Here is a 72,089-nt window from a genome sequence, read left to right as displayed (position 1 = left end):
ATCCACAAGAAAATAGAACAAATTAATTTAATCAATATTATTTGAATGGAAAACACACATCATAATTAATGAGTTGAAGCAAATGAGGAAAATGGAAACAATTAATTTATTCAATAAAAAGTAATACAATTGCTGTATTTTATTTCACCAGGCATAGGAGTGGCTGTATGGTAAGTAGCTTGCTTACCAACCACATGGTCCCGGGTTCAGTTTCATTGTGTGGCACCTTGGGCAAGTGTCTTCTACTATAGCTTCGGGCCGACGAAAGCCTTGTGAGTGGATTTGGTAGACGTAAACTGAAAGAAGCCCATCGTATGTATATATATATATATATTAAGGAGTGGCTGTGTGGTAAGTAGCTTGCTTACCAACCACATGGTTCCGAGTTCAGTCCCACTGTGTGGCACCTTGTGCAAGTGTCTGCTACTATAGCCTCGGGCTGACCAAAGCCTTGTGAGTGGATTTGGAAAACAGAAAAACTGAAAGAATCCCGTCCTATATATTTATATATATATGTGTGTGTGTATGTTTGTGTGTGTGTGTTTATCCCCCGCAACATCGCTTGACAACTGATGCTGGTGTATTTATGTCCCCGTTACTTAGCGGTTCGGCAAAAGAAACCGATAGAATAAGTACTAGGCTTCCAAAGGATAAGTCCTGGGGTTAATTTGCTTGACTAAAGACGGTGCTCCAGCATGGCCACAGTCAAATGACTGAAACAGATATAAAAGAAAAAAAGGACATCTATTTTATCCCAGTTCTTGTTATTGATCAATATGAAAAAGTATATGTTTAGTTAAGGTAGATTATATACGAAGTTTTAAAGTGTTTGGTTAACTAGAAATTTTATTGAAAACTGCCGTTCAAAAGGAAAAGATCCGGCTTAGAGTGATTTACTGCAGATATTACAGTATTATGGTTTCTCTCCTGTATGAATGTTTTTATGAGAGGTTAAAGAGCGCAAGCAAGAAAATGATTTACCACAAATATCACACTCATACAGTTTCTCTCCAGTATGAATGGATTTGTGATGAGTAAGGCTATGCTTCTGGGAGAATGATTTACCACAAATACGACATTGATATGGTTTTTCTCCTGTATGACTGACTTTGTGATAAGAAAGGTGACTGAGGGAATGATTTTCCACAGATATCACATTAATGAGGTTTATCTCCTGTATGAATGTATTTGTGTTTAGTTAGGCTAACTTTCTGAGAGAATGATTTACCACAGATATCACAGTGAAAAGGTTTCTCTCCTGTATGAGTGGATTTGTGTCTAGTAAGGCTGTGGCTATGAGAGAATGATTTACCACAAATATAACACTGATATGGTTTCTCTCCTGTATGAACGTGTTTGTGAGAATCAAGGTAACGTCTTTGAGAGAATGACATTCCACAGACATCACAGTGATGAGGTTTCTCTCCTGTATGAATATATTTGTGTTTAGTAAGGCCTATCTTCTGAGAGAATGATTTACCACAAATATCACACTGATATGGTTTCTCACCTGTATGGGTGGATTTGTGAGTAGTTAAATTACATTTTGATGAAAAAGATTTACCACAAATATCACAGGGATATGGTTTCTTTCCTGTATGAACGGATTTGTGATAAGTAAGGCTACTCATTTGAGAGAATGATTTACCACAAATATCACATTTATAAGGTTTTTCTCCTGTATAAATGTATTTGTGAGTGGTAAGGTTACTTTTATCAGAGAATGATTTACCACAAATATCACAGTGATAAGGTTTCTCTCCTGTATGAATGGATTTGTTTAGTAAGGTTACTTTTCTGAGAGAATGATTTACCACAAATATCACATTGATATGGTTTCTCTCCTGTATGAATGGATTTGTGTTTAGTAAGGTTACGTTTATCAGAGAATGATTTACCACAAATATCACATTGATATGGTTTCTCTCCTGTATGAGTGGATTTGTGATAAGTAAGGCTACTCTTATGAGAGAATGATTTACCACAAATATCACAGCGATACCATTTCTCTCCTGTATGAATGAATTTGTGAACTGTGAGATTTCCCTTATTAGAAAATGTCTTTTTACAGATATCACATTGGTATGATAACTTTTTTCTTTCTTTTGTCATCTCTTGAGGATTCATTATTGTTCTATAGTATCAAAGCACAAAATATATTTTCCTTCTTATATATTCCTTTGTTGATTCAAATACTTCTCTAGTTGTATCTTCCACAAGTCTGGTCTTTGTCAATAGCTAAAGGTAATAGAAACACCTTTGCAGATTTTTCCAAGTTCAGACTGAATGGGACATACTTTAGCAAATATTCCAGGCAATGATGGCAACAAATGTTGCTATTAATTCAGATGGAATTTTTCACAGTTCTTCACCATAGATAAATTATATAAACGTGGTTATATGTATTATTTATAACATCTTCCATTACTTCAAGTGATGATCAATATTCCTGATGTATCTGATGTAAAAACTCCTTTATACTACAAACATCTCATATTCTGAAATGACACAGAAACAGTACAAGATATAGGAAAGACTTAGAAAGCAGAGATTCAACAATAGAAAATATATCTACATTTTCATAATGATAAACTGTGGATATAAACTTTTACCCCAATAATTAGTCCTTAAAATTTATTTTATTAAAATCATATGATACAACCTTGTGTAATATCTAGATATACACACAGACTTCAGATATTATGTAAAACATTAAATTACAAATTATTGGACAATATTTCCATCTTGCTTCTTAAGACAGAAGCAAGATGGGACTTTCTCAAGATGAGCAAAGGCAAGCCGCAGCACGTCAGATGGAGTCTCAATACAGAAGGGAGATGAGACTTTTGCAAGATCAGCAAACACATGCTGCAGCATTTAATGCTTAGCCATTAAAACATTTTAATGATTAGACAGTGGTCCAATAGAATAGCTCTCACAAACAGACTATGTATAAATTCGTTCTTCACAAATCCTGGAGCTGCTTTCAGATATAATCCATCCTATTTTTATGGAAATGATAATCTTGTCCAAATTAGTGTGCTAAATTCAAATCGTTGTTTCTGTAAAGCTTTAAAATTTTCAAATGAAACTAATGGCATGCAATGCCCAGGCAGTAAGGTAATATTGCCAGCACTACCAGCTCCTTCTCAACCTCTTCTGGAAGGTACTTCCATCCAGTCAAAGGATTTCCTGAACAATATCAGACAATCCTGCATCACAAATGACATTGTTTGGTGCATCTAAGGAGATAGTTGAACATGGATTTACACTGACATTCACAGTCGAAGGGCAAGTCTGTCACCTCAATGGTTCCCTGTTACCCACAAATGAACAACCAACCACATCTTCATCATCATCATCATCATCGTTTAACGTCTGTTTTCCATGCTAGCATGGGTTGAATGGTTCGACCGGGATCTGGGAAACCATGAGGCTGCACCAGGCTCCAGTCTGATCAGGCAGTGTTTCTACAGCTGGATGCCCTTCCTAATGCCAACCACTCTGTGAGTATAGTGGGTGCTTTTTACGTGCCAGCGGCCAGAGGTGGCTGACAAATGGCCACGGTCGGTTGGTGCTTTTATGTGTCACAGGTCCTCAAAATTTACTTCATGAGTGATGTAGGACAATAAACCCAAAGGAGGTGTCAAAACTTCAGACGATGGGTCATGTTAGATGCAGTAACAACTGCCACAAAGGGAAACATATCCACTGACAGCTTTTCGGTGCATTCAAAAACCACAAACCCTCCACCCCCAATTTTCCACGACTGGTTAGGGCAAGGAATACTCGGACAAATGACAAGTCACTTAGTTCAATTAGCCCATCTTTTACTCCACAAATGATTTGTCATCAATGCTGCACTTTCCTATATCACCTGTTTCAACATAACTGTAATATATATATACACAAACTATGACATTTTAATACTGAGCAACGCCAGGTATCTCTGCTAGTCATTCCATAAAATATAATAGGAGAAAAATATTTTTAAAAAAACATCAACACGCAGGAGTGGCTGTGTGGTAAGTAGCTTGTTTACCAACCACATGGTTCCGGGTTCAGTCTCACTGCATGGCACCTTTGGCAGAGTGTCTTCTACCATAGCCTCGGGCCAACCAATGCCTTGTGAGTGAATTTTTTTTAGACGGAAACTGAAAGAAGCCTATCGTATATATGTATGCTTGTGTGTCTGTGTTTGTCCCCCCAACATCGCTTGACAACCGGTGTTGGTTTGTTTATGTCCCCGTCACTTAGCAGTTCGGCAAAACAGACCGATAGTACTGAGTTTACAAAGAATAAGTCCCGGGGTCGAGTTGCTCGTTTAAAGGCAGTGCTCCAGCATGGCCGCAGTCAAAATGACTGAAACAAGTAAAAAAAAAAAAATACATGTGAGAGTGAAAAGGGAGGGTGGTTTGGGTTCTGCTAGAAACACCAGCAAAACATCCCTTGAATTCTTCACCTTCTCCTCTGAAAATATATACTTGTTTTATTTTAACCGAAAAGGCCCCTCCCGTGGTTTTTAAGTTAAGAAAGAAAATGTCCAAAATCGGTTTGGATAGGTATTATTCTAAAGGTTATAGCAATCCAGATAACCATAACAAAATCACTTCTTAATTTTATTTGTTACTAAAGTTATACCAGTTTATTAATAGAATGAACTGTCAGTTTTCCAAATTAAAACTTGAAATGAAAACACTGAAATATCTACTAAAATAACGAAGTATTTATCAAAATAATTGTAATTAAAAATCTGGTGCTTTTTCATGGCCACAAGTAAAATCCAGATTTTCTAGGCATAATTTACGAAGTTTACTGGACAATAGAATTAATATCGATTTCAGACAACCAGTATTTAAGACTTTCAAAACTGCCTGCTGTTTCCAATTAGCCAGATACATAGGCTTTTACTAAAAAGAAAATATGTGTTACATCTTACCTCTTATAATATACTAGCAGCATAGCCCGGCATTGCACGGGTATGTAAGAGCCCCTAGTAGGCAACGACTAATCCCAATGTAGTCCTTTCCCTCCAGGGAACGAAGGTGCATGTGGGCGTTGCAATGTCTTGTCTTCACTCGAATACTTCTGTATATACGATGTTCCTAGCTGTCCGTGTGGGCGAAAACATGAAAACATCATTGCCCCTCCCAACGCGTGAACAGCCCACGTAGAGTTGACCGTGGCCGAAGCACTGTTCGCCCAAATGTAACTCAGCGACTTGTAGCGTTTGGCCTTAGGATTTATTGATGGACATTGCGAAGCAGAGTTTAACAGGAAACTGAGAACACCTGAAGTGGATTGGTAGGTCAGCGCCCGACGGTTGAAGGTGCATCCGTGGAATGAAGACGTCCTCTCCCTTCCCACAACCGGTAAGTATTGTGGCCGTTATTAAATGTGGTGCCAAATGTTTCACAACCAGACGTGTGCCGTTGCACTGTTTAGGTGGAACCAAATTCCTGATGAGCATAATGGGCTTTTAACTTCAGGATGTGTGGCGGCAGGCCTGGCGGTTCAAGTGAATTCAGGAATTCAACAGGATAATCGGCAAGCTCGGCGGGGTCTGCTGTCCTATCTATAGATTTGTAGACGTGGACATCACCAGGAATAGCTTCAAGTAGATGGAGTTGACGGTTGTATTTTTGGGTGCGAGAATAGCTCTGCCTGCCAGCCATTTTAGGTTGCGTAAATTGTTTTGTAGGTCGTGGAAGACAGCGTCCCGGAGGCTAGCAGGGGTGTCGACAATGGTGCAAAGTGAGTCCAATTGAACGCAGCCATCCGCATCAGCCAGCATCCTATTTTCACCGAGTGATAAGAGGTCCCTGGAGAATGCAGCGGATCCGCTGTCACCAATTAACTGCGCGCGCATGTTAGTTTGGAGGTGCAAGGGCCGCACATGTGCCCAAAGAGCTGACGACTTAAGGCACGCGCGCACGGCATCGGCACAGGTTCCTTTTGGAATAACAGGTAGAGTCTGCCTGAAGTCTCCTGAAAGAAGTAAAGTTAATCCTCCCATGGGGGCCGTAGAGTCTCTGATGTCTTGCAGGGACCTGTCCAGTGCCTCAAGGGCGCCTTTGTGTGCCATAGTGCACTCGTCCCATACGATGAGTTTGCATCTGCGCAGAATGTTGGCCTGTTCTGAGTTCTTGGCGATGTTGCAAATAGGTGACTCGGACTTTGCCAGATCGAGCAGGAGTCTGAAGGCAGAGTGGGCGGTTCTGCCACCCGGAAGCAACGTGGCCGCGATACCAGAGGAAGCTACAGCCAGGGCAATGTCCGTGTTGCGTCTGACCTCTGCCAGAATTAGTTTAGTGACGAAGGTTTTGCTAGTGCCGCCAGGTGCATCAAGGAAGAAAATCACCCCACGTTGCTGTCTGACAGAGTCTACAATGGTGTTGTAGGCTATGCGCTGGTCTGGAAGCAGCCGTGGTTCATTATCTTGGACATACTGGTGCAGTTCCTCAATGCAGTAGGAAGTTTCGCATAACAATTCAGCAGACATAACATTGGCGTGTTCACGTGTGGGTGGTGGAAGGCCGTACTCTGTAAAAGCAGACCCACCCATATCGATGACAGCGTCTTCGAGTTGAATGAGCGCAAAATTGTAAATGAAGTTGGTGAACGTGATCTCGGCGGAAGGGCAGTGTTGCTGAGCCGTACGTAAGAAGTCGTGCGACATGTTATCCCTGTATTTCATCCAGAGACTTAGTGGGTCACTAAGCTGACATTTTTGAAGAAGGATTGCGAAAAGATGTCGTAGGGCCGAAGGCGTTTGCAGTAAAGCGCCCTCTGCCATTGTGGCGTCTCACTGGGAGTCATCCTCTAGAAGGCCAAGTCTCATACATGCTTCCCTGAAGGTGTCGCACAGAACCCCATTGACGGTACGTATATTGCCGAAACCTGTCGGACCAGTGACCTCATCTAGAAGGTTTGCTGGTTTGGCGGGATGTTGTAAACTCGACCCAGGCAGGAGTCAAACTTGACGCCTGGGAAGCCTTCGACGTTTTTGCCGGATTTCCGTCGAACCCAGGTGTTTTTAGACCACACGAAGTACGATGGGACCTGTGGGTACAAAAGCGTTCGAGCGAAGTCATCACGTTGGCATAATTTGAAGAAACCAGTCAACGTTGTGTCTATAGGGCTGGTGGCTATCTGCACAGCACTTTGCTCTGTGAAGTAAATCCGCTGTCCATTTTCCAAGTGTACAGCAAGCTGCACCACAGCCGGGTGTCTCTGATGGAGCGGGAAGCCGTAAATGCGCCAAAACGCTTCGTTGCTGCTGAGGTACCGGCCAGCCAAGTAGTTGGACACTTCGTCGCGACTGGTGGTCCTCTGGATGCTGAACATGGCAGCATCGCTGCCTTTGTTGATATATTTGCAGACATATTGTATTGACCTGATGGAGCTGCATAACTCAACGTTGACGTGGGCTTTGAATATCTTCGACAGGAGCGGACAGTAGGGGACAATGTAGCTGTTGTCCACTTGATGTCCACTGGTGGTCCTCTGGATGCTGAACATGGCAGCATCGCTGCCTTTGTTGATATATTTGCAGACATATTGTATTGACCTGATAGAGCTGCAGAACTCAACGTTGACGTGGGCTTTGAATATCTTCGACAGGAGAGGACAGTAGGGGACAACGTAGCTGTTGTCCACTTGATGTCGCCCAACCGTAATCGTGTGGCCTCCATTGGCTGGACTCCTTCGTTTGTACAGCGGATACCCATCGCCGCCTGTTTGAGCCTCCAAAGTGAACCATTTAGGGAATCCCTTTGAGCAGGCTAATCCGTTTTTGCAGCATGGTGTGTTGGCGTAATTTGGTCCACAGGGCCCGTGTACCATGGTAGTACGGACAATTTCATACAGTTTGGGGTCAGGAATCTCGGCGGAAATGAATTTGTCAATGTCATTAGTCTCGATTTTATGAGTTAGCCAAATTAAGATGTGAGCATGTGGCAAGCCCCTCTTTTGCCACTCGACCGAAAACATGTGGCACCTGACGTGCCCGAAAATCTGACCCATAACTATCAAATCCTTCATTTTGCCCAAATTCAGACGGAAAACCCTAGCAACGATGTTGTGTCGATGGGTGTGAGATTGACCCGGGAGGAGTTCGCGAGTGATTCCGTTGCAGCTGGGATTGCACGTGTAGGTGATAAAGAGGTCCGGCCGGCCGTAAATGCGCACATAGGTCAAGGCGTCTTGGGTCCTTTCACGCATATATCGCGGTCCTCCCGTGAAGGTGGAGGGTAGAATGCATGGCTTGCCGATGTTGCGAGGGTCATTTTCTTGTTGCAAGCCGTCACGGAGATGAATGTAGGAGTCGGAGCGAAGTTTGGTCTGATTAAGTTTAATGTATAGCAGCCTTTCCGATTCCATTTTGGCGGCCATGTCGACGGCGAACTGGTTGAATAGCTGACGACAACGGGGCAATAAGCTGAACTCACCCTCCCTGACCATGAACCGATATGAGTAGAACGCCCTGCAGGAAACCGTCTTTGATGCCGCAGTAGTTTGATTGGAGGGCTGCCGTAAAGGAATTCCGAAGTGGTAGCCGTCTTCCCCATAAGGGAAAAGCAATGGATACTGAAGCGCGTCATAAGATCTGTGAGTCTCGCTGATCCTACGTAGGCTGTTACCATGGGAAGAGATGATTATGTCACGGCTGTTGTGTTGCTCTCCGTGTATGACTGCGGCAATTTCGTTGCACGCAGGTGCGTTGAAACGGCGTTGGTGCTCCCGGTGGGGTCGTTTATCAGCATCAATGACAACGGTAAAGTTTGGAGACGGAGCACTGTCCAAGGCATACCTGAAGCTGCAGACGTAGCTGTTGATATCATGAAGCATGGTTTGGAGACGGAGAAGAACGTCTTTGCGGGGAACATAGCATGTACCCGTTGTTATTCCAAGGCGTGCATCAACCTGCTGGTTGTAGTCGGCAATGAAGTAGATTTGGAGGAAAGAAGACTGCTGAATCTCGTCTGGCAGAAGTGACCCAATAAGATGGTAGACCTGTCCCTGCACTTTGAAAGTAGGCATCCAGCCTTCTCTGGGAGGAATTTTGGCCCCGAAAGAGGTCATTTGGAATGAGCAGTTGTACTTTCGAATTATTTCAAGGAATTGTGACGGGGGGCAGGGGTACGTACACCACGAATGATATCCCGACGTTTGTTGATACTCTCAAGTCGAGTGCACCGTGCCTCAGCAGATTCAGATGCACGTGCGACAGCGGTAGCAGTGGCATCCCTTGAAAGCCTTTCAGCTCTCGCCTCAGCACCCTCTGAAGCCCTAGCAGAAGCAGTGTTAATGACATTTCTGGATGTCCGAATAGTTCGTTGGTGTGGAGTTTCGGCAGATCGAGCCATGGCTGTGTTTGCATCTTGGCGAGTTCTCCTCTGCTGTGAGGTTTCGACAGATCGTGTCCTGGCAGTGCTAGTGGCGTTAGCCGCATTCCGAATGGCCCTTTGTTCGGGGTTCTCGCGAGCTCTGCGGATGGAAGCACAGGAAGAAGCCCGCATGTTTCGGCTGGACTGTTGCTCCTTCGTCAACCTCGAGCGGAGGGAAGATCTGTACGCTGCGACCCTTGCAAGTCGGGTAGAATGGTCGCTAGTAGTTTCAGGTGCCTGAGCAGCGGCAGAATGGGAAGCTTTTTGCGCAAGGCGGTTTCCTCGTGGGTCTCGCGTGCCCTTCTAGCCCTAGCAGCCGATGCCTTGGCAGTCCGAGGGCTGAGGAGGGTCCTTCTCATCTCGGGTGGCATTTTGGTGGATAGCAATGTGTTTGGCAAAGGTGTAATAAAAAGGAACACGTGGGGTAAGTATTTTGGTGGATAGCAATGTGTTTGGCAAAGGTGTAATAAAAAGGAACACGTGGGGTAAGTATTTTGGTGGATAGCAATGTGTTTGGCAAAGGTGTAATAAAAAGGAACACGTGGGGTAAGTATTTTGGTGGATAGCAATGTGTTTGGCAAAGGTGTAATAAAAAGGAACACGTGGGGTAAGTATTTTGGTGGATAGCAATGTGTTTGGCAAAGGTGTAATAAAAAGGAACACGTGGGGTAAGTATTTTGGTGGATAGCAATGTGTTTGGTAAAGGTGTAATAAAAAGGAGCTCGTGGGGTAAGTATCCCAAAATGTATAAAAATGTACAAAAACGGCAAAAAAGCGGGCAGCAATGTGAGTGACAACAGCGAAAAAGTCAAAAGTGACAAAACTGAACAAACGAATGGAAAAGGTTTTTTGATGCACACGACAAAAGTGGTTTGTAATAAACCAAGAGTTTGCAAGTAGTGTCCGAGGACCCTTAGGGTACGTCAAAAATTTAAGGTAAAACGTTTGGGGTGGTAGTTATAAAGAAAGTGTAAACAAAAAAAGTATTCGAATAACTTGCGGCTGCAGTAGCTATTAGCAGAAGTGTTGGGGGTGAAGTCTCGAATGTAATTTCTTCCTGGTAGGAATTGGTTGGATCGAATTATCGATAGCTAAAAAGGTCGAGTTGCGTCCCCTAGACAGTCTGGTTTGTGTTTAATACACAAATCAGTTTGCTATGTGTGCCACACATGATTTAATTAACCGATTTTTTCCAATAATGTATCCTATTGGAATAAAAAGGGCTATATAGCTCCTTGGAGCAGACATGATGCTCGCTGTGAATAAAAAAAAAAATTTCTGCCAATTTGTGAAAGATATTGTCGAAAATATGTCATCTTGAATTTGAACGCGATTTCCCAAAATGGCATGATTTTATCGATTGTTTCTGATGGTAAGGTATTGTATGGAAAACTAACGTCAGAATTGAGTTTCTTAGGGTAACATTAAGCTTCCCCATGAGTTTTGTGAAAATCGATTGCAAGTTGCGAAAACTACCATAGATAATGTGTTGCATATAAAAAGCTTGGATTCTCAACCCCATGCCGAGTTTATCGATTTTGTAGGTTGCAATGTCTTGTCTTCACTCGAATACTTCTGTGTATACGATGTTCCTAGCTGTCCGTTTGGGCGAAAACATGAAAACATCATTGCGCCTCCCAACGCGTGAACAGCCCACGTAGAGTTGACCATGGGCGAAGCACTGTTCGCCCAACTGTAACCCAGCGACTTGTAGTGTTTGGCCTTGGGATTTATTGATGGTCAGAGTTAAAAAGGCTGAGTTGCGTCCCCTAGACAGTCTGTGGTTTGTGTTTCTGATTCTCGACCCCATGTCGAATTTATCAATTTTTTTCAGAACTGGGGGAACTTTTCAAAATTTTCACTACGTTAGTTTTGAATTATGACATTGGGCTATGTGTGTCACAAGTTTCATCAGAATCGGTTGAAAGCCGTGGTCAGGGTGAGGGTACAAGCTAACAAACACACAGAAACATGCAGACAAACTGCCGTTTATATATAGAGAGATTAGTCGGTGTTTTATAATATTTTTAATTACACAAATAAGCGATCTAGCGAAAAAGACACATCGAAAAGCCGACACGGAACGTCAACGAAACGAATTAAGAATCCAGTTGTTGTGCTTCCCGTATTAATAACACTTTTGTCTGATGCTAAAAGTAAAGTTGTAAATTTTTGAAAATGTGAATTGTAAGAAAAAATCCAAATAATAACAAATGATACAAAGCTAGAAGCTGACATTTTTATTGCTACTTTTACGTCCTCCGCATACCGAACCACAATGTCAAAGAAAGCAACACGACTTGTCAGATAGTGGTGGGTGTGGGGAACAGACACGTGTGTCTTACTCCCATCGGATCATTTCCATTTGAACGGCAGTTTTTTCTAGCGGTATCAGATGAAATTGTCACCCATAATTATGACCCTAGTATCGATCTATTGCATTTCAATCTGTTTTAGGGTTAGGGTTAGGGGTATCTTTTTTTCTTCACAAATGTAAATAAAACCAATCTGTTTCTTAAACGAGGGACATATTCAGACGGCACAGAATGTTTTCACCTCAATAGACGTCACTGATTGGTTGAAATTGCAGAAATTGAAGAAAAAAAAACAACAAATATCTTACAAACTACAGAATTTTCTCAATAAAGCCAAGAGAAAAAGATGTTTTATAAACACATTCTACCAGTATACGAAGTTTAAAAGTGTTTAGTTACGTGGAAATTATTTTAAAAAACTGCCGGTCAAACAGAAAAGATCCTTGTTCTGCAGCAAAAGAGTCGGATGGTATAGCTACTAGATTTAAAATGTTTTGGTATAATCTTTCTTATTCGCAAAATGATCCCTCCCCATCATTAATTTTGCTTAGATCGTTTTCAATTTTGGTTTATCGATGCAACATTGAATTCTGATTACGATCAACCCATTTCCACTTTTACCAATCAAATACGTCCATTTGGAGTCAAATCATACTGTGCTGTATGAATATGTTTATTGGGTTTATTTACATTTGCGAAGAAAAGAAGATACCCTTCCTGCACCCCTAACCCTAACCGTTTCGTATTGGTTGAGTTTTTGCTTTCGTTTTTTTTTCTTAATTGTTATCCTTAAATAAATTTAAGGATAACAATAAAACAAAAAAAACAAAAGGCTAAAATTTAGGGTTAGGGTTAGTGACAGGATGTTGTCTCAGTTTTAGACGCTGCAAATGATTTTAGCTCAATAGAGGCCATTGATTGGTTAAAATTCTAAAAATTGAACTACGTTAAACAAACAAATTACAATTTTCTCAAGAAAGCGAAGAGAAAAAAATGTTTTGTTTTGATACATTCTACCAGTATACGAAGATTTAAAGTGTTTGGTTAACTAGAAATTTTGTTAAAAACTGCCGTTCAAAAGGAAAGGATCTGACTTAGAGTGATTTACTGCAGATATTACAGCGCTATGGTTTCTCTCCTGTATGAATGTTTTTATGAGAGGTTAAAGAGCGCAAGCAAGACAGTGGTATACCACAAATATCACACTTATACAGTTTCTCTCCAGTATGAATGGATTTGTGATGAGTAAGGCTACGCTTATGGAAGAACGATTTACCACAAATACGACATTGATATGGTTTCTCTCCTGTATGAATGTGTTTGTGAGATTCAAGGTAATGTCTTTGAGAGAATGACATTCCACAGACATCACATAGATGAGGTTTCTCTCCTGTATGAATATATTTATGAGAATCAAGGTTACCTTTTTGAGAGAATGATTTTCCACAAATATCACACTGATATGGTTTCTCACCTGTATGAATGTATTTATGAGAATCAAGGCTACTTTTTTGAGAGAATGACATTCCACAGACATCACATTGATGAGGTTTCTCTCCTGTATGAATGTATTTGTGAGTGGTAAGGCTACTTTTCTGAGAGAATGATTTACCACAAATATCACACTGATTTGGTTTCTCTCCAGTATGAACAGATTTGTGATAAGAAAGGCCAGTCCTTTGAGAGAATAATTTACCACAAATATCACAGTGATAAGGTTTCACTCCTGTATGAATGGATATGTGAGAAGTAAGGCTGTGCTTCTGGGAGAATGATTTACCACAAATATCACACTGATATGGTTTCTCTCCTGTATGAATGGATATGTGAGAAGTAAGGATGTGCTTCTTGGAGAATGATTTACCACAAATATCACAGTGATATGGCTTCCTACCTGCATGAATGAATTTGTGAACAATGAGATTTCCCTTATTAGAAAAAGTCTTCTTACAGATATCACATTGGTGTGATAATTTTTCTCTTTCTTTTGTCATCTCTTGAGGATTCATTATTGTTCTATAGTATACAAGCACAAAACATAATTTTGCTTCCTTTTTTATATATTTCTATTGCTTATATTTCCAGCAGTTCTGATCTTCATCAATATCTGAAGATGATACAAACACCTTTGCAGATATCTCCCGCTCCAAACAGAATGTGAAATCCTTTAGCAAATATTCCAGGCAATGATGGAAACAAATGTTGCCATTAATTCAGAAGAAATATTTCACAGTTTTCCACCATAGACAAATCGTATAAACAGAGTTATGTCAAATATTTATAACATCTTCCATTAGATGATCAATATTCATGAAGTATCACTAACATTTCACCTCCTGAAATGACACAGAAACAGAAGAAGATATAGGAAAGACTCAAAAAGCAGAGATTCAACTATAAAAAAAATATAACTACATCTTCATTATGATAAACTGTGGATATAATCCTTTAATTTGTCTTTGAAATTTATTTATGGTAATTTATAATATGGTAACCCTTTTGTTACCATATTTCTTTTGAGATTCAGTGTGTTTCTTTCAATTATCTATATATATAAAACTGTAGTTGTGTGAGTGTCTGTCCCCTTCGATTTAGATTCCTAACTACTCCCACATTTTGCGGTGCAGTTTAACCAAATTCGGGTATCTTATAGTCGTGATTTATATCGAGCCCGTCTGCGTAGTAGTCTACGATTTTCAAAATAATTTAACATCATTTTTTATTCCATTTTAATGCATAATTTTTCGTGTGTCGATGGCGGCGGAGTTGGCGTCCACGCTAACATCTGCACCTGTTTGCTTCTCCCCCTTCATCCCTCCCTCGTGAAGCTGTGGGGAAGGGAGTGTAAGGAAATCAACGTCGTAAAGCGTTGTCAATGAGACCAGCGTTCTTTTAGAACAACGACTTCATGGCTTGAAGAAACCGAAACAGAAATGGCTAAGAAAGCCCGAATTGGCATCTATATGGGAAGTAACTCTCTAAAAATGCTTATATAGTTATTTCCCTTACAAACCCGAGCAACGCCGGGCGATACTGCTAGTTTTAAATATAATAAAGAATTTAGTAAACTAACTTAGTTATCATTCAACTGGTGTTAGGAACATAAATTGTAACTAAGGTTTGGTGGAAGATTTTAATTCAAAACTTATGAAAACAAGACATTTTACCACAGAGCCAGAGCCGGTTTTGGCCAGGTTAGTAACAAAAGGGTGTGGTCTATGAAATTTATTTTGTTATTAAAATTATATGATACAACCTTGTGTAATGTCTACATATACACGGACTTCAGTTCCTCTTCCTTCAGATATTATGGAAAACATTATCCCTTTAGTGTTCAGATTATTCTGTTAAATGTAATTCTTTTTCACTAAAATTCTTTTGAATTAATCATGCATTATCTTATAGCTTTGAGGTTTCAATGATGTGATTGTTTATTTCTAGAATGTCAATGTAGGTTAGGTGTGAGAGGCCAGATACCGCCAGTTTGAATATAAAACATGCAGAATATCTGGGCCTGATATGGCCGGTTTAAACAATAAAGGGTTCAACTATAGGATATTGGACAATAATATGATAAGTGACTACTGTTTAACCCTAGGTTATCCCTGACTGAGCAGATCTATTATTAATGAAATTAGGTAATGTTCATGATTGTTACAACTTCTGTAACAGATCAAACATAAACATAAACTACAATTTAGTGAACCAACCCATCATGACTTTTCCTCTCCTAACTTTATCAATAATAAAAACAAACTGCACTCACATATGTTGAAGGTGTGGTCACTAATTTAGAGAAAGTGTTCTGTGAATTGACGTATGAAGATTAGAGCCAGGACAGAATGGCGATCCTTCGGTATAGGTACACACGTGACTTTGTTTACATTTCTGAAGATAACATAAACCCTTTTCTCCCACCCCTAACCCTAAATCATCCCCGACCCACATATAAAAAAACACCTTTTTGAAATGTATCCGGTACTTCCGGAAGTACACCGGTACTTATACCGTAAGATCGCCTTTCTTTTCAAAACAAAGTAAATAAAACACAAAAACACAGGTACTACTAGCGAAGACTGGACCCGGTATGCGCTAGCTAGTCGTAATTAGTCGATCCTACAACGACTTGTGCGTATGCAAATGAGTTGATTTTACAGAATATAATAAAAGAATTTTTTAAAGAAAGTAAATAAATTATTTCTTAGAACAATGTATATGATTTTTTTACACAAATCAAATAAAATGTGTGTGATATATTCTTTTAGTTTTCATATTCTTTAGTAAATAATTTCTTTTTTAACTAATTAAATAAAACAAAAACACAAAGTAAGGATCTACTAGTCACGACTAACAAGCGCGAGTGCGCACACCGGGACCACTCTTCTAGAGTAGTACCCATCGCCAGTTTATGACCCTTGCCGATTCTGTCTACAAAAGGCTGTATCTGCTTTTTATCATAGTGCTATCACTGGCCACATGTTTCAGTTAGCTATTGATGTTTTATGATGTTGCAGATTATTTATTGTGAGAAGCTGAAATGGACAGAATTATTAACGTGTATCATTTTGACAGAATAAACAGCAAATACAGATGTTTAGCAAATGATACATCTGTGATAAAACAACAAACAGCTTTGAATGGACACAACCAGCAAATGGATTATCTACCAAAATAATTGAAATTAAAAACCAGGTGCTTCACTGGACAATAGAATTAATATCGATTTCAGACTAGTATTATTTAAAACTATCAATACTGTCTGGATTTTCCAATTAGCCAGATACATAGGCTTTTACTAAAAAGAAGATATGTATTGCAACTTACCTCTGATGATAATTTAGTCGCTGTTTCATAAGAAATATTTTTAATTACACACTCGAACGAGCGGGAAATATTACTGGAAGACACATAGAAAAGCCGACACGGAAGTCAACGAAACGAACTAACAATCCGGTTGTTGTGCGCTTCGTATTTACTCACTTTTGTCTGATGCTGAAATTAAGGTGGTAAACTGTTAATGTTTGTTTACAACTATAATAATTTTTTGAAAATGTGAATTGGGCCAAGGTAACGAATAGCCACACCACCCGTTTTTGGCGGTTACGGTTACGCCGGAGTCACATAACATACTTAACTTCTTTATTTTCATATAAAGCATAAAAGCTTGTACAACTTATAGAACATTGCCATTTTATGAGATTTTGCTGGCAAATTTCAAATTAATGTAAACAATAGCGGTGTTGGTGGGAACAACAACATTCGGATCTTATCCTTTTGAACGGCAGTTTTTTAACATAATTTCTAGTTAACTAAACAGTTTTAAACTTCGTATACTGGTAGAATGTGTTTATAAAACATCATTTTCTCTTGGCTTTATTGAGAAAATTCTATATGTTATAACATATTTCGACTTTAATTTCGAGCATTTCGGAAGTTTTAACTAATCGCTGACGTCCATTTGAAATGCAATAGATAGATACTAGGGTTATAATTATGGGTGACAATTTCAAACGACACCGCTACGGAAAATGGGATTTTTTTCTAGCGGTGTCAAATGAAAATGTCACCCATCATTATGGCCCTAGTATCGATCTATTGCATTTCAATCTATTTTAGGGTTAGGAGCGGGGTGTATCTTTTTTTCTTCGCAAATGTAAATAAACCCAATCTGTTTCTTAAACGAGGGACATATTCATACAGCACGGAATGTTGTTTATGTCAATGGAGGTCAGCGATTGGTTAAAATTGCCGAAATGCTCGAAATTAAAGACGACATATGTTACAATATATGGAATTTTCTCAATAAAGACAAGAAAAAATGATGTTTCATAACACATTCTACCAGTATACGAAGTTTAAATGTGTTTACTTAACTAGAAATTGTGTTGAAAAGTGCCGTTCAAAAGGAAAAGATCCACGATAACAACCACATCACCCACAACAATAACAATAAGTTCAACACAAACACCTCCAACAACAGCAACAACAGTGGAGGCGCAATGACCAGTGGTTAGGGCAGCGATCTCTCGGTCGGAGGATTACGGTTTCGATTCCCAGACCGGGCGTTGTGTGTATTTATTGAGCGAAAACACCCGAGGCTCCGGCAGTGGGTGGCGACCCCAGTTGTACGCTTTTGCTCCAACTTTCTCTCATTCTTTCTTCCTATTTCTTGTCCCCGACTTCCGACGCAACCGCTGAGCCTGGATGCGCATTCATCCATCCGTCGATGCTCTCGGTGTCGGGGGTTGACCTGCTTTCTCTTTTGCGGGTCTTACAAATAGCAAAGGACCACGCTTCTCCCACTACAGAGGCGCGATCTTATGGGCAAATCACACTACGATTTAAAGAAACAACCCTCAGTCTCTGGGAAGAACATGAGCAATGCTCTAGAGGCAATATCAGAGACAGCAGAGAGCTATTCCAGCTGGATCTGGTCGAAGAGGAATAAAGACGAAATATAAAGTTTGAAGGCATTTCTTTCTGTTTAATGCTAAGGGAAGTAACTCTGAGCCATTATAATATCACTGATGTTTCACCCCTACCATGAAATCAAACATTTCTTCTTTCAGCACTAATTTGAAGGATTAATTAACGGGGAGAAGTTACAACTAGATGAAATTTCAGGCGGTTTAAATGTAAAAGTCTCCCATTCACTGTATCTTGATATTTAATTAAATAATATCAACAAATTTGCGGATTCCGTGGACAGCGAGGCTCACCAATGGAGAAGTTCTTAAGCAGATAAGGCCGAAAATGTCGCTAGAAGCTAGGATCACCAAGCATAGATTGGCATATTTTGGTCATATTATGCGGAGAAAATCCCTGGAGAAGGACATCATGCTCGGAATAGTCAGTGGCAAGAGAGGAAGAGGCCGACCAGCAACAGTGATACCGTAATGGACATGGCCAATCTGAAAGAAGCGACCCAGGATAGAACTGACTGGAGGACACTGATCCGAGTGACCGAGAGTCGACTTCAACTGAGTGGATAGAGAGAAAATAAACGCTTATAGTAGGTTAGTTTGGAGACGTGTGTGACTTTTATCATACACTGATCCACTGTGAATTCTATAATTTACGTGTGTCTCACCATTACAACATTTGGTAGAATGTTCTGCGTATAAAATGAGCAGAGAAAAAAGAGTAAGACAACTTTAATTTTCTTTCTGTTTATTACATTAATTCACAATATCACTGATATTGTTATTGAGTAATATGGATACATATATGTTAAGTTCAGGTACATTATTGAGAGAATGATTTACCAAAGATAACACAGCCACAAGAATCCAATCTTGTATGAATATGTTTGTATTTCGTTAAGTAATTACAAGAGAATGACATCACAGATGCCACAGTGTTGTGCTTTTTGCCACCCTTATGAATGCATTTGGGATTAGTTATATATTGTTCCACACAGAATGATTTACTATACATATCACAGTGATAGGTCTTCTCTCCTATTAGAAAATATTTATGAGTATATATAGCACATTCCTCAGAGAAAGATTTAACACAGATATCACACTGACATATCTAGCATGAGTGGAATTGTGATCTGTTAAATAATACTGAACACACAATTATTTACTGCAGATATCACAGTGCTATGGTTTCTCTCCTGTATGAATGTATTTGTGTCTATTAAAGTTACTTTTATGAGAGAATGATTTACCACAGATATCACAGGAATATGGTTTTTCTCCTGTATGAATGTATTTATGAGAGGTTAACTTGCTTTGATAAAAAAATGATTTACCACAAATGTCACAGGGATATGGCTTGTCTCCTGTATGAGTGCGTTTGTGCACAGATAAACTACTTTTTCGGGAGAATGCTGTGCTACAGATATTACATTGATATGGTTGCTCTCCTGTGTGAATGTATTTATGAGAGGTTAAAGCGCTCAAACAAGGGAATGATTTACCACAAACATCACAGTGATGTGGTTTCTCCCCTGTATGAGTGTATTTGTGATAAGTAAGGCAACTTTTTTGAGAGAATGATTTACCACAAATGTCACAGGGATATAGTTTCTCTCCAGTATGAGTGTATGTATGATTACTAAGGTTACTTTTATGAGAGAACGTTTTACCACAGATATCACACTGATATGGCTTCTCATTAGTATGAATAAGTTTGTGAGTTGTTAAATAACTTTTTAACGAAAAGGATTTACCACAAATATCGCATTCATATGGTTTCTCTCCTGTATGAATGGATTTATGATAAGCAAGGCCAGTCTTCCGAGAGAATGACTCACCACAAATATCACATTGATATGGTTTCTCTCCTGTATGAATGGATTTGTGATACATAAGGGTACGGTTTTGAGAGAATGATTTACCACAAATATCACATTCATATGGTTTCTCTCCTGTGTGAGTGTATTTATGAGAAGTAAGACTAGTCTTCTGAGTGAATGACACTCCACAGATATCACAACGATATGGTTTCTCTCTTGTATGAATGTATTTGTGTCTTGTTAAGCTACCTATCAGGCGGAATGATTTATCACAGATATCACAGTGATGTGGTTTCTCTCCTAAGTGAATGTCTTTGTGACAAAGAAGGCTACTTTTATGAGAGAACGATTTACCACAGACATCACAGTGATATGAATTTTCTCCTGTATGAACATTTTTGTGGGAAGTCAGATGTATTTTCTGGGAGAATGACTTTCCACAGATATCACAGTGATAAGGTTTCTCTCCATTATGAATGTATTTGTGTTTAGTTAAGTCACCTAACTGGGAGAATGATATACCACATATATCACAGGGATGTGGTTTCTCCCCTGTATGACTGAATTTGTGGTAAGTAAGACTATTTGTTTGAGAGAATGATTTACCACAAATATCACAGCGATATGGTTTCTCTCCTGTATGAATGTATTTGTGAGAAGTAAGGTTAATTTTTTTAGAGAATGATTTACCACAAATACGACATTGATATGGTTTCTCACCTGTATGACTGTATTTGTGAGAAGTAAGGTGAACCTTCTGTAAGAATGACTTTCCACAAATATCACAGCGATACCGTTTCTCTCTTGTATGAATGTATTTGTGAGAGGTAAGGTTACTTTTCTGAGAGATTGATTTACCACAAATATCACAATGATATTGTTTCCCCCCTGCATGAATGAATTTGTGAACAGTGAGATTTCCCTTATTAGAAAAAGTCTTTTTACAGATATCACATTGGTGTGATAACTTTTTTCTTTCTTTTGTCATCTCTTGAGGATTCATTATTGTTCTATAGTATACAAGCACAAAATATATTTTCCTGTTCTTCTTATATATTCCTTGGTTGATTCAAATAATTCTCTAGTTATATTTTCCACAAGTCTGGTCTTTGTCAATATCTAAAGGTAATAGAAACACCTTTGCAGATTTTTCCAAGTTCAGACTGAATGGGAAATACTTTAGCAAATATTCCAGGCAATGATGGAAACAAATGTTGCTATTAATTCAGATGGAATTTTTCACAGTTCTTCACCATAGATAAATTATATAAACGTGGTTATATGTATTATTTATAACATCTTCCATTAGTCTTCAAGTGATGATCAATATTCCTGATGTATCTGATGTAAAAACTCCTTTATACCACTAACATCTCATATTCTGAAATGACACAGAAACAGTAGAAGATATAGGAAAGACTTAAAAAGCAGAGATTCAACAATAGAAAATATAATTTCATTTTCATAATCATAAACTGTGGATATAATCCTTTAAGTTGTCTTTGAAATATATTCTGTTATTGAAATTATATGATACAACCTTGTGTAATGTCTACATATACACAGACTTCAGCTCCTCTACCTTCGGATATTATGTAAAAGATTAAATTACATATTATTGGACAATATTTCCATCTTGCTTCTTAAGACAGAAGCAAGATGGGACTTTCTCAAGATGAGCAAAGGCAAGCCGCAGCACGTCAGATGGAGTCTCAATACAGAAGGGAGATGAGACTTTTGCAAGATCAGCAAACACATGCTGCAGCATTTAATGCTTAGCCATTAAAACATTTTAATGATTAGACAGTGGTCCAATAGAATAGCTCTCACAAACAGACTATGTATAAATGCGTTCTTCACAAATCCTGGAGCTGCTTTCATATATAATCCATCCCATTTTTATGAAAATGATAATTTTGGCCAAATTAGTGTGCTAAACTCAAATCGTTGTTTCTGTAAAGCTTTAAAATTTCCAAATGAAACTAATGGCATGCAATGCCCAGGCAGTAAGGTAATATTGCCAGCACTACCAGCTCCTTCTCAACCTCTTCTGGAAGGTACTTCCATCCAGTCGGATTTCCTGAACAATATCAGACAATCCTGCATCACAAATGACATTGTTTGGTGCATCTAAGGAGATAGTTGAACATGGATTTACACTGACATTCACAGTCGAAGGGCAATGGTTCCCTGTTACCCACAAATGAACAACCAACCAAATCTTCATCATCGTTTAACGTCTGTTTTCCATGCTAGCATCGGTTGGACGGTTTGACCGGGATCTGGGAAACCACGAGGCTGCACCAGGCCCTAGTCTGATCTGGCAGTGTTTCTACAGCTGGATGCCCTTCCTAACGCCAACCACTCCGTGAGTATAGTGGGTGCTTTTTTCGTGCCACCGGCCAGAGGAGGCTGGCAAATGGCCACGGTCGGTTGGTGCTTTTATGTGTCACAGGTCCTCAAAATTTACTTCATGAGTGATGTAGGACAATAAACCCAAAGGAGATGTCAAAACTTCAGACGATGGGTCATGTTAGATGCCAGAAAGGAAAACATATCCACTGACAGCTTTTCGGTGCATTCAAAAACCACATACCCTCCACCCCCAATTTTCCATGACTGGTTAGGGCAAGGAATACTCGGACAAATGACAAGTCGCTTAGTCCAGTTAGCCCATCTTTTACTCCACAAATGTTTTGTCATCAATGCTGCACTTTCCTATATCACCTTTTTCAACATAACTGTAATATATATAAACACAAATTATGACCTTTTAATACTGAGCAACGCCGGGTATCTGCTAGTCATTCCATAAAATATAATAGGAGAAAAATATTTTTTAAAAAAACATCAACACACAGGAGTGGCTGTGTGGTAAGTAGCTTGTTTACCAACCACATGGTTCCGGGTTTAGTCCCATTGCGTGGCACCTTGGGCAAGTGTCTTCTGCTATATCCTCGGGCCGACCAATGCCTTTTGAGTGAATTTGGTAGACGGAAACTGAAAGAAGCCTGTCCTATATATGTATATATATATATATATATATATATGTATGTGTGTGTATATGTTTGTCCCCCTAGCATTGCTTGACAACCGATGCTGGTGTGTTTATGTCCCGGTCACTTAGCAGTTCGGCAAAATAGACCGATACATTAAGTACTGGGCTTACAAAGAATAAGTCCCAGGGTCGAGTTGCTCGATTAAAGGCGGTGCTCCAGCATGGCCGCAGTCAAAATGACTGAAACAAGTAAGAAAAAGATAATACATGTGAGAGTGAAAAGGGAGGGTGGTTTGGGTTCTGCTAGAAACACCAGCAAAACATCCCTTGAATTGTTCACCTTTTCCCCTGAAAATGTTTACTTGTTTTATTTTAACCGAAAAGGCCCCTCCCGTGGTTTTTAAGTTAAAAATGAAAATGTCCAAAATCGGTTTGGATAGGTATTATTCTAAAGGTTATAGCAATCCAGATAACCATAACAAAATCACTTCTTAATTTTATTTTTTACTAAAATTATACCAGTTTATTAATAGAATGAACTGTCAGTTTTCCAAATTAAAACTTGAAATGAAAACACTGAAATATCTACTAAAATAAGGAAGTATTTATTAAAATAATTGTAATTAAAAATCTGGTGCTTTTTCATGGCCACAAGTAAAATCCAGATTTTCTAGGCATAATTTACGAAGTTTACTGGACAATAGAATTAATATCGATTTCAGAGAAGCAGTATTTAAAACTTTCAAAACTGCCTGCTGTTTCAAATTAGCCAGATACATAGGCTTTTACTAAAAAGAAAATATGTGTTACATCTTACCTCTTATAATATATTAGTCGGTGTTTTATAATATTTTTAATTACACAAATAAGCGATCTAGCGAAAAAGACACATCGAAAAGCCGACACGGAACGTCAACGAAACGAATTAAGAATCCGGTTGTTGTGCTTCCCGTATTAATAACACTTTTGTCTGATGCTAAAAGTAAAGTGGTAAATTTTTGAAAATGTGAATTGTAAGAAAAAATCCAAATAATAACAAATGATACAAAGCTAGAAGCTGAGATTTGTATTGCTACTTTTACGTCCTCCGCGTACCGAACCACAATGTCAAAGAAAGCAACACGACTTGTTAGATAGTGGTGGGTGTGGGGAACAGACACGTGTGTCTTACTCCCATCGGACGTTTTCCGTTTGAACGGCAGTTTTTTCTAGCGGCATCATATGAAATTGTCACCCATAATTATGACCATAGTATCGATCTATTGCATTTCAATCTGTTTTAGGGTTAGGAGTTGAGGAAAGGTTATCTTTTTTTTCTTCAGAAATGTAAATAAACCCAATCTGTTTCTTAAACGAGGGACATATTCATACGGCACAGAATGTTTTCACCTCAATAGACGTCATTTATTAGTTGAAATTGAAGAAATAAAAAACAACAAATATCTTACAAAATGTAGGATTTTCTCAATAAAGCTAAGAGAAAAATAATTTCTTGGGTATTGGTTAGAAAACAACCCACGGGTTTCTCACCTTAACCTTAAAAAGAAATAAACGAAGAACGACACTATAGGTTTAAAGAGGAGATCGTAAGAGTAGCAAAAAACCTGAAAATAAGTAGTCAGCATATACTTTTGTATTTTTTGCCATTATTCGGGGTTTTTTCATTATAAATCACATTTCGAAAACGTAATTATAGCAATAAAAACCATTAAAAATTTACCACTTCCGTTTTAGCATCCGACAAATACGTAGTAATAGGACGGATACAATATTCAGATTTTAGTTCGTTTCGTTGACGTTCCGTGTCGGTTTTTCTAAAGTGCCTTTAAATTATATTTCCCGCCAGATCGATCCTTTCCGTAATTAACGTTAATTCATATTAAACACTAATTTATTTATCATCACAGGTAAGATACAATACATGTTTTGTTTGTGGTAAAAGCCGATGACCCTGGTTAATTGGAAACTCCAGACAATTGTGAAAGTTTTGAATGTTGCTAATCTGATTTCGATATTAATTCCATTCTCCGTTAAACTTCTTGAATAATGCCAAGAAAATCTAATCTTAATTTTTACTTGGTATGTCGATGAAAAAGCACCAAATTGTTAATGTCTTTTAGGTGATGTTACGATATAAGTACCGGATACATTAAAAAAAAGTGGGGTTTTTTTATATATGGGGGGGGGGTCAGGGTTTCTGTTATAAATCATTAAAAATGTTTTAGCCCGAAGGCCGCGGCCATGCTGGGGCACCATCGCTGGAACTCATATTTTCAGAAATGTAAACAAAATCACGTGTGTACATATACCGAAGGATCGCCACACACCCTAACTTTAAACCTTACCCTAACGCCCCATATATAAAAAAAAACACTTTTTTGAAATGTATCTGGTACTTCCGGAAGATCGCCTTCTTTTATTACAGTAGACATTCCATTTGTTACTTGTGTCCGTTCGAAGCTGTCTATCGCTTTATTATAGAGGTATAACTTACGTATCACTATTTGCTGTTTATTTTGTCAAAATGATTGGCTTTAATAGTTATCTCTATTCTCTCGTTTACTTGTTTCAATCATTTGACTGTGGCCATGCTAGAGCACCACCTTTCAGTCGAGCAAATCGACCCCAGGATTTATTCTATTGGGTTTCTTTAGCCGAACCGCTAAGTTACGGGAACGTAAACACACCAGCATCGGTTGTCCAGCGATGCTAGGGTGACAAACACAGACACATAAACATACATATACACATATGTACGACGGGCTTCTTTCCGGTTAATATAGGGCGTAACAAATATCAGAAAATCAAAAAAAAAATGTGTGTAATAGGTGTAAAACAACTTCCTATGAACGAATATGAAAAAAAAAATTCGCGCACGCGAAAGGGGGGTGGGGAAGAGGCCTCGGAAAATTCACATCGGGAAGTTCCGAAAGCGTCTGAGGGGCTGACCCGGGCACCAAAACAAAAAAAAAAATAGTGTAATATGTGTAAAACTACTTGTTCTAAACGAGTATCAAGAACACACACTCACACATGAATCATAAACTCCGTATTTCGCAAAAAAAAAAAAAATAAAGAGATAAAATATATCTTCTACTGTTTCTGTGTCATTTCAGAATATGAGATGTTAGTGCTATAAAGGAGTTTTTACATCAGATACATCATGAATATTGATCATCCTTTGAAGACTAATGGAAGATATTATAAATAATATATATAACCCTGTTTCTATTACAAATCTATGGTGAATAACTGTGAAATATTTCTTTGGAATTAATACGAACGTTTGTTTTCTTCATTGCCAGTATTTTACATTCTGTTTGAATTTGGAAAAATCTGTGAAGGTCTTTGTATTATCTTCAGATATTCGAGAAGATCAGATTTGCTGTAAATATAGCAGTAGAAGTATTTGAATCAACAAAGACATTTATAAAGAAGAAAAGAAAAATATATTTTGGGGTCGTATACTGCAGAAGAATAATGAATCCACCGGAGATGACAAGAGAAAGAGAAAAATTATCAGACCAATGTGATATCTGTAAAAAGACTTTTTCTAATACAGCAAATCTCACTGTTCACAAGTGTATTGATCCAAGTGGAAAGCAATATCGCTGTGATATCTGTGGTAAATCATTCTCTAAAAAAGATCATCTTACTCATCACAAATACATTCATACAGGAGAGAAACCATAACAATGTGGTATTTGTGGTAAATCATTCTCTAATAGGAGTAGCCTTACTCATCACAAATACATTCATACAGGAGAGAAACCGTATCACTGTGACATCTGTGGTAAATCATTCTCTCAAAGAAATCACCTTGATTCTCACAAATACACTCATACAGGAGAGAAACCATATAAATGTGATATTTGTGGTAAATCATTCTCTCAAAAAGGTAGCCTGACTTCTCACAAATACATTCACACAGGAGAGGAACCATATCACTGTGATATCTGTGATAAATCCTTTTCATTTAAAAGTCATTTAATTACTCACAAACTTACACATACAGGTGAGAAGCCATATCACTGCAATATTTGTGGTAAATCATTCCCTCATAAGATTAGCCTTACTTATCACAAATCAATTCATACAGGAGAGAAACCATATCACTGCAATATCTGTGGTAAATCCTTTGTAGTGAGAAGTAATTTAACTGTTCATGAACTTACTCACACTAATGAAAGGCCATATCAGTGTGATATCTGTGGTATATCATTCTCTGGAAAAAGTAACCTTAATAGACACAAATACATTCATACAGGAGAGAAACGATATCACTGTGATATCTGTGGTAAATCATTCTCTCGTAAAAGTAATTTTAATAGACACAAATACATTCATACAGGAGAGAAATCATAGCACTGTGATATCTGCAGTAAATCATTCTGTGTAAGAAAATATTTGATTAATCATAAGTCCACTCATAAAGGAGACAAACTATAACTCAGGAACATACTATATATACTCATAAATGTATTTATACAAGAGAGAAGCCCTTTCACTGTAAGAGGTGTGGTAAATCATTCATTGTGGAACAATATTTAACTAATTACAAATACATTCATACAGGAGAGAAAGCATAGCACTGTAATATCTGCAGTAAATCATTCTGCGTAAGAAAATATTTTTATCACAAATCCACTTAGATTGGGGAGATATTGTATCACTGTGATCATCATCATCATCGTTTAGCGTCCGCTTTCCATGCTAGCATGCGTTGGACGGTTCAACTGGGGTCTGGGAAGCCAGAAGGCTGCACCAGGCTCCAGTCTGATCTGGCAATGTTTCTACAGCTGGATGCCCTTCTTAACGCCAACCACTCCGTGATTGTAGTGGATGCTTTTTACGTGCCACCGGCAAAGGTGCCAGACGGGGCTGGCAAACGTCCACGTTCGGATGGTTCTCTTATGTGCCACCGGCCTTGGTATCACAGCTTCAAATTCCATTGATGTTGATCGATTATGATTTTGATTTTTGGTTTTGATATCTGTAGTAAATCATTCTCTTAGGATTATGCTGTTTAACTAATTTTAAATGCATTCATACAGGAGAGAAGACATATTGCTGTGTTATCTGTGCAAAATCATTCTCTTAACGTAATTTAACTAAACCTGTATTTATTGATATTGATCAATAACAATACCAGTGATAAAATGGGGAATAAAATACAGCAATTGTATTACTTTTTTTGAGACAAATAAATTTTTTACATTTTCCTCATTTGCATCAACTCATTAATTATGATGTGTGTGGTTTTCATTCAAACAATTTTAATTACATTAATTTGCTGTTTTCTTGTGGATATGTTATTCCGACACCATTGTATCACATTCCAGTTCCCAACGATGATCAGTTGTTCTCTGCTGGACATGCTTAGGCTATCCCACAATCTCCAGCCTATAATCAAATGAACAATATGTGTCCATAGCTTGTACTGGGTACACTACATGGAGTTTCTCCTGACATCTTTTCTACATGCCGAGCAGGGCCATCTCTCTGACAAGATCTGTCTTTGGTCTTTGCTAAATTTACTGTATAGTTTTTCAATCCAGATCTTGCTTCCATACCTGATATTTGGGATCTTTTCCTTTTGAACGGCGCTTTTCAACACAATTTCTAGTTAACTAAACACTTTTAAACTTCGTATACTATTAGAATTTGTTTATAAAACATCATTTTTTCTTGGCTTTAATTGAGAAAATTCTGTAGGTTGTAAGATATTTTGGCAATTTTAACCAATCACTGCTCTCCATTTAGGTAAATAACATTCTGTGCATAATGAATATGTCCCTCCTTTAAGAAACAGATTGGGTTTATTTACATTTTTGAAGAAAAAAAAGATACCATTGCCCCACCCCGACCCTAAATCTAAAAGAGATTGAAATGCAATAGATCGATACTAGGGCCATAATTATGGATGACAATTTCATACGACACCGCTACAGAAAGTGGGATTTTTTTCTAGCGGTGACAAATGAAAATATCACCCATTATTTTGGCCCTAGTATCGATCTATTGCATTTCAATCTATTTTAGAGTTAGGGTTAGGGGTGTGGGAAGGGTATCTTTTTTTCTTCACAAATGTAAATAAACCCAATCTGTTTCTTAAAGGAGGGACATATTCATACAGCACGGAATGTTTACCTAAATAGACTCCAGTGATTGGTTAAAATTGCCAAAATACTCGAATTTTCTGACGAAATATCTTACAAACAATAGGATTTTCTCAATAAAGTCAAGAAAAATTGATGTTTTATAAACACATTCTACCAGTATACGAAGTTTAAAAGTGTTTAGTTAACTAGAAATTATGTTACAAAGTGCCGTTCAAAAGGAAAAGATCCGAAATTTGTTCTCTAATTTTGGTAGGGATTCAGCAATAATAACAAGGTCATCAGCTTGGAAGAGATCCCAAGGGCAGCCAATCTTAAATTCCTCTGTTATTGCTTGCAGGACTATGATAAACAAGAGTGGGGTGAAAAACGATCCTTGGTGGACTCCTATTTTGACACTAAAATTCATGCTATACTCATTGGTGACATTTACCTTACTGACAGCATCCCTATACATAGCTTTTGCATGTCTCACCAACCACTCATCTCTCCCTAAACGACGATGCTGTGGTGATCTCATTCTTGCTCACAACATCATAAGCAGAAAGTGTAACCTCTCGAAAGAGCTGTTCTTCACTCCTGCTCCAGAACGTCCACTGCGGGGTCACTACAAAAAGCTCTATTTACGACAATTTCATCTCAATCAAAGGAGAGGGGCTTTCTCAGTCCGGGTTGCGGATCCGTGGAGTAAGCTGCTGGATGAGATAGTGAAGATGCCGACGACCACTCGGTTCAAAGACCCTCTTGACCACAAAAGGCTGAACTCTGTATGACCACTCTCCCTGTACATAACTCCATGTCCCCCTACATGGCCTTGCTTTTTGCTTTTTGAGCCAAAAAACTTAGCTTCTCTATTGCTCACCAAATAATAGAGTAGGGGACTCTGTCAAAAGCTTTCTCCATGTCAACAAAATCCAAATGCAAAGATATATCTTTGACCAAGTACTTCTGCTTTTGCCTCACCAGGAAGATAGCATCGCTGGTGCTTCTACTTGATACAATTCTACACCTTGATCCATGGAACTTATATTGATATTTGAGGAGACCTATTGAGTCAAGTACATTAACATCAAAAAATCAATTGAAATTGTAGTTGTGATATCTGTGCCAGTGGCAAGTAAAAAGCACCATCCGAACATGGCTGATGCCAGCACCACCTTGACTGGCTTCCATGCCGGTAAAAAGCACAACTGATCGTGGCCGGCATTATGTAGGAATTTAAGATTGGCTGCCCTTGGGATCTCTTCCAAGCGGATGACCTTGTTATTATTGCTGAATCCCTACCACAATTAGGGAACAAATTTCAGGTATGGAAGCAAGATCTGGATTGAAAGACCATAGACAGATCCTGTCAGGGAGATGGCCCTGCTCGGCATGGAGAAAAAGGCATCCAGCTGTAGAAACACTGCCAGATCAGACTGGAGCCTGGTGCAGCCATCTGGCTTCCCAGACCCCGGTCAAACAGTCCAACCCATGCCATCAAGGTAAGCAGACATTAAACGATGATGATGATGCAGAAACGTTAGCAGGCCGGGCGAAATGCTTAGCGGTATTTCGTCTATATATATATGTATATATGTAGCTATATCAAACTCCATTCTTCACGAAGTGCCACATATTGGAGGAGGTTCTTCGTAATAACAGTGTAGCACAAAACGGCAGTGCATCAGCATGGCCACAGCTCTGAGCTGAAACAAGAAGAAAAAAAAAATAGTACCAAACAGATAATCAACATTTTTAATGAAGACATTCTCCTTGCGTGCTTTCACTTGAAATGTGACGTATCCCCACATTTCGCCTATGAAATTAATTTGTCACCCATCATGCTACAAAGAAATTTTGCTGTTTTTATCAACATAGGCGTAGGAGTGGCTGTATGGTAAGTAGCTTACTTATGAACCATAAGGTTCCAGGTTCAGTCCCACTACGTGGCACATTGGTCAAGTGTCTTCTACTATAGCCTCGGGCCGACCAAAGCCTTGTGAGTGGATTTGGTAGACGGAAACTGAAAGAAGCCCGTCGTGTATATATATATATGCGTGTGTTTGTCCCCCTACCATTGCATGACAACCGATGCTGGTGTGTTTATGTCCCTGTTACTTAGCAGTTCGGCAAAAGAGACCAATAGAATAAGTACTGGGTTTACAAAAGAATAAGTCCTGGGGTCAAGTTGCTCGATTAAAGGCGGTGCTCCAGCATGGCCGTGGTCAGATGACTGAAACGAGTAAAGAGTATAGGCGCAGGAGTGGCTGTGTGGTATGTAGCTTGCTTATGAACCATAAGGTTCCGGGTTCAGTCCCACTACGTGGCACATTGGTCAAGTGTCTTCTACTATAGCACCGGGCCGACCAAAGCCTTGTGAGTGGATTTGGTAGACGGAAACTGAAAGAAGTCCATCATATATATGTGTGTGTATAAGTTTGTGTCTGTGTTTCTCCCCCCAACATCGCTTGACGACCAATACTGGTGTGTTTACGTCCCCATAACATAGCGCTTCAGCATAAGTGACCGATAAATATGTTCTGGTGTTGCTTCGTTAAATGAAACCTACGAGCTGATACTTCAGCCTGGTCGCAGTATAATTATACAGAATTTAAATGAAACACACATATACGCACACGTTTCTGTGTACTGAAACATGTGCTTGTGTATTTATGTACGTACGTACTTATCTGAATACGTACATAAGGAAAGGGAAAAGTTCTTCAGTTCTATATTTAAGAGATGAGGAATTATGTACATTATTTACATTTGACGGATAAGTGTTCGATTCCAGACAGTGACCTGGATAATAATAAGAAGAAGAATGTAAATAATTCCTCACCTCTTAAATATAGAACTGAAGAACTTTTCCCTTTCCATATTTCTTCCTGTCCTACAGTTATTCGGCGCCCCCCTCTGATGTTGGTAGTAAGAGACAAACACCTTATACACACTGCAACGTTGTTAGCGCTAGGGAGACCATACCAAAGTTGACCAGGAATATGAGGGAAGGGAGAAAGTAGGAAGGAAAGATGGATGGATGGACGTGTACGTGTCTAGAGAAGTACCTACATACGTAAATACACAAACACATGTTTCAGTACACAGAAACGTGTGCGTATATGTGTGTTTCATTTAAATTCTGTATAATTATACTGCGACCAGGCTGAAGTATCAGCTCGAAGGATTCATTTAACAAAGCAACACCAGAACATATTTTTAATTTGGTAGTTATACTGTTGCACATATAATAAATATGGATACATGGAAGAAAATAGGGAAACCTATCTATTTTACATGTTTCAGGCATTTGACAGTGGCCATGCTGGAGCACCGCCTTTATTTGAGAAATAGACCCAGGACTTATTGTTTGTAAGCCTAGTACTTATTCTATCGGTCACTTTTGCTGAACCGCTAAGTTATGGTGGACGTAAACACACCAGCATCAATTGCCAAGCGATGTTTGGGGGATAAACATATACACACACACACACACATATATACAAGGGACTTCTTTCAGTTTCTGTCTACCAAATCCACTCACAAGGCTTTGGTCGGCCCGAGGCTATAGTAGAAGACACTTGTCCAAAGTGCCACACACTGAGACTGAACCTGGGACCATGTGGTTCGTAAGCAAGCTACTTACCACACAGCCACTCCTACGCCTATATGTACACATTACACAAGATATTGTTTGCTTATTTCTCTGTTGTCTGTATTAAAGAAATATTTTCAAATTATTTCACTTTAATAGAATTTATTATTTCTTTAGCTTGTATTAAATAATTTTGACTTCATAACCCATTAAAATAATTGCATTATCTTTTTAACTTATCTCTCTGCTTTTATGTATTATGTTGGGTGTGTAGGCATGTATAAATATATATATAGAGAGAGATTTTAAAAGTGTCCCATATATATGATTTTCTAATTTGGCAACCCTATCCAAACGTGTCCCTTATGAGCTTATACAATTGATGATACAGCATAGAATTCACACTTGATCAATGTATGATAAAAGTTACACATTTCTCCAAACTGATCTACAATAAATGTTTGTTTTGAAGTTATATAATTTGTTGATATTATTTAATATAGAAAATACTTGGTGTTAGATGCTAAGATACAGTGATGAGAGATAAACGAAGGGATAAGTTTGTTCATTAAATGCTAACGATTGTGGTTATCTAGTGAATATGCGATGGAGCCATTGAGTAGATGGTAACCATGTGAGAAAAGGAGTGTGAAGGAAATATATTTCCCAGTCACTGATGAAATGTTAAAATAAGACAATGGTAGGAAATTCTCAAGAGAGCTGAACAGCGGAAGGTCTTTGGAGAGGAAACCCTACTCAGGCAAGATCCAGAGGTAATGCGTTGACATATAAGGTTAATTGAAGGAAAAGCTTGTAACATCAGATGAACATATTTTGCAACCACGTCTCAAAGCAAAATAAGGCAAACACATGCACTTGCGGGTGTGTATGTGTGTGACCTGAGTCAATGCATGTCTAGAAGTCAGGAGTCAACGCAAGGGTGGCACAAAATTAGAATGTTCCGCTTTATATTAGGGATAAGCCAGAAGTCCCTGACTGCTATGTCATCTGGAAGTTTATAGGAAGCTTCTAAAATATTTATGAAGGTCGAGGGAGATTACTCTCTTTAAATCTCATTTTCATTTTGGTTTCCTGTCTGACCGCCAGGGGACACTCAGGTTTTAGTTATACAAGGCGGTGAGCTGGCAGAAATGTTAGCACGCTGGGCGAAATGCGTAGCTGTATTTCATCTGCCGTAATCTTCTGAGTTCAAATTCCGCCGAGGTCGACTTTGCTCTTCATCTTTTCGGGGTCGATATAACGGACTTAATCCGTGCGTCGGTCCTTTGGGTGTTTAGCCCCTTGTGGGTTATAAAGAAATAAGTTATGCAAGATTCCCTTGATTGTGTCAAGAATGATGAAAATTTGTGTGGGCCTCTGAGCAGGTATTGCCCTGATTTTGGCAAAATCTGATGCAGATTCTCTGCTAAACTTTCTCTATGATGCTCAATTTGACAATCACACACTACACACCTTCCTTCCAAGCTTTGCTGCAAACAGCAGAAGAGAGCTAAAATGTTAACACTTAGTGTGAAAGCACAGCAGAGTTTAGAGTCAATCTTTCCCAAGTGGCTTCACTCTGTATCTTAGCTTCGTTGCTATAGCAACAGTCCGCATGTATGTATGTATGTACGTATGTATATATGTATGCCATTGTTCAGTTTTATTTCTTCAATTTCAAGCAATCAATGACATTTATTGAGGTGAAAACATTCTGTGGCGTATGAACATGTCCCTCTTTTAAGAAACAGATTGGGTTTATTTACATTTGTGAAGAAAAAAAATACCCTTCTCCCACCCCTAACCCTAAAAGAGATTGAAATGCAATAGATTGATACTAGGGTCATAATAATGGGTGACCATTTCATATGACACCGCTAGAAAAACTGCCGTTCAAACCGAAAAGATCCAATACATTTCTAAATATCTGAGAGATTTATGCAGTAGTGGTACAATAAAGATACCCTTCCCCCACCCCTAACCCTAACCAAACCTAACCCTAAAATAGATTGAAATGCAAAGATCGATACTAGGGTTATAATTATTGGTGACATTTTCATTTGACACCATTAGAAAAAAATCCCATTTTCTGTAAAAATGATGTTTTATAAACACATTCTACCAGTATACGAAGTTTAAAAGTGTTTAGTTAACTAGAAATTGTGTTGACATCTGCCATTCAAAAGGAAAAGATCAGCGCAAACTTGTACGAAGTACAGACATCTGCGTGTTAATATACATCTCAGGAAAAACAGCCTTCTCATATTCAATAAGATTGGTGGCACCCTGGTAGTACATATCATTGTGGAAAACGTAAAACCACCTATAATTGTTATATATATATTAATTACCAGAGTGACCCACGACTTGACTGGTTACAGGCGCTGAGTACTATTTACGAAAAGTGGTCCCGCTGCACACCATCGCGCTAGGTAGTTGTGACTAGTCAATCCTTCGACTACCTAGCGCGAGTGCACGTATGCAAATTAATAGATGCGTACATGTGCAAAGCACGTACTGTAAATCCTTGAGTATAATCCACATTTTTTCCCCAAACATTTAAAGGTCAAATCCCAGGTACGGATTATACACGAGGTTAAAAATGAAAATATTTTCTAAGCAATGTCCAAGTCTCTCTTTGCTCTCCGGCAATGTTTATTCAGACGCATTTTGTGATGTCGGGTGTGAAAATACCTTAAGCTAAGCCTGAAAGTAATGAAGTCATAAAAGAATCAACCATGACTTGCAGTAAGTAACATTTATTAAACATTATTGCTGTTATTTCTTTATTTTCTGCAAACAAAATGCACAAAAAAGCTACACGTTTGCATTATATTATATATACAATAATAATAAAGGATGTTATACAGACCTCCTTCACTCAGGGTAGAGAAGGGGTGCGTATTATACACAAGGTTTAGGTTTTACTGTTATTTCTTTATTTTCTGCAAACAAAATACACAAAAAGGCTACACGTTTGCATTGTTATATATACAATAATAAGAAAGGATGTTACCATATACATTTTTACAAACCAAGGATGTTATGTAGACCTCCTTGACTCAGGTTAGAGAAAGGGTGCATATTATACACAAGGTTTAGGTTTTTCAGAGGTACAGCCCCCTAAAAATTACCCTGAGTATTAGACTCAAGGGCGGACTACACTCAAAGAATTTTGGTATGTATTTAAAGGCTGTATATCAAATAATTTTTTTTATTTTAAAACAAGGTAAATAATTTTTTCACACAAAGTAAATAATTATTAACTAATTAGGGAGAGAGTCAGTTTAGATGAGATGCAGTTTGGGTTCATGCCAGGGAAAAGCACCACTGATGCTATATATTTCTGGTAAGACAGACGCAGGAGAAATACCTGATCTTTTTCTTTTGAACGGCGGTTTTCAACACAATTTCTAGTTAACTAAACACTTTAAAACTTCGTTTACTGGTAGAATGTGTCAAAATAAAACATTTTTTTCTCTTGGCTTTCTTGAGAAAATTGTAATTTGTAAGTTTAATGCAGTTTAATTTTTAGAATTTTAACCAATCAATGGCCTCTAATGAGCTAAAATCATTTGCTGCGTCTAAAACTGAGACAACATCACCCTAACCCTAAATTCTAGCCTTTCCTTTTTTTTTTTTCTCAAATGTTAAATTAATTTAAGGATAACAATTACGAAAAAAAAAACAAAAGGCTAAAACGAAAGCAAAAACCCAACAAAAACAAAATAAATAATTTTAGACAAACGCGAAACGATTAAATTAATTTAAGAATTAAGAAAAAAAAAAATGAAAGGCACAAATTTAGGGTTAGGGTTAGTGACAGGATGTTGCCTCAGTTTTAGACGCAGCAAATAATTTTACCTCAATAGAAGGCATAGCATTGGTTAAAATTCGAAAAATTAAACTACATTAAACTTACAAATTACAATTTTCTCAAGAAAGCCAAAAGAAAAAAATGTTTATTTTGATACATTCTACCAGTATACGAAGTTTAAAAGTGTTTGGTTAACTAGAAATATTGTTAAAAACTGCCGTTCAAAAGGAAAAGATCTGACTTAGTGTAATTTACTGCAGATATTACAGTGCTATGGTTTCTCTCCTGTATGAATGTTTTTATGAGAGGTTAAAGAGCGCAAGCAAGACAATGATTTACCACAAATATCACACTCATATAGTTTCTCTCCAGTATGAATGGATTTGTGATAAGTAAGGCTATGCTTCCGGGAGAATGATTTACCACAAATACGACATTGATATGGTTTCTCTCCTGTATGAATGTGTTTGTGAAAATCAAGGTGACTTTTTTGAGAGAATGATTTACCACAAATACGACATTGATATGGTTTCTCTCCTGTATGAATGTGTTTGTGAAAATCAAGGTGACTTTTTTGAGAGAATGATTTACCACAAATACGACATTGATATGGTTTCTCTCCTGTATGAATGAATTTGTGTCTAGTTAAGTCACCTAACTGGGAGAATGATATACCACAAATATCACAGGGATGTGGTTTCTCCCCTGTATGACTGACTTTGTGATAAGTAAGGCTATGCTTATAGGAGAATGATTTACCACAAATATCACAGTGATATGGTTTCTCACCTGTATGGATGAATTTGTGATTAGTAAGGTGAATTTTTTGAGAGAATGATTTACCACAAATATCACACTGATATAGTTTCTCACCTGTATGAATGGATTTGTGAGAATTAAGGTTACTTTTTTGAGGGAATGATTTACCACAAATATGACACTGATATGGTTTCTCACCTGTGTGAATGTATTTGTGATAAGTAAGGCTACTCTTATGGGAGAATGATTTACCACAAATATCACAGTGATATGGTTTCTCTCCTGTATGACTGTATTTGTGTTTAGTTAAGTCACCTAACTGGGAGAATGATATACCACAAATCTCACACTGATGTGGTTTCTCCCCTGTATGAATGTATTTGTGATAGGTAAGGCTCTGCTTATGGGAGAATGATTTACCACAAATACGACATTCATATGGTTTCTCACCTGTATGAATGAATTTGTGAGTAGTTAAATTATATTTTAATGCAAAATATTTACCACAGATGTCACAGTGATAAGGTTTCTCTCCTGTATGAATGGATTTGTGAGAGGTAAGGCTACTGATATGAGAGAATGATTTACCACAAATATCACACTGATATGGTTTCTCACCTGTATGACTGTATTTGTGTCTAGTTAGGTCACCTAACTGGGAGAATGATATACCACATATATAACAGGGATGTGGTTTCTCCCCTGTATGACTGACTTTGTGATAAGTAAGGCTATGCTTATAGGGGAATGATTTACCACAAATATCACAGTGATATGGTTTCTCACCTGTATGAATGAATTTGTGATTAGTAAGGTGAATTTTTTGAGAGAATGTTTTACCACAAATATCACACTGATATGGTTTCTCACCTGTATGAATGAATTTGTGAGTAGTTAAATTATATTTTAATGCAAAAGATTTACCACAGATGTCACAGTGATATGGTTTCTCTCCTGTATGAGTGGATTTGTGTCTAGTAAGGTGACTTTTATCAGAGAATGATTTACCACAAATATCACAGTGATATGGTTTCTCACCTGTATGACTGTATTTGTGAGAGGTAAGGTTACTTTTCTGAGAGAATGATTTACCACAGACATCACAGTGATATGGCTTCCTACCTGCATGAATGAATTTGTGAACAGTGAGATTTCCCTTACTAGAAAAAGTCTTTTTACAGATATCACATTGGTATGATAATTTTTCTCTTTCTTTTGTCATCTCGTGAGGATTCAATATTGTTCTAAAGTATACAAGCACAACATATAATTTTGCTTCCTTTTTTATATATTTCTATTGCTTATATTTCCAGCAGTTCCGATCTTCATCAATATCTGAAGATGATACAAACACCTTTGCAGCAGATATCTCCCGCTCCAAACAGAATGTGAAATACTTTAGCAAATATTCCAGGCAATGATGGAAACAAATGTTGCCATTAATTCAGAAGAAATATCTCACAGTTTTCCACCATAGACAAATCGTATAAACAGAGTTATGTCAAATATTTGTAACATCTTCCATTAGATGATCAATATTCATGAAGTATCACTAACATTTCACCTCCTGAAATGACACAGAAACAGAACATATAGGAAAGACTTAAAAAGCAGAGATTCAACTATTAAAAAGAATATAACTACATCTTCATAATGTTAAACTGTGGATATTATCCTTTAATTTGTCTTTGAAATTTATTTATGGTAATTTATAATATGGTAACCCTTTTGTTACCATATTTCTTTTGAGATTCAGTGTGTTTCTTTCAATTATTTTAAATATAATAAAGAATTTAGTAAACTAACTCAGTTATCATTCAACTAGTGTTAGGAACATAAATTGGAACTAAGGTTTGGTGGAAGATTTTAATTCAAAACTTATGAAAACAAGACATTTTACCACAGAGCTAGAGCCAGTTTTGGCCGGGTTAGTAACAAAATGGGGTTGTCTTTGAAATTTATTTTGTTATTAAAATTATATGATACTACCTTGTGTAATGTCTACATATACACGGACTTCAGTTCCTCTTCCTTCAGATATTATGTAAAACATTATCCCTTTAGTGTTCAGATTATTCTGTTAAATGTAATTCTTTTTCACTCAAATTGTTTTGAATTAATCATGCATTATCTTATAGCTTTGAGGTTTCAATGATGTGATTGTTTATTTCTAGAATGTCAATGTAGGTTAGGTGTGAGAGGCCAGATACCGCCAGTTTGAATATAAAACATGCAGAATATCTGGGCCTGATATGGCTGGTTTAAACAATAAAGGGTTCAACTATAGGATATTGGACAATAATATGATAAGTGACTACTGTTTAACCCTAGGTTATCCCTGACTGAGCAGATCTATTATTAATGAAATTAGGTAATGTTCATGATTGTAACAACTTCTGTAACAGATCAAACATAAACTAGAATTTAGTGAACCAACCCATCATGACTTTTCTTCTCGTAACTTTATTAATAATAAAAACAAACTGCACTCACATATGTTGAAGGTGTGGTCACTAATTTAGAGAAAGTGTTCTGTGAATTGACGTATGAAGAGTAGAGCCAGGACAGAATGGCGATCCTTCGGTATAGGTACACACGTGACTTTGTTTACATTTCTGAACCCTAACAGAAACCCTTTTCTCCCACCCCTAACCCTAACAGAAACACTCATCACCATCATTGTTCGTCCGTGGTCGAGACAATGGAATTTACCATGCTACGCCAGACTTCACAGTCCATCATGGCATGACGTAGGTCCTGTTGCTGGATGCCTGTATCCCTGGAGATTACATCAGGGTAGGAGAGTGTGCGCCCTCTGGTATTGCGAGTAGATGGCTTCCAGAGGAGGAGAGTAGAAATTACCTCTTTTTCAGCTCTACAACAATGTCCAGCACACTGGACTCTCCTACCTTTCACAAGAGATGACACAGGTGGTAGTTTCCCATATATTTGCATTTACAGAAACCCTAACCCCCCCCCCCCACTATAAAAAAAAACTTTTTTGAAATGTATCCAGTACTTCCGGAAGTACACCGGTACTTATACCGTAAGATCGCCTTTCTTTTTAAAACAAAGTAAATAAAACACAAACACACATGTACTACTAGCGAAGACTGGACCCGGTACGCGCTAGCTAGTCGTAAGTAGTCGATCCTACAACGACTTGCGCGTATGCAAATGAGTTGATTTTACAGAATAAAATAAAAGAATTTTTTAAAGAAAGTAAACAAATTATTTCTTAGAACAATGTATATGATTTTTTTACACAAATCAAATAAAATGTGTGTGATATATTCTTTTAGTTTTCAGATTCTTTAGTAAATAATTTCTTTTTTTTTTTAAAACTAATTAAATAAAACAAAAACACAAAGTAAGGATCTACTAGTCACGACTAACAAGCGCGAGTGCGCACACCGGGACCACTCTTCTAGAGTAGTACCCATCGCCAGTTTATGACATTTGCCGATTCTGTCTACAAAAGGCTGTATCTGCTTTTTATCATAGTGCTATCACTGGCCACATGTTTCAGTTAGCTATTGATGTTTTATGATGTTGCAGATTATTTATTCTGAGAAGCTGAAATGGACAGAATTATTAACGTGTATCATTTTGAGAGAATAAACTGCAAATACAGATGTTTAGCAAATGATACATCTGTGATAAAACAACAAACAGCTTTGAATGGACACAACCAGCAAATGGATTATCTACCAAAATAATTGAAATTAAAAACCAGGTGCTTACTGGACAATAGAATTAATATCGATTTCAGACTAGTATTATTTAAAACTATCAATACTGTCTGGATTTTCCAATTAGCCAGATACATAGGCTTTTACTAAAAAGAAAATATGTATTACAACTTACCTCTGATGATAATTTAGTCGCTGTTTTATAAGAAATATTTTTAATTACACACTCGAACGAGCGGGAAATAATTACTGGAAGTTACATAGAAAAGCCGACACGGAAAGTCAACGAAACGAACTAACACTCCGGTTGTTGTGCGCTTCGTATTTACTCACTTTTGTCTGATGCTGAAATTAAGGTGGTAAACTGTTAATGTTTGTTTATAACTATAATAAGTTTTTGAAAATGTGAATTGGGCCAAGGTAACGAATAGCCACACCACCCGTTTTTGGCGGTTACGGTTACGGCGGAGTCACATAACATACTTAACTTCTTTATTTTCATACAAAGGATATAAACTCGTACAACTTATAGAACATTGCCATTTTATGAGATTTTGCTGGCAAATTTGAAATTAATGTAAACAATAGCGGTGTTGGTGGCAACAACGACATTCGGATCTTTTCCTTTTGAACGGCAGTTTTTTTACATAATTTCTATGTAACTAAAAAATTTAAAACTTCGTATACTGGTAGAATGTGTTTATAAAACATCTTTTTCTCATTTTTTACTTACATGGAAATTATTTTAAAAATTTACCGGTCAAAAGGAAAAGATCCCTAAATTGCCTCTCAAAGAAAATTATTTACTAGATATCACAGTCATATGGTCTCTCTCCTGTATGAATGTATTTGTGTCTAGTTAAGGTAGCTATCTAGGAGAATGATTTACCACAGATATCACAGTGATATTACTTTAAACTTGAATGAATATATTTGTGAACAGCGAGATTTCACTTATTAGAGAAAAACTTCCGTACTGGTATAGATATGTGGTCTACCAGTGTTAAATAGTATAGCCAGGGTTATATACCTTATCTTTCATATATTTCAGAGATGAAACACTTTGTACGTTATAAAGGAATTACAAAAACAGAAATAATACATTTCTAAATATCTCACAGAGATTTATGCAGTAGTGGTACGATAAAGTAGTTGTATACTGTCAACTTAATGTGACAGTCCCATGAAGGGAATCATACTACTGCTATTTAGCCCTAGGAAGCAGCAACGCTTCCTGTCGGCCTTGATACATTTCCTGTGTCCTTATGTTTGCAAGGAATTACACAAATAAGAAAAATTTAATCTTATATTATTTTATATGATAAAGAAATTACACAGATAATCAAGCCGATCCATTTTAACAATAGACATTTAGGGTTTTTCGTTTCGTTGACATACCGTGTCAGCTTTTCTATGTGTCTTCCAGTAATATTTCCCTCTCGTCCGAGTGTGTAATTAAAAATATTTCTTATAAAACAGCGACTAAATTATCATCAGAGGTAAGTTGTAATACATATTTTCTTTTTAGTAAAAGCCTATGTATCTGGCTAATTGGAAAATCCAGACAGTATTGATAGTTTTAAATAATACTAGTCTGAAATCGATATTAATTCTATTGTCCAGTGAAGCACCTGGTTTTTAATTTCAATTATTTTGGTAGATAATCCATTTGCTGGTTGTGTCCATTCAAAGCTGTTTGTTGTTTTATCACAGATTTGCTAAACATCTGTATTTGCTGTTTATTCTGTCAAAATGATACACGTTAATAATTCTGTCCATTTCAGCTTCTCAGAATAAATAATCTGCAACATCATAAAACATCAATAGCTAACTGAAACATGTGGCCAGTGATAGCACTATGATAAAAAGCAGATACAGCCTTTTGTAGACAGAATCGGCAAATGTCATAAACTGGCGATGGGTACTACTCTAGAAGAGTGGTCCCGGTGTGCGCACTCGCGCTTGTTAGTCGTGACTAGTAGATCCTTACTTTGTGTTTTTGTTTTGTTTACTTAGTTTAAAAAAAAAGGAAATTATTTACTAAAGAATATGAAAACTAAAAGAATATATCACACACATTTTATTTGATTTGTGTAAAAAAATCATATACATTGTTCTAAGAAATAATTTATTTACTTTCTTTAAAAAATTCTTTTATTTTATTCTGTAAAATCAACTCATTTGCATACGCGCAAGTCGTTGTAGGATCGACTACTTACGACTAGCTAGCGCGTACCGGGTCCACTCTTCGCTAGTAGTACATGTGTTTTTGTGTTTAATTTACTTTGTTTTAAAAAGAAAGGCGATCTTACGGTATAAGTACTGGATACATTTCAAAAAAGTGTTTTTTTATATGTGAGGGGGGGGGAGAAAAGGGTTTCTGTTATCTTCAGAAATGTAAACAAAGTCACGTGTGTACCTATTCCAAAGGATCGCCATTCTGTCCTGGCTCTAATCTTCATACGTCAATTCACAGAACACTTTCTCTAAATTAGTGACCACACCTTCAACATATGTGAGTGCAGTTTGTTTTTATTATTAATAAAGTTAGGAGAGGAAAAGTCATGATGGGTTGGTTCACTAAATTGTAGTTTATGTTTATGTTTGATCTGTTACAGAAGTTGTAACAATCATGAACATTACCTAATTTCATTAATAATAGATCTGCTCAGTCAGGGATAACCTAGGGTTAAACAGTAGTCACTTATCATATTATTGTCCAATATCCTATAGTTGAACCCTTTATTGTTTAAACCGGCCATATCAGGCCCAGATATTCTGCATGTTTTATATTCAAACTGGCGGTATCTGGCCTCTCACACCTAACCTACATTGACATTCTAGAAATAAACAATCACATCATTGAAACCTCAAAGCTATAAGATAATGCATGATTAATTCAAAGCAATTTGAGTGAAAAAGAATTACATTTAACAGAATAATCTGAACACTAAAGGGATAATGTTTTACATAATATCTGAAGGAAGAGGAACTGAAGTCCGTGTATATGTAGACATTACACAAGGTTGTATCATATAATTTTAATAACAAAATAAATTTCAAAGACCACACCCTTTTGTTACTAACCCGGCCAAAACCGGCTCTGGCTCTATGGTAAAATGTCTTGTCTTCATAAGTTTTGAATTAAAATCTTCCACCAAACCTTAGTTACAATTTATGTTCCTAACACTAGGTGAATGATAATTAAGTTAGTTTACTAAATTGTTTATTATATTTAAAATAATTGAAAGAAACACACTGAATCTCAAAAGAAATATGGTAACAAAAGTGTTACCATATTATAAATTACCATAAATAAATTTCAAAGACAAATTAAAGGATTATATCCACAGTTTATCATTATGAAGATGTAGTTATATTTTTTTTATAGTTGAATCTCTGCTTTTTGAGACTTTTCTATATCTTCTTCTGTTTCTGTGTCATTTCAGGAGGTGAAATGTTAGTGATACTTCATGAATATTGATCATCTAATGGAAGATGTTATAAATATTTGACATAACTCTGTTTATACGATTTGTCTATGGTGGAAAACTGTGAGATATTTCTTCTGAATTAATGGCAACATTTGTTTCCATCATTGCCTGGAATATTTGCTAAAGTATTTCACATTCTGTTTGGAGCGGGAGATATCTGCAAAGGTGTTTGTATCATCTTCAGATATTAATGAAGATCAGAACTGCTGGAAATATAAGCAATAGAAATATATAAAAAAGGAAGCAAAATTATATGTTGTGCTTGTATACTATAGAACAATAATGAATCCTCAAGAGATGGCAAAAGAAAGAGAAAAATTATCACACCAATGTGATATGTGTAAAAAACTTTTTCTAATAAGGGAAATCTCACTGTTCACAAATTCATTCATGCAGGTAGGAAACCATATCACTGTGATGTCTGTGGTAAATCATTCTCTCAGAAAAGTAACCTTACCTCTCACAAATCCATTCATACAGGAGAGAAACCATATCAGTGTGATATCTGTGGTAAATCATTCTCTCAAAGGAGTGGCCTTTCTTATCACAAATCTGTTCATACTGGAGAGAAACCAAATCAGTGTGATATCTGTGGTAAATCATTCTCTCAAAGGAGTGGCCTTTCTTATCACAAATCTGTTCATACTGGAGAGAAACCAAATCAGTGTGATATCTGTGGTAAATCATTCTCTCAGAAAAGTAGCCTTACCACTCACAAATACATTCATACAGGAGAGAAACCATATCATTGTGATATTTGTGGTAAATCTTTTTCAGTAAAATATAATTTAACTACTCACAAATTCATTCATACAGGTGAGAAACCATATCACTGTGATATTTGTGGTAAATCATTCTCTCAAAAAAGTCACCTTACTTATCACAAATCCATTCATACAGGAGAGAACCCACATGACTGTGATATATCTCAGAAGATAGGCCTTACTAAACACAAATACATTCATACAGGTGAGAAACCATATCACTGTGATGTCTGTGGAAAATCATTCTCCCGAAAAAGTCACCTTACTTCTCACAAATACATTCATACAGGAGAGAAACCATATCAGTGTTATATTTGTGGTAAATCATTCTCCCAGAAGCACAGCCTTACTACTCACATATCCATTCATACAGGGGAGAAACCATATCACTGTGATATCTGTGGAAAATCATTCTCTCAGAAAATTCACCTGACTTCTCACAAATACATTCATACAGGAGAAAGACTATATTGCTGTGATATTTGTGGTAAATCATTCTCTCAAAAGAGTGGCCTTATTTCTCACAAATTCATTCATACAGGAGAGAAACCATATCGATGTGATATTTGTGGTAAATCATTCTCTCAAAGAAATAGTCTTACTTACCACAAATTCAGTCATACAGGGGAGAAACCACATCCCTGTGATATATGTGGTATATCATTCTCCCAGTTAGGTGACTTAACTAGACACAAATACATTCATACAGGAGAGAAACCATATCAATGTCATATTTGTGGTAAATCATTCTCCCGTAAGCATAGTCTTACTTCTCACGAATTCGTTCATACAGGTGAGAAACCATATCACTGTGATATTTGTGGTAAATCATTCCCTCGAAAATGTAACCTTGATTCTCATAAATACATTCATACAGGAGAGAAACCTCATCAATGTGATGTCTGTGGAATGTCATTCTCTCATAAATGTAACCTTGATTCTCACAAACACATTCATACAGGAGAGAAACCATATCAATGTCGTGTGTGTGGTAAATCATTCTCCCATAAGCATAGCCTTACTTATCACAAATCCATTCATACTGGAGAGAAACTGTATGAGTGTGATATTTGTGGTAAATCATTGTCTTGCTTGCGCTCTTTAACCTCTCATAAAAACATTCATACAGGAGAGAAACCATAGCACTGTAATATCTGCAGTAAATTACACTAAGTCAGATCTTTTCCTTTTGAACGGCAGTTTTTAACAATATTTCTAGTTAACCAAACACTTTAAATCTTCGTATACTGGTAGAATGTATCAAAATAAAACATTTTTTTCTCTTGGCTTTCCTGAGTAAATTGTAATTTGTAAGTTTAACGTAGTTTATTTTTTGAATTTTAAACAATCCTATGCCCTCTATTGAGCTAAAATTATTTGCTGCGTCTAAAACTGAGACAACATCACCCTAACCCTAACCCTAAATTTTAGCCTTTTGTTTTTTTCTTTTATTGTTATCCTTAAATTAATTTAAGGATAACAATTAAGAAAAAAAAACGAAACGCTAAAATGAAAGCAAAAACTCAACCAATACAAAACGGTTAGGGTTAGGGTTGCGGGAAGGGTATCTTCTTTTCTTCGCAAATGTAAATGAACCCAATAAACATATTCATACAGCACGGTATGATTTGACTCCAAATGGACGTATTTGATTGGTAAAAATTGCCGAGATGCTCGATTTTAAAGTGGAAATGGGTTGACCGTAATCAGAATTCAATGTTGCATCGATAAACCAAAATTGAAAACGATCTAAGCAAAATTAATGATGGGGAGGGATCATTTTGCAAATGAGAAAGACTATACCAAAACATTTTAAATCTAGTAGCTATATCATCCGACTCTTTTGCTGCAGAACAAGGATCTTTTCTGTTTGACCGGCAGTCTTTTAAAATAATTTCCATGTAACTAAACACTTTTAAACTTCGTATACTGGTAGAATGTCTTTATAAAACATCTTTTTCTCTTGGCTTTATTGAGAAAATTCTATAGTTTGTAATATATTTGTTGTTTTTTATTTCTGCAATTTCAACCAATCAATGACGTCTATTGAGGTGAAAACATTCTGTGCCGTATGAATATGTCCCTCGTTTAAGAAACAGATTGGGTTTATTTACATTTGTGAAAAAAAAAAGATACCCCTAACCCTAAAACAGATTGAAATGCAATAGATTGATACTAGGGCCATAACTATGGGTGACAATTTCATATGATACCGCTAGAAAAAACTGCCGTTCAAACGGAAAACATTCGATGGGAGTAAGACACACGTGCCTGTTCCCCACACCCACCACTATCTGACAAGTCGTGTTGCTTTCTTTGACATTGTGGTTCGGTACGCGGAGGATGTAAAAGTAGCAATAAAAATGTCAGCTTCTAGCTTTGTATCATTTGTTATTATTTGGATTTTTTCTTACAATTCACATTTTCAAAAATTTACCACTTTACTTTTAGCATCAGACAAAAGTGTTATTAATACGGGAAGCACAACAACCGGATTCCTGATTCGTTTATTTGACGTTCCGTGTAGGCTTTTCGATGTGTCTTTTTCGCTAGATCGCTTATTTGTGTAATTAAAAATATTATAAAACACCGACTAATATATTATAAGAGGTAAGATGTAACACATATTTTCTTTTTAGTAAAAGCCTATGTATCTGGCTAATTGGAAACAGCAGGCAGTTTTGAAAGTTTTAAATACTGCTTGTCTGAAATCGATATTAATTCTATTGTCCAGTAAACTTCGTAAATTATGCCTAGAAAATCTGGATTTTACTTGTGGCCATGAAAAAGCACCAGATTTTTAATTACAATTATTTTAATAAATACTTCCTTATTTTAGTAGATATTTCAGTGTTTTCATTTCAAGTTTTAATTTGGAAAACTGACAGTTCATTCTATTAATAAACTGGTATAATTTTAGTAAAAAATAAAATTAAGAAGTGATTTTGTTATGGTTATCTGGATTGCTATAACCTTTAGAATAATACCTATCCAAACCGATTTTGGCCGTTTTCTTTTAACTTAAAAACCACGGGAGGGTCCTTTTCGGTTAAAATAAAACAAGTAAATATTTTCAGAGGAAAAGGTGAACAATTCAAGGGATGTTTTGCTGGTGTTTCTAGCAGAACCCAAACCACCCTCCCTTTTCACTCTCACATGTATTTTCTTTTTTCTACTTGTTTCAGTCATTTTGACTGCGGCCATGCTGGAGCACTGCCTTTAATCGAGCAACTCTATCCCAGGACTTACTCTTTGTAAGCCCAGTTCCTATTGTATCGGTCTCTTTTGCTGAACTGCTAAGTGACGGGAACATAAACACACCAGCTTCGGTTGTCAAGCGATGTTGGGGGGACAAACACAGACACACAAACATATACACACACATACATATATAGGACAGGCTTCTTTCAGTTTCCGTCTACCAAATTCACTCAAAAGGCATTGGTCGGCCCGAGGATATAGCAGAAGACACTTGCCCAAGGTGCCACGCAATGGGACTGAACCCGGAACCATGTGGTTGGTAAACAAGCTACTTACCATACAGCCACTCCTGCGTGTTGATGTTTTTTTAAAAATATTTTTCTCCTATTATATTTCATGGAATGACTAGCAGAGATACCCGGCGTTGCTCAGTATTAAAATGTCATAGTTTGTGTATATATATATTACAGTTATGTTGAAACAGGTGATATAGGAAAGTGCAGCATTGATGACAAAACATTTGTGGAGTAAAAGATGGGCTAATTGAACTAAGCGACTTGTCATTTGTCCGAGTATTCCTTGCCCTAACCAGTCGTGGAAAATTGGGGGTGGAGTGTTTGTGGTTTTTGAATGCACCAAAAAGCTGTCAGTGGATATGTTTACCTTTGTGGAAGTTGGTCCTGCATCTAACATGACCCATTGTCTGAAGTTTTGACACCTCCTGTGGGTTTATTGTCCTACATCACTCATGAAGTAAATTTTGAGTACCTGTGACACATAAAAGCACCAACCGACTGTGGCCATTTGCCAGCCTCCTCTGGCCGGTGGCACATAAAAAGCACCCACTATACTCATGGAGTGGTTGGCATTAGGAAGGGCATCCAGCTGTAGAAACACTGCCAGATCAGACTGGAGCCTGGTGCAGCCTCGTGGTTTCCCAGATCCCGGTCAAACCGTCCAACCAATGCTAGCATGGAAAACAGACGTTAAACGATGATGAAGATGTGGTTGGTTGTTCATTTGTGGGTAACAGGGAACCATTGAGGTGACAGACTTGCCCTTCGACTGTAAATGTCAGTGTAAATCCATGTTCAACTATCTCCTTATATGCACCAATTAATGTCATTTGTGATGCAGGATTGTCTGATATTGTTCAGGAAATCCTTTGACTGGATGGAAGTACCTTCCAGAAGAGGTTGAGAAGGAGCTGGTAGTGCTGGCAATATTACCTTTCTGCCTGGGCATTGCATGCCATTAGTTTCATTTGGAAATTTTAAAGCTTTACAGAAACAACGATTTGAGTTTAGCACACTAATTTGGCCAAAATTATCATTTTCATAAAAATGGGATGGATTATATCTGAATATAGCTCCAGGATTTGTGAAGAACGCATTTATACATAGTCTGTTTGTGAGAGCTATTCTATTGGACCACTGTCTAATCATTAAAATGTTTTAATGGCTAAGCATTAAATGCTGCAGCATGTGTTTGCTGATCTTGCAAAAGTCTCATCTCCCTTCTGTATTGAGACTCCATCTGACGTGCTGCGGCTTGCCTTTGCTCATCTTGAGAAAGTCCCATCTTGCTTCTGTCTTAAGAAGCAAGATGGAAATATTGTCCAATGATATGTAATTTAATGTTTTACATAATATCCGAAGGTAGAGGAGCTGAAGTCTGTGTATATGTAGACATTACACAAGGTTGTATCATGATTTTAATAACAGAATATATTTCAAAGACAACTTAAAGGATTATATCCACAGTTTATGATTATGAAAATGTAATTATATTTTCTATTGTTGAATCTCTGCTTTTTAAGTCTTTCCTATATCTTCTACTGTTTCTGTGCCATTTCAGAATATGAGATGTTAGTGGTATAAAGGAGTTTTTACATCAGATACATCAGGAATATTGATCATCACCTGAAGACTAATGGAAGATGTTATAAATAATATATAGAACCACGTTTATATAATTTATCTTTGGTGAAGAACTGTGAAAAATTCCATCTGAATTAATAGCAACATTTGTTTCCATCATTGCCTGGAATATTTGCTAAAGTATTTCCCATTCAGTCTGAACTTGGAAAAATCTGCAAAGGTGTTTCTATTACCTTTAGCTATTGACAAAGACCAGACTTGTGGAAAATATAACTAGAGAAGTATTTGAATCAACAAAGGAATATATAAGAAGAACAGGAAAATATATTTTGTGTTTGTATACTATAGAACAATAATGAATCCTCAAGAGATGACAAAAGAAAGAGAAAAATTATCACATTAATGTGATATCTGTATAAAGACTTTTTCGGTTAATATAGGGCGTAACAAATATCAGAAAATCAAAAAAAAAATGTGTGTAATAGGTGTAAAACAACTTCCTATGAACGAATATGAAAAAAAAAATTCGCGCACGCGAAAGGGGGGTGGGGGAGAGGCCTCGGAAAATTCACATCGGGAAGTTCCGAAAGCGTCTGAGGGGCTGACCCGGGCACCAAAACAAAAAAAAATAGTGTAATATGTGTAAAACAACTTGCTCTAAGCGAATATGACAAAAAAAAAATGCGCTCTCGAGAAAGAGGGGTGGGGGAGAGGCCTCGGAATATTTAATTCGGGAATTTCCGAAAGCGTCTGAACTGGGCACAAAAACAAAAACAAAAACAGCGTAATAGGTGTAAAACAACTTGCTCTAAACGACTATCATGAAAAAAATGCGCGCTCGCGAAAGGGGGGTGGGGGAGAGGCTTCGGAAATTTCACATCTTCAGTCCACGGCCTTTAAACTAAGAAAAAATAGTGTAATTGGTGTAAAACTACTTGTTCTAAACGAGTATCAAGAACACACACTCACACATGAATCATAAACTCCGTATTTCGCAAAAAAAAAAAATAAAGAGAAGAAATTCTGGAAAAAGTGAAGAAATGTTGGATCTCATTCCTTGGTTAAAGCTATTTTAAACATTAAATTTATGCTTTTCTTTGAAATAGTTCAGATATATGCAATTCTTCTCACTTATTAAGATGCATTTATCAGAAAAAAAGAGACAGAAAAAATTATTATTTTGTGTCAATCCTTCCCTAATTATCCTTTATTAATTAGTTTTGGCGTGTATTTTTTTCCCAAATTTATTTTTTCACCTTTACAACACTGTTTAGTAAAGCAATTAATTATCTTTATAATTTGCATATTTGACTTATTAATCAAAATTCTCTACATGTAATATATACTAAGTAATGCATCCTTCATTTATGTGTTCCGTTCTGTATTATGCATGCGTGACTGTTTGTATGTAAGTGTGTTTAACTGTGCACATGAATGTGAATATTAAAGAACATATTTATTTACTATGATTGTTATTTTCAGAACAAATAAATCTTTTGGCTGTTATGTTATTGATGTTATTATTATTGCTAGTTAAAGGGTGGTGACTTGGCTGAATATTTTGAGTCTTGTAGTATGTAGTTGTGTTAGTCAATATTCTGAGTTCAAATCCAACTCATTTCTTTATCATCATTATCGATGGACCACTCAAAGATGTATGTATACATTATCATTTTCGTAACATAATTTCTGTAGTATTTCAAGATGTTTCTGACACGTATTTTGATTCACATGGCGGAGATCTATAGCACTGTAATATCTGCAGTAATTCATTCTAAGTCGGATCTTTTCCTTTTGAATGGCAGTTTTTAACAAAATTCCTAGTTAACTAAACACTTTAAAACTTCGTATACTGGTAGAATGTATCAAAATAAAACATTTTTTTCTTTTGGCTTTCTTGAGAAAATTGTAATTTGTTTGTTTAATGTAGTTTAATTTTTCGAATTTTAACCAATCCTATGCCCTCTATTGAGCTAAAATCATTTGTTGCGTCTAAAACTGAGGCAACATCCTGTCACTAACCCTAACCCTAAATTTGTGCCTTTCATTTTTTTTTTCTTAATTGTTAAATTAATTTAATCGTTTCGCGTGTGTCTAAAATTATTCATTTTGTTTTTGTTGAGTTTTTTCTTTTGTTTTAGCCTTTCATTTCTTTTTTCTTAATTATTATCCATAAATTAATTTAACATTTGAGAAAAAAAAACCGAAAGGCTAAAATTTAGGGTTAGGGTTAGGGTGATGTTGTCTCAGATTTAGACGCAGCAAATGATTTAGCTCATTAGAGGCCATTGATTGGTTAAAATTCGAAAAAATTAAACTACGTGAAACTTACAAATTGCAATTTTCTAAAGAAAGCCAAGAGAAAAAAATGTTTTATTTTGACACATTCTACCAGTATACGAAGTTTAAAAGTGTTTAGTTAACTAGAAATTGTGTTGAAAACTGCCGTTCAAAAGAAAAAGATCAGGTATTTCTCCTGCATCTGTCTTACCAGAAATATATAGCATCAGTGGTGCATGAAGCCAAACTGCATCTCATCTAAACTGACTCTCTCCCTAATTAGTTGATAATTATTTATTTGTTTGAAAAAATTATTTACCTTGTTTTAAAAAAAAAATTATTTGATATACAGCCTTTAAATACATATAATAAATCTTTGAGTGTAGTCCGCTCTTGAGTTTAATACTCAGGGGAGTTTTTAGGGGGCTGTACCTCTGAAAAACCTAAACCATGTATGTAATATGCACCCCTTCTCTAACCTGAGTCAAGGAGGTCTATATAACATCCTTGTTTGTAAAAATGTATATGGTAACCTCCTTTCTTATTATTGTATATATAATATAATGCAAATTGTAGCTTTTTTGTGCATTTTGTTTGCAGAAAATAAAGAAATAACAGTAATAATGTTTAATAAATGTTGCTTACTGCAAGTTATGGATGATTCTTTTATGACTTCATTGCTTTCAGGCTTAGCTTGAGGTATTTTCACGCCCGACATCACAAAATGCGTCTGAATAAACATTGCCAGACAGCAAAGAGAGACTCGGACATTGCTTAGAAAATATTTTCATTTTTAACCTTGTATATAATCCGCACCTGGGATTTTGACCTTTAAATTTGGGGGGTAAAATGAGAATTATACTCGAGGATTTATAGTACGTGCTTTGCGCATGCACGCATCTATTAATTTGCATACGTGCAATCGCGCTTGGTAGTCGTAGGATTGACTAGTCACAACTAGCTAGCGGGATGGCGCGCAGTGTGACCACTTTTTGTAAATAGTACTCAGCGTCTGTAACCAGTCAAGTCGTGGGTCACTCTGGTAATTAATATATATATAACAATTATAGGTGGTTTTACGTTTTCCACAATGATATGTACTACCAGGGTGCCACCAAGCTTATTGATTATGAGAAGGCTGTTTTTCCTGAGATGTATATTAACACGCAGATGTCTGTACTTCGTACAAGTTTGCGCGGATCTTTTCCTTTTGAACAGCATATGTCAACACAATTTCTAGTTAACTAAACACTTTTAAACTTCGTATACTGGTAGAATGTGTTTATAAAACATCATTTTTTCTTGGATTTATTGAGAAAATTCTATAGTTTGTAACATATTTCCACTTTAAAATCGAGCATTTCGGCAATTTTAACCAATCAAATACGTCCATTTGGAGTCAAAACATACCGTGCTGTATGAATATGTCCCTTGTTTAAGAAACAGAGTGGGTTTATTTACATTTGCAAAGAAAAATAGATACCCTTAACCCTAAAATAGATTGAAATGCAAAGATCAATACTAGGGTTATAATTATGGGTGACAATTTCATACGACACCACTACAGAAAATGGGATTTTTTTCTAGCGGTGTCATATGAAATTGTCACCCATAATTATGACCCTAGTATCGATCTATTGCATTTCTATCTCTTTTAGGGTTAGGGGTGGGGGGAAGGGTATCTTATAGTTACCTAGAAATTATGTTAAAAATTGCCGTTGAAACCGAAAAGACGTACATACTCTGTTGTTGATGGTGAAATTCCAATGAAGGATCCTTGGATTTAGGTTAGAAATTGGCTCTTTCTCTATTGGCAAGTAATTTTGATATAAAACTGAAGAATGGTATACATATATACATACGTACGTACATACATGCAGACTGTTGCTATAGCAACGAAGCTAAGATACACAGAGTGAAGCCATTTGGGAAAGATTGACTCTAAACTCTGCTGTGCATTCACACTAATTGTTAACATTCTAACTCTCTTCTGCTGTTTGTAGCAATGCTTCGAAGGAAGGTGTGTAGCGTGTGATTGTCACAATGAGCATGATAGAAAGTTGAGCAGAGAATCTGCATCAGATTTTGCGAAAATCAGGGCAATACCTGCTCAGAGGCCCACACAAATTTTTATAATTCTCGACCTAATCAAGGGAATCTTGTATAACTTATTTCTTTATTACCCACAAGGGGCTAAACACAGAGAGGACAAACAAGGACAGACGCACGGGTTAAGTCCGTTATATCGACCCCGAAACGATGAAAGGCAAAGTCGACCTCAGCGGAATTGGAACTCAGAACGTGATGGCAGACACAATACGTATTTCTTTACTACCCACAAGGGGCTAAACAGAGGGGACGAACAAGGACAGACAAACAGAGTAAGTCGATTACATCAATCCCAGTGTGTAACTGGTACTTGATTAATCGACCCTGAAAGGATGAAAGGCAAATTCGACCTCAGATGAAATACGGCCACGTGTTTCGCCCAGCATGCTAACGTTTCTGCCAGCTCACCGCCTTGTATAACTAAAACCTGAGTGACCCCTGGCGGTCAGACAGGAAAGCAAAATGAAAATGGGATTTAACTAGAGTAATCTCCCTCGACCTTCTTGAATATTTTAGAAGCTTCCTATAAACTTCCAGATGACATAGCAGTCAGGGACTTCTGGTTTATCCCTAATATAAAGCGGAACATTCTAATTTTGTGCCACCCTTGCGTTGACTCCTGACTCCTAGACATGCATTGACTCAGGTCACGCACATACACACCCGCAAGTGCATGTGTTCGCCTTATTCTGCTTTGAGACGTGGTTGCAAAATATGTTCATCTGATGTTACAAGCTTTTCCTTCAATTAACCTTATATGTCAACGCATGACCTCTGGATCTTGCCTGAGTAGGGTTTCCTCTCCAAAGACCTTCCGCTGTTCAGCTCTCTTGAGAATTTCCTACCATTGTCTTATTTTAACATTTCATCAGTGACTGGGAAATATATTTCCTTCACACTCCTCCTCTCACATGGTTACCATCTACTCAATGGCTCCATCGCATATTCACTAGATAACCACCATCATTAGCATTTAATGAACAAACTTATCCCTTCGTTTATCTCTCATCACTGTATCTTAGCATCTAACACCAAGTATTTTGTATATTAAATAATATCAACAAATTATATAACTTCAAAACAAACATTTATTGTAGATCAGTTTGGAGAAATGTGTAACTTTTATCATACATTGATCAAGTGTGAATTCTATGCTGTATCATCAATTGTATAGGCTCATAAGGGACACGTTTGGATAGGGTTGCCAAATTAGAAAAGCATATACTCTTTTACTTGTTTCAGTCATTTGACTGCGGCCATGCTGGAGCACCACCTTTTAGTACTTATTCTATCGGTCTCTTTTTGCCAAACCGCTAAGTGACGGGGACCTAAACACACCAGCATCGGTTGTCAAGCAATGCTAGGGGGACAAACACAGACACACAAACACACACACATATACATATATACGACAGGCTTCTTTCAGTTTCCGTCTACCAAATCCACTCACAAGGCATTGGTCGGCCCGGGGCTATAGCAGAAGACACTTGCCCAAGATGCCACGCAGTGGGACTGAACCCGCAACCGTGTGGTTGGTTAGCAAGCTACTTACCACTCAGCCACTCCTGTATTCGGGACACTTTTAAAATCTCTCTCTATATATATATTTATACATGCCTACACACCCAACATAATATATAAAAGCAGAGAGATAAGTTAAAAAGATAATGCAATTATTTTAATGAGTTATGAGGTCAAAATTATTTAATACAAGCTAAAGAAATAATAAATTATATTAAAGTGAAATAATTTGAAAATATTTCTTTAATACAGACAACAGAGAAATAAGCAAACAATATCTTGTGTAATGTGTACATATAGGCGTAGGAGTGGCTGTGTGGAAAGTAGCTTGCTTACCAACCACATGGTCCCAGGTTCTGTCTCACCGTGTGGCACTTTGGACAAGTGTCTTCTACTATAGCCTCGGGCCGACCAAAGACTTGTGAGTGGATTTGGTAGACGGAAACTGAAAGAAGCCCATCGTATATATGTATGTTTGTGTGTCTGTGTTTGTCCCCCTCGCATTGCTTGACAACCGATGCTGGTGTGCTTATATCCCCGTCACTTAGCGGTTCGACAAAAGAGACCAATAGAATAAGTACAAGGCTTACAAAGAATAAGTCCTGGGTCTATTTGCTCAACTAAAGGTGGTGCTCCAGCATGGCCACTGTCAAATGCCTGAAACATGTAAAATAGATAGGTTCCCCTATTTTCTTCCATGTATCCATCTTTATTATTAAAATATCACTTCCAGTATCGAACTGAAGTTTAATATGTATTCCAATCATTTTTACGTGTACAAATTTCCTCATTTGGGAGTCGAATTTTGTTTCTGTTGAGAGCCCTCTAGGATCTTTAATGGTTGATCTTCAGAATTTAGTTCTGCAGTGTGAATTTCTGTATATTCAGTTGTTGTAAGGCCTTGTACCAAAATAAGACACCTGAACATCTCAGGTGTAAATTCTTGAGTTTAAAATATTCACACCTCCTGTCAATTGTTCCTGCGTATGTGATAAAATCACCATCCTCTTTTTTCATTATATTCCAAAACACCATCCAAGTGTTAGAGAAGTTTTATCACCGAATATGTTAGACAGTAATTCCATTGTTTCTTTAAAACAAATTTCATTGAGTTTTTTGGGGTAATATGAAATTAAAGTAATGTTCATACTCAGATGGGGCTCATTTACGTCATAATAACCTTACTTTTTCTGTGTCTGACCATGTCTTACAATCTTCCTTAAAAATTACCTGCTGTAGTACAATGCAACAGTTATACCATCTTCTGGGTTATAACTGGATTCATTGAGTCCAAAACGGCGTCTGGCAAAAATGTACTTCCCTCATTTCTGGACTTCTTTGAATAAAGCCCCAATAATTGTTGTTGTTGCTGCCTTTGTCGCTGATTTTGCAACAGTTTTAAAGAAGCTAATTAGTCTTCCATGATTTAACAATTTTGTATCACAAAAATTTGTTAACTGACCTGCAAGAGATTCGAAACCCTCATCGCCAGATGTTGTAACATAATTGTTCCGTACAATAAATAAGATAACCAGAAAATTGTAACAACAATCTAATGAACTAACAAATCTTTTAAGAACCAATATTCAATATTCCTTAGGAAGTAAACCAAGGGACACCTTCCGACTTCACTTGACTCTGAACCGCAAACTCACTCAGATCGTTACTATTTATACTTTACTCGGACCAGTCTATCTCTCACAAGGGGACATGGTAACTCTCATCACAACAGGTGCCATTCTAACCAGATGCCCATCATAAATCCCTACTTGGTGTCTGGTAAGAACAAGACCATGAAAACCTGCTCTACAGAATGATTTAGCAAAAAATAAGTATGATGATAATCCCTTGCATGGGTTGAGCGGGGATGTGCTTGAACCATAGGTAGAGTGGGGCATTAGGCTTTTGAAAAATATTTCCCACTCTACACCCAAAACTGTGACAAACAGCAATAAGCCTCCAGCTAGTGCCAGAATATGTGGGCAGTAGCACAAAGGGTGCAGATCCTGGGATCCCTGAGTGTGTCCAGCAGAGGATAACTGATCATGGCTGGGAACTGGAGTGTAATACATTTGTATCAAAATAATATATCCACAAGAAAACAGAGCAAATTAATATAATCAATATTGTTTGAATAAAAAACACAAATCGTAATTAGTGAGTTGATGCAAATGAGGAAAATGTGAAAAATGAATTTATTTTGTAAAAAGTAATACATTTGCTGTATTTTATTCAGCAGGACATCTGTTTTATCATTGATATTGTTATTGATCAATATGAATAAGTATATGTTTAGTTAAGGTAGATTATTGAGAGAATGATTTAGCACAGATTACACAGTCATAAGAATCTTCTCCTGTATGAATATGTTTGTGTTTAGTTTATTATTTCTCTCTATGAAAGAATGACTTGTCCCAGATGTCACAGTGATATGATTTCTCTCCTGTATGAATGTATTTGTGATGAGTTCAATATTGTTCCACAGAGAATGATTTACCTCAGGTATCACAGCAGTAGAGTTTCTCTCCTGTATGAATACGTTTATAAGTATATACAGCATATTCCTGAGAGAATGATTTGCTGCAGACATCACAGTCACATAGTTTCTCTCCAGTATGAGCAGACTTGTAATTAATTAAATATTTTCTTAAACGGAATAATTTACTGCAGATACTACAGTGCTATGGTTTGTCCCCTGTATTAATGCATTTGTGTCTATTTAAGGACCTTTTCTGAGAGAATGATTTACCACAGATATCGCATCGATATGGTTTCTCACCTGTATGAACTGATTTGTGAGAAGAAAGGTGACTTTTTTGAGAGAATGATTTACCACAAATATCACAGTGATGTGGTTTCTCTCCTGTATGAATATGTTTGTGAGAATCAAGGCTACTCGTATGACAGAATGATTTACCGCAAATATCACAGTGATATGGTTTCTCTCCTGTATGAATGGATTTGTGTTTAGTAAGGTTATATTTTTTAGAGAATGATTTACCACAGATATCACAGTGATATGGTTTCTCTCCAGTATGAACGACTTTATGATAAGAAAGGGGAGTCTTTTGAGAGAATGATTTACCACAAATATCACATTGATATGGTTTCTCTCCAGTATGAGTGTATTTGTGATGAGTGAGGCTACATGTCTGAGTGAATGATTTACCACAAATATCACATTTATATGGTTTCTCCCCTGTGTGAATGGATTTGTGAGTAGTTAAATAACTTTTTAATGAAAAGGATTTATCACAGATATCACACTGATATGGTTTCTCACCTGTATGAATGTATTTGTGAGAATTAAGGCTACTTTTTTGAGAGAATAATTTACCACAAACATCACACTGATGTGGTTTCTCTCCTGTATGAATGTGTTTGTGAAAATCAAGGGAACTTCTATGAGAGAATGATTTACTGCAAATACGACATTGATTTGGTTTCTCTCCTGTATGAATGGATTTGTGTTTAGTAGGGTTATATTTTGTAGAGAATGATTTACCACAGATATCACAGTGATATGGTTTCTCTCCAGTATGAACGAATTTGTGATAAGAAAGGGCAGTCCTTTGAGAGAATGATTTACCACAGATATCACACTGATATGGTTTCTCTCCAGTATGAGTGTATTTGTGATGAGTGAGACTACATTTCTGAGTGAATGATTTACCACAGATATCACAATGATATTGTTTCCCCCCCTGCATGAATGAATTTGTGAACAGTGAGATTTCCCTTATTAGAAAATGTCTTTTTACAGATATCACATTGGCTTGATAACTTTTCTCTTTCTTTTAACATCTCCAGACTATTCATTATTGTTCTGTAGTATACAGACAGAAAATATATTTCCCCCTTCTTTATATATATCTTCTACAGCAAATCTGATCTTGAATATCTGAAAATGATACAAACACCTTTCCAGATTTTCTCACAGATTTTCAAACTGAATGTGAAATACTTTCGTAAATATTCCTGGCAATGAGGAAAACAAATGTTGCTATCAATTCAGAAGAAATATTTCACCGTTATTCACCATAGATATATTATATAAACAGAGTTATTATCTATTATTTATAACGGCTGACATTCGTTTTTAAAACATGATCAATATTCATGATGTATCTCACGTAAAACTCCTTTATACGAGTATCTGAAATGACACAGAAACAGTAGAAGATATAGGAAAGACTTAAAAAGCAAAGGTTTAACAATAAAAATTATAACTACATTTTCATAATGATAAACTGTGGATATAAACTGTTGCCCGAAGAAATTACACTTTAAAATGATACTCATGACACAAGACATTACTTTCGTCTATAATGACCTGAGTCATAAATCTAATACTTTCTCTAGTTTAGTTTCAATGCACCCAAACAAACAAAAGGAAAAGCAGTGTAAATAACGGACAGAGTCAAAACTATTGAAAAGGTTGCAAGACGCAAAGAAAATTTTAGGAAAAAAGGAAATAAGTAAGAAATAAGAAATAACAGCAAAATTTTACCGATGAGTGTGTTAAATTATACGCACAAGAAGAAAATGACTCTCCCCAGACACAACAGAATATGCTTCAACACACGAATTCATATAAAGAATCTTGCAAACAAAATAGAATTAATATCTGTTTCTTTATTACCCACAAGGGGCGAAACACGGACGGGACAAACAAGGACAAACGGATTAAGTTGATTACATTGACCCCAGTGCGTAACTGGTACTTACCGTATTTGACGGCATATTAGACGCACCCTAATTTCAGCAGGTCAAATTCAGGAAAAAAAGTTTTAAGCGTATTTAAGCATATATTGTTGAAAGCAGTCTAGCAGCACATTACAAAAGCAGAAAACATTGCTGTATAAAAGCAAGCATACAAATTACAATAGTAATCATCTTTTTAACCAGAAAACTCTTCATCATCTTCTACACCAGAAAAGTCTTCATCATCTTCAAAACAAGAAACATCTTCATCACTACTGCTGAAGTCACTGTCTTCAAATAATGCATCATCTTCTGTGCCATCAAGGGCATTGCTAATGCCACGCTTCTTAAAAGCCTTCACAATGATTTCAGGCCTAACACCATCCCAAGATTTCTTCACCCACTCACACACTTCAGCAATGGTGGGCCGCTTCATTCTTCCTGTGGGTGTGAGGGCATGATGTGGCTCTGCCATCCACTTGTTCCAATGTTCACGCATGTTCTGCTTAAATGGCTTATTCACAGACACATCTAAAGGCTGCAATTGGCTCGTCAGTCCACCAGGAATGACAGCTAACTGCGTTTTCAATTCTGCCACCCTTTTTTTAATGGCTTCAGTTCTATGTGCTCTAAACTGATCCCAAACCAGAAGAGAAGGTTTTCTTAATAGTCCACCAGGACGCCATGACCATATACTTTGTAACCACAGTTTCATTCCATTTTCGTTCATCCAGCCTTTTTCGTGAACATGAACTAGTACACCTCTTGGAATTTTATCCTTAGGTTGAGTTTTTCTCTTAAATATCAAAAGAGGTGGCAGTTTTATGCCGTCAGCACAACAGGCCAGAGCTACTGTATAGTGGGTCTTTTCGTGGCCAGTGGTTTTTATCGAAACCATTTTAGACCCTTTGACACTGTCCTGTTGGATGGTACATCAAATGTGAGTGGAACTTCGTCCGTATTCCCTATTTGGCCCAGTTCAAAACAAGTTTTCTTTCTTGCATTTATAACAAATCTATGAAAATCTAATATTTTTTCTTCATAATCAGCAGGCATTTTTTGTGCAATGGATGTTTTTGTACGCATTGATAAACCCTTCCGTTTCATAAACCTGTAACACCAACCTTCTGTTCCTGCAAAGTTCTGTATCCCTCGTTGTTCTGCTACTATCATGGCCTCATGAATTATCATTTTGGTAGATACACTTCTCCCTGAGTTTCTCTCATCAAGCACCCACGTTTTTATATCATCCTCAAGTTCTGGCCAATGTGGGGCTGGGCAACGAAGGTTATGTTTACCTTTCTGTGCTCTCATCAGCTGCTCTTCTTGCTGTCGCCAGACACGTATCATTTTTTTCTGTAGGTGGTGGCCCAAAAACCCTTGCTGCTGCTCTATTTCCATGCTCCTTGGCATAATCTACCACTCGTAGTTTGTAGGAGATTTTGTAGCTTGATCTTTTTGCTGCCATAACCGTGTGGGTGCTTGTACTGTTGTAGTGTGTTATGTTATGATCATAAACTTTGTTGTACCAAGATATCCAACCTACCCCCGTATATGGCATCGAGTTAGGGTTCCGATCAGCTGATATTAGTAAACGTGTGTCATGGATCGCAGCCTAACAATTTACGGTAGACTGCTTTGATTTTTACGATAATTCGTATTTTAAAGTAATAATACTTGTAATAATAATAATACTAGCAATAAAATAATGATGCATGAGTACGGAAAATATCATTAAGGCGTTAACGTAGGTAGAAATACTTAGCGTAAGCTAGGTTAGTGAGCGTCTGGGAGAAGATTAGCCAACGGGAGGGTCTTGACTTCGCATATTAGACGCAGGGCGATTTTTTGAGCCAAATATTTTGGAAAAAAGTGCGTCCTATATGCCGTCAAATACGGTAATTTCCCGAAAAGATGAAAGGCAAAGTCGACCTCGGCGGAATTTGAACCCAGAACGTAACGGCGGACGAAATTAATATCGATGTCAGACTAGCAACATTGAATACTTTCATTATTGTCTGGAGTTTCGAATTTTCCAGGTTCTTCTGCTTTCACTAAAAACAAAATATCTACGATATCTTACCTGTTATGATAAATAAATCAGTGCTAAAAGTCAATTAACGCAAACCACACCAAAAAAGCCATTCAACGGGAAACGTAATTTAAAGAAAGCTGGAAAAATAGACATGGAATGTCGACGAAACGAACTGTATATCCGGATATCGGATGCTAAAACTAAGTTGGTAAATTCTCAATGTTTTTTATTGGTATAATTACTTTTCCAAAATGTGAGTTATGAGGAAAAATCCAAATGATGACAAAACATACAAAACTGACTGCTTATTTTCATATCTATTGGTACTTTTCCACTATCCTGTTACCGAACCCTTAAATTACAGGGACGGAAAGAAACCAACAGGACTTATCAAAGAGGGACGGAGGGAAAACAGGAAGACTCGTGTGTGTTATTTCTACCAGTATTCGAAAACCATTGTTGCTTTGTTTACATTCCTGTAACTTCGTTGTGCAACAGTATAACTACCAAATTAAAAATATGTTCTGGTGTTGCTTTGTTAAATGAATCCTACGAGCTGATACTTCAGCCTGGTCGCAGTATAATTATACAGAATTTAAATGAAACACACATATACGCACACGTTTCTGTGTACTTAAACATGTGCTTGTGTATTTATGTATGTACGTACTTCTCTAGACACGTACACGTCTATCCATCCATCTTTCCTTCCTACTTTCTCCCTTCCCTCATATTCCTGGTCAACTTTGGTATGGTCTCCATAGCTCGATGCCCTCCCTAGCGCTAACAACGTTGCAGTGTGTATAAGGTGTTTGTCTCTTACTACCAACATCAGAGGGGGGCGCCGAATAACTGTAGGACATGAAGAAATATGGAAAGGGAAAAGTTCTTCAGTTCTATATTTAAGAGGTGAGGAATTATTTACATTCTTCTTATTATTATTATCCAGGTCACTGCCTGGAATCGAACACTTATCCGTCAAATGTAAATAACGTACATAATTCCTCATCTCTTAAATATAGAACTGAAGAACTTTTCCCTTTCCTTATGTACGTATTCAGATAAGTACGTACATACGTAAATACACAAGCACATGTTTAAGTACACAGAAACGTGTGCGTATATGTGTGTTTCATTTAAATTCTGTATAATTATACTGCGACCAGGCTGAAGTATCAGCTCGTAGGTTTCATTTAACAAAGCAACACCAGAACATATTTATCGGTCACTTATGCTGAAGCGCTATGTTATGGGGACGTAAACACACCAGTATTGGTCGTCAAGCGATGTTGGGGGGAGAAACACAGACACAAACTTATACACACACATATATATGATGGGCTTCTTTCAGTTTCCGTCTACCAAATCCACTCACAAGGCTTTGGTCGGCCCGAGGCTATAGTAGAAGACATTTGACCAATGTGCCACGTAGTGGGACTGAACCTGGAACCTTATGGTTCATAAGTAAGCTACTTACCATACAGCCACTCCTACGCCTATGTTGAGAAAAACAGCAAAATTTCTTCGTAGCATGACGGGTGACAAATTAAATTTCATAGGCAAAATGTAGGGATATGTCACATTTCAATTGAAAGCATGCAAGGAGAATGTCTTCATCATTAAAAATGTTGATTATCTGTTTGGTACCAACTTTTTTTTCTTCTTGTTTCAGCTCAGAGCTGTGGCCATGCTGATGCACTGCCGTTTTGTGCTACACTGTTATTACGAAGAACCTCCTCCAATATGTGGCACTTCGTGAAGAATGGAGTTTGATATAGCTACATATATATATAGACGAAATACCGCTAAGCATTTCGCCCGGCCTGCTAACGTTTCTGCATCATCATCATCGTTTAATGTCTGCTTACCTTGATGGCATGGGTTGGACTGTTTGATCGGGGTCTGGGAAGCCAGATGGCTGCACAAGGCTCCAGTCTGATCTGGCAGTGTTTCTACGGCTGGATGCCTTTTTCTCTTTGCCGAGCAGGGCCATCTCCCTGACAGGATCTGTCTTTGGTCTTTGCTAAATTTACTGTATGGTTTTTCAATCCAGATCTTGCTTCCATGCCTGAAATTTGTTCTCTAATTGTGGTAGGGATTCAGCAATAATAACAAGGTCATCCGCTTGGAAGAGATCCCAAGGGCAGCCAATCTTAAATTCCTACATAATGCCGGCCACGATCAGTTGTGCTTTTTACCGGCATGGAAGCCAGTCAAGGTGGTGCTGGCATCAGCCATGTTCGGATGGTGCTTTTTACTTGCCACTGGCACAGATATCACAACTACAATTTCAATTGATTTTTTGATGTTAATGTACTTGACTCAATAGGTCTCCTCAAATATCAATATAAGTTACATGGATCAAGGTGTAGAATTGTATCAAGTAGAAGCACCAGCGATGCTATCTTCCTGGTGAGGCAAAAGCAGAAGTACTTGTTCAAAGATATATCTTTGCATTTGGATTTTGTTGACATGGAGAAAGTCCCCTACTCTATTATTTGGTGAGCAATAGAGAAGCTAAGTTAAGTTAATTTTTTGGCTCAAAAAGCAAAAAGCAAGGCCATGTAGGGGGACATGGAGTTATGTACAGGGAGAGTGGTCATACAGAGTTCAGCCATTTGTGGTCAAGAGGGTCTTTGAACCGAGTGGTCGTCGGCATCTTCACTATCTCATCCGGCAGCTTATTCCACGGATCCGCAACCCAGACTGAGAAAGCCCCTCTCCTTCGATTGAGATGAAATTGTCGTAGATAGAGCTTTTTGTAGTGACCCCGCAGTGGACGTTCTGGAGCAGGAGTGAAGAACAGCTCTTTCGAGAGGTTACACTTTCTGCTTATGATGTTGTGAGCAAGAATGAGATCACCACAGCATCGTCGTTTAGGGAGAGATGAGTGGTTGGTGAGACATGCAAAAGCCATGTATGGGGATGCTGTCAGTAAGGTAAATGTCACCAATGAGTATAGCATGAATTTTAGTGTCAAAATAGGAGTCCACCAAGGATCGTTTTTCACCCCACTCTTGTTTATCATAGTCCTGCAAGCAATAACAGAGGAATTTAAGATTGGCTGCCCTTGGGATCTCTTCCAAGCTGATGACCTAGTTATTATTGCTGAATCCCTATCAAAATTAGAGAACAAATTTCGGATCTTTTGCTTTTGAACGGCACTTTGTAACATAATTTCTAGTTAACTAAACACTTTTAAACTTCATATACTGGTAGAATGTGTTTATAAAACATCAATTTTTCTAGGCTTTATTGAGAAAATCCTATTGTTTGTAAGATATTTCGTCAGAAAATTCGAGTATTTTGGCAATTTTAACCAATCGCTGGAGTCTATTTAGGTAAACATTCCGTGCTGTATGAATATGTCCCTCCTTTAAGAAACAGATTGGGTTTATTTACATTTGTGAAGAAAAAAAGATACCCTTCCCACACCCCTAACCCTAACTCTAAAATAGATTGAAATGCAATAGATCGATACTAGGGCCATAAATATGGGTGACATTTTCATTTGACCCGCTAGAAAAAAATCCCACTTTCTGTAGCGGTGTCGTATGAAATTGTCATCCATAATTATGGCCCTAGTATCGATCTATTGCATTTCAATCTCATTTAGATTTAGGGTCGGGGTGGGGGAATGGTATCTTTTTTTTCTTCACAAATGTAAATAAACCCAATCTGTTTCTTAAAGGAGGGACATATTCATTATGCACAGAATGTTATTTACCTAAATGGAGAGCAGTGATTAGTTAAAATTGCCAAAATACTTGAAATATCTTACAACCTACAGAATTTTCTCAATTAAAGCCAAGAAAAAATGATGTTTTATAAACACATTCTAATAGTATACGAAGTTTAAAAGTGTTTAGTTAACTAGAAATTGTGTTGAAAACTGCCGTTCAAAAGGAAAAGATCCCAAATTTCAGGTATGGAAGCAAGATCTGGATTGAAAAACTATACAGTAAATTTAGCAAAGACCAAAGACAGATCTTATCAGAGAGATGACCCTGCTCGGCATAAGAAAAGATGTCAGGAGAAACTCCATGTAGTGTACCCAGTACAAGCTATGGACACATATTGTTCGTTAGATTATAGGCTGCGGATTGTGGGATAGCCTAAGCATGTCCAGCAGAGAACAACTGATCATCGTTGGGAACTGGAATGTGATACAATGGTGTCGGAATAATATATCCACAAGAAAACAGCAAATTAATGTAATTAAATTGTTTGAATGAAAACCACACACATCATAATTAATGAGTTGAGGAAAATGTAAAAAATTTATTAGTCTCAAAAAGTAATACAATTGCTGTATTTTATTCCCCATTATGAATATTCCCCATAATATGAATTAACTTTAATTACAGAAAGCATCGATCTGGCGGGAAATATAATTTAAAGGCACTTTAGAAAAATCAACACGGAACGTCAACGAAACGAACTAAAATCTGAATATTGTATCCGTCCTATTACTACGCATTTGTCGGATGCTAAAACTGAAGTGGTAAATTTTTAATGGTTTTTATTGCTATAATTACGTTTACGAAATGTAAATTATAATGAAAAAACCCCGAATAATGGCAAAAAATACAAAAGTATATGCTGACTACTTATTTTCAGGTTTTTTGCTACTCTTACGATCTCCTCTTTAAACCTGTAGTGTTGTTCTTCGTTTATTTCTTTTTAAGGTTAAGGTGAGAAACCCGTGGGTTGTTTTCTAACCAATACCCAAGAAATTATGTAAAGCTGACTCGCAAAGTCTTATTCAGTATTATTTTCATTAAATCCAAATTCAATCGTTTAAAGAGTATTAGAAATAAAAACGGGAGAGACCTCCCTTAGTTTTATTTATGTATTTTCAACTAGTTTCAGCTCACGAGCTGTGGCCATGCTGGGGCACCGCCATTCTTTTTAAGAAGGCGTGTGATAAAAGGCATTTTTCTGATTCTTTTTCTGCTAAGAGTTTACTTGAAAAGAAGGACAAGTATTGAATTTTCTAACTAATTCTTCGAACTACTCTAGAAAGAATTTAGGATCTTTTCGGTTTGACCGGCAGTTTTTAACATAATTTCCACGTAACTAAAAAATTTTAAATTTCGTATACTGGTAGAATGTGTTTATAAAACATCTTTTTCTCTTGGCTTTATTGAGAAAATTCTAGTTTCTAAGATGTTTGTTGGTTTTTTTCTTCAATTTCTGCAATTTTAACCAATCAATGATGTCCATTGAGGTAAACAACGTTCTGTATGTATGCATGCATGGATGTGTGTATGTATGAATGTATGTATGTGCGTATGAATGAATGTGCGTATGTGTGAATGTATGTACGTATATGCGTATGTGTAGTGTGATGAATGAAGAGGAAAACAGATGGAGAAGCAAAGAGAGGAAGAAATACAAAAGGCCTTACCTCGGCGAAGATCCGAGGTCTCTTACGAATTTGACACGTCCTGTCGCTTCCTCGTCTCTGATTTTTTTATTACCCACAAGGGGCGATGCAGAGGGGACATTACAAAACATTGGGGACATAGAACATTATAATTAATAATATGAAAAATGAATTTTAAATGAAAAAATGGTAATATGAAAGCGATGCTAACGGCCCCATCCGCCAGCATCACTTACCTGTCCTTCACAACCCTTCGTCACCTATCATCTCCAATCAAAAGCCCCTCCTTTCCTAATACTATCTCAAATATCTCTTCACACTCTTTTATCTTCTCATCCGAAATTCCACCTCAATCGCTTCTACACCCTTTTTTTCCGACAAAATCTTCCTTGCGTCCATTATTTCATTCACCTTTCATTTCATCATCGCCATGTCTTCCATCTTCTCCCTCATACCATGATTTTTCACCAAAGATACTTGTCGGCTTCACATTGTCTTCCTTTTTTAATAAACATAAGTATGGGCTCTTGTATCATCTGTGTGTCTGTGTTTTTAGGTTTTCTTGTAGGTGGGGAATGGGTGGGCTCTTTTTTGCAGGGAAGGATGGGGCTCAGAGGGTGCGGGTGGTGTTGGGGTGGATTGGATTCAATAAAGTTCACTTTCTTTCTTTTTCTTTTTTTCCGTACGTCTTCCCACTCAGTTTGGATTTCCTTCTCCTCCTCAGGTTCTTCCGCTTCAACTTTTCCGCTCCGTTTCCTCCTCCGCTTCCTGGATCACTGTTTTCTTTTTTGTGGGGAGGGCAGTAGGCTCTTATGTGACCCCTCAGGCCACACTTATAGCACCTGGGCGCCCTGCCCTCCACCCACACTCTCATGATCACGTCTCCCAATCTGATGTTCCTGTTAGGTCCACCAAGTACATCGTTCTCTGCCTGCACATTTAGTTCCACTGTCACGCCTCTCCAGCCCTCGGTCTTAACCGAGGCATGGAGGATGTCCACTTCATCCTCGTGGCCGCTAATTATAGCCGCCACAATCCACTCGGCTTCAACGTTTGGGGCTATTCCCTCGACCCTTACTCTTTGATTTTTCTATTTAAATACGTAGGCAAAAGTATTACCTCTCTCGGATTTCACCCACCGCCTTCGCCGCCATCTTCCTTGCTGCCTTCTCACTTTTGAACTGTACTACTACAGTACCATGTTTTGAACCTCTCGACAGAAATCGATTTCCTCTTCCGTTCTTCTTAGCGCCTCATTTATCCACTCCATATTCACCACTTCTATCTTTTTCGTTCCGCTTGCGAATACCCTGTATATGATGATCCTTTTCTCCAACCATTCTTTTCTCTTTGGTGGTGGCGTTAGTTCCACCTCACCGCTGTCCTTCCTCATATACCTCTGGAAACCTGGCAATTTTTCTAGGTTTATTTCCTTTTCCTGTGCCGTCTTCTTTTTTGCAACTCCTGCGTACGTTTTCCTGTTTTTTATCTCCACATTATTTACATCACCGATTTGCTCGTCTTCAGAGGTCGATGTCTCCGACAAGTTCTCAAATATCCATTCTTCCTCCGACTCCTCCACTAGGAGTGGTCGTCCATCTCCTCCGTCTGACAGACCGAAACGGCCGCCCGAACAGAAACAGTGCAACGCGTAGAACCAGTGTAACGCGAAACCGCATCAACAAACGTACAAAATTCCACAACAACAACAATTTTCCCACTCACTTTTTGTTCTTTTTTACCAAATTTCACGAGCGTAAAAAAAACACAACCGACGTCCTGTCGCTTCGTCGATGACCACACGTGCGTCCTGCTTGACCTCTTCCGCCTCCTGCGACGCATGGGCTAGGCTTACACCGTAAACGGGTGGTGTGCGTATTCTTTACCCCCGCCCTCTTCCATTGCACAACTAAGTTACTGGAATATAAACAAACCAACAATGGTTTTCGAACACTGATGCCTGCATCTTTCCCCCTATCCTCATCCAACATCACTCTGATAAGCTGTATTCGTTTCTTTCCGTCCCTGTAACTTACGGGTTCGACGACAGAACAGCGTAAAAGTAGCAATCGACTGGAAAATAAGCTTTAGTTTTTGTATCTTTATCCATCATTTGGGATCTTTTTTCTTACAATTCAAATTTTAAATAGTAATTATAGCAATAATAAAACATAAACTTTACCAACTCAGTTTTAGCATCCGACAAATGTGTAGTATACGAGGTATACAACATCAGGATTTTAGTTCGTTTCGTTGACTTTCCATGCCGACTTTTAGTGTCCTTTAAACTACATTCCCGTTAATTGCTCTTTTGTGTAATTAACATTAATTCACATTAATCTAATTATCGTAACATATGATCTACTTATCAAAACAGGTAAGATGTAATATATAAAATTTTATTTTTTAGCAGAAGCCGATTACCTGGCTAATTCGAACAACAAAGAAAAGTAAAAAGTTTAAAAGTTGCTAGTTTGACATCGATGTTAATTCGGTTAAACTAAAGGAAGTTTAGAAGCCATCCATGGCTAACCACATTGGGTTGTTTTTTACACCTATTACACACATTTTTTTTGTTGTTCTTTGAATGGTGTAACGCTGTTAGTTTAAACCCTGGTGTAACGCTTTAGTTTAACCCCTCCACCTTCAGATATTATGAAAATGTTAAACTACAAAACGGTGGACAATAATATTCTATTATCTTCAGAAACGTGGCAAGTCACTGTTTTTTAGCCCAAGGTCATCCCTGATTGAGCAGACCTCTTAATGAAATTCGCTTGTGTTCCCGACTGTCCTGACTTTTAGAATACATCAAACATAAACACAAGTATAATTTAAAACACCAACCCACCACGACTTTTCCTTTGTAACCTTATTAATAATGTAAATCTTTTAAAGAAATCTGCATTCACATGTGTTGAATACGTTTGTGTATTTTATTTTCATCGCGGTACCACTGGCCTCATGTTGCAGTCAGCTATTTCTGTTTTATTAGATTGCAGATTATTCACATGAGCAAAAATCAGACATAATTAACGTGGACTATTTCGACAGGAACAGCAAATATAGATGTTAGCAAATAATACCTCTATGATAAATCAATAGACGGCTTTGAATCGACACAGTCAGCAAATGGAATATCTACTGTAATAAAAAAAAAAAGGTAAAAATTCGGTGCTTTTTCATGGCCATGCCAAGTAAAATCCAAAGTTTCTTGGCTTAATTAAAGACATTTATTGGCGAATAGAATTAACGGTTAAAATAAAGCGTTACACCATTCAAAGAAACAAAAAAAAATATGAACGAATATGACAAAAAAAATGCGCACTCGCGAAAGGGGAGTAGGGGAGAGGCCTCGGAATTTACATCGGGAATTTCCGAAACGTCTGACCCGGGCACAAAAACAAAATAGCGTAATGAGGGGAAAACAAATTGCCTAAACGAACAAAAAAAAAAATGCGCGCTCATAGTGAAAGGTGGGTGGGGGGGGAGAGAGGCTTCGGAAATTTCACATCTTCAGTCCACGGCCTTTAAACTAAGAAAAAATAGTGTAATGGTGTAAAAACTACTTGTTCTAAACGAGTATCAAGAACACACACTCACACATGAATCATAAACTCCGTATTTTTGTACATATTTCGCAAAAAAAAAAAAAAAAGAAAAGTGGAAAAAGTGAAGAATGTCAGATCTTCGCCATATGAATCAAAATACGTGTCAGAAACATCTTGAAATACTACAGAATTATGTTACGAAAAATAATGTATACATACCTCTTTGAGTGGTCCATCGACAGTGATGATA

General features: G+C 37.3%; 3 protein-coding genes across 3 annotated transcripts; 1 reads left to right on the top strand and 2 right to left on the bottom strand.

Annotated features, from left to right (window-relative positions):
- Positions 1–12,328: 12,328 nt before the first annotated feature.
- On the bottom strand, positions 12,329–21,441 carry LOC118768094 (gastrula zinc finger protein XlCGF7.1-like). The gene is made up of 3 exons (XM_036513902.1): positions 20,670–21,441; positions 13,179–13,514; positions 12,329–12,363 (listed from the first exon to the last, which is right to left on the bottom strand). Exons 1-3 carry the CDS (start codon positions 20,950–20,952, stop codon positions 12,329–12,331), a joined length of 654 nt encoding a protein of 217 aa, XP_036369795.1. The 5' UTR covers positions 20,953–21,441.
- Positions 21,442–26,796: 5,355 nt separating this feature from the next.
- Positions 26,797–52,119, top strand: LOC115225248 (zinc finger protein 665-like; the record flags this gene model as incomplete). The annotated part of the gene is made up of 6 exons (XM_036513901.1): positions 26,797–27,306; positions 44,361–44,363; positions 45,230–45,262; positions 45,332–46,004; positions 46,257–46,332; positions 52,019–52,119. Coding segments are annotated over 5 exons (1,275 nt in total), but the record flags the coding sequence as incomplete, so codon positions are not given.
- Positions 52,120–58,314: 6,195 nt separating this feature from the next.
- On the bottom strand, positions 58,315–60,112 carry LOC118768141 (zinc finger protein 253-like). The gene is made up of 3 exons (XM_036514022.1): positions 59,678–60,112; positions 58,747–59,257; positions 58,315–58,662 (listed from the first exon to the last, which is right to left on the bottom strand). Exons 1-2 carry the CDS (start codon positions 59,868–59,870, stop codon positions 58,842–58,844), a joined length of 609 nt encoding a protein of 202 aa, XP_036369915.1. The 5' UTR covers positions 59,871–60,112; the 3' UTR covers positions 58,315–58,662; positions 58,747–58,841.
- Between the last annotated feature and the right edge of the window lie 11,977 nt (positions 60,113–72,089).

This window comes from Octopus sinensis, linkage group LG27 (genome assembly GCF_006345805.1).
Source record: "Octopus sinensis linkage group LG27, ASM634580v1, whole genome shotgun sequence".
Lineage (NCBI taxonomy): Eukaryota > Metazoa > Mollusca > Cephalopoda > Octopoda > Octopodidae > Octopus > Octopus sinensis.
This window is presented reverse-complemented; position numbering and strand designations above follow the sequence as displayed.

What these genes read in the sequence shown, in the direction of transcription:
- LOC118768094 (XM_036513902.1), bottom strand. Translation starts at nt 20,952, where the DNA reads ATGAATCCTCAAGAGATGACAAAAGAAAGAAAAAAGTTATCACACCAA. An exon ending in TCACAAATACAGTCATACAG is followed by an intron (nt 13,515 to 20,669) that starts GTGAGAAACCAT and finishes CCATTCATACAG; the next exon opens with GAGAGAAACCATATCAGTGT. An exon ending in TCATAAATACATTCATACAG is followed by an intron (nt 12,364 to 13,178) that starts GTGAGAAACCAT and finishes ATATTCATACAG; the next exon opens with CACAGTATGATTTGACTCCA.
- LOC118768141 (XM_036514022.1), bottom strand. Translation starts at nt 59,870, where the DNA reads ATGCAGGGGGGGAAACAATATCATTGTGATATCTGTGGTAAATCATTC. An exon ending in TGGAGAGAAACCATATCACT is followed by an intron (nt 59,258 to 59,677) that starts GTGATATCTGTG and finishes AACCATATCAAT; the next exon opens with GTGATATTTGTGGTAAATCA.